This window comes from Notolabrus celidotus, chromosome 17 (genome assembly GCF_009762535.1).
Source record: "Notolabrus celidotus isolate fNotCel1 chromosome 17, fNotCel1.pri, whole genome shotgun sequence".
In the NCBI taxonomy this organism is placed as follows: domain Eukaryota; kingdom Metazoa; phylum Chordata; class Actinopteri; order Labriformes; family Labridae; genus Notolabrus; species Notolabrus celidotus.
The window spans coordinates 11,484,436-11,556,524 of NC_048288.1; the positions used below are offsets into that span (position 1 = coordinate 11,484,436).

Here is a 72,089-nt window from a genome sequence, read left to right on the forward strand (position 1 = left end):
GTCGAGTCAGATGGCTGTCTAACATGATTCTGGTTCTGCCTGTTTGTAAAAGCTTCTTGAGATAACGTTTCTTGAGATTTGGCGCTTTACAAATAAAGATTGATTGATTGATTGATTGATTTGAATCTATTTTGTTCTTTATAGGATGTAGGCAGTTGTAGGGAGTGGGTCATCATTTCTGAATACTTAAATATTCATTCATTTGTAAACAATAGTGGTACAACGGATCATCGTTGATCCGTGATCCGTACGGATGCCTCTCCACGGTTCGGCACGGACGTGGTCCGCAGATCGGTTGATGGAAAAAAAAAAGGTTGCGCGTCAACTCACTCGTCAAGCGCAGTGGTAGTCATGGCAAGTGAAGGAGCAGAGGAACATTATAACCCTCCTGCATCTTGGAAGTCACATGTATTGGAGCATTTTGGTTTCCCTGTGAAATACAGTGAATGCTGAATGTGCTTGAGCCACGTTATGAAATTCCGTCGCGCACCCACTAGACCAGAGGCCGTCAATACACGGCCCGCGGGCCGCATCCGGCCGCCTATTTGTGGCCCCCGAACTGTTATTCCTTCACTCTGTGTTTTGGTCGGGTCACCGCGTGTTTACCGGGATTTTTTTCTCCATGCCAACGATACGCAGACAGGCTGTTACTGGGTCACTTAGAGTCCAATGCTGCGAGTGCAATTTTTAACTTTCGCTTTCGTTTATGGAGCAGTTCGCATGTTGGCACTTTGCCAGCTGTAGGACCCTAGAATAAAACGGTGTGTTCACAGTTTGCTGCTCAAAGAAAAGTGGACGGTGAAAATCAGCAAATGAAAGAAGAATAGAGTGAAACTTTTGAAGTTCCTCTGCTCCTTCACTTGCCATGCCATGAAATGCAGTGAATGAGGCAGGACTGGGCCCACAGATAGGGTGCTTTGCACATGCAGTAAATTTTGAGTTGAATGTTGTTTTTATTTAATGGGCAAATAGTTTTACAAAATAAATAGAGGGACAAAGTTGTATTTGTCTTGTCTTTTCTTTTTTTTTTTTTGTTGATCCGAAAAATGATCCGATCCGTGACTTAAATCCGTGATACGATCCGAACCGTGAGTTTTTTGATCCGTTGCACCCCTAGTAAACAATCAAAGAGTTTATGCAAACAATATCTCATCTTAAAAATATAATTTTCCATTGTTTCTACCGGTCCCTGGTTGTACAGTACTCCTGCCAGACGTGGCTGTAGCGTGGCTGAAAGTTCTATGCCAACCACATTAATTTACAGAAGAAGAAGAATGCTAAGTGCGTTAAATTAGCAAAAGATGAAGGAAACATTTACGACAGTTGCGAGAAATACAGTTGATATGCTGTGAGATTCAGAGACAGAAAACTGCAGAGACTGAGCACGGCTTTGAGATGTTAACATACACCACATTGCTGCAGCAAAGACACAACAACATAGATGTCGAGACAGATGCTACCAGTAGTCGCTTCCAGCAGCAGCTCTTCCTGGTGCCCTTCAACACTACTGGCCCACAAACAGACAAACAGGATGGGTGTCCCATATCTATACTTGCAGCACACTAGGGCTGTCAACAAATATTCTAACTTTGAATATATAATCGAATATTAAAAAATACAAAAACAGAGATTCGATTGTGAAAATGAATATTCGACTGTGGAAAAAAAACACATCAGCTGCTGCTTTGTGAGTGGGCGCACTGCATGACGGGTCAGGGACAGGTCACAGGAGTCACACATGCACAGCGTGAAAGAGATGGCAGAGAGAAATCTTTCTGTCCCCGGATCCTCAGTGCGCTCTGAACGCGTCTTATCTCCGCTGGGAACATAGTGAATAAAAAGAGATCGGCACTGGCCTCTTCACATGTGGACTGTCTTGTGCTTTTGGCAAATAACCTGTCAGGCCTAAGACCCTACATTGACAGTGGACTAAAAGAGCCCAACAATCAGTGACACTGGGATAAAATGCAGTTTTTCCTCTTTTTTTTCATACTAGCGCCAAGAATGTAAGTGGACTACTTTTTCGTTTTTAACTTTAACTTCAATTAATGTTAAAAATATTTGCTTCAATCACTGAATGAAGCCTGCCTATATTAGGGACAAGAGTCGGGACCTTTAATTGCTTGCACAAGCCTTGCTCAGAACTCAGCGCGTTAAGCACAGATGGGAGGGGGGCGAGCGAGCGAGAGGTCTACGGTCTTAACAGTGTTACAGTATAGACCATTAGGTCATTTAATTGTTTTGTAATGTGTAGGTATGTTTTAGCCATGTTAAATCTAAAATAAAAATACCTATAGAAGTAGTTATCTCCTTGTATCAGTTTGTCCACCTGCTATTGACATAATGCGCAAATATAGATATTCGAATGGTTCGAAACTATGGGTTTATTTTAGAGCGAATATTCAAACGTCATTTTGGAGCAATTTTGACAGCCCTACAGCACACACAGTGCAGCATGGTGTGACCCTGGACTTCCACCAGATCCATGTATGGTCCGTCTCCAGTCCACTGCAGAACGGCTCTGTGCTCACTCATCTGTCAACACTCACCAGTTGCGTTTTCAGAATCTAGCTCAGAGCAGGACCGCCAGACACCTGAAGTCATGTGACCTAGGTTTTCCCATGGTAATTACTGCATTAATGAATATCCGACTCCTCTCCACATCAATATTGTCTTTATGGTCCTCTGAAAACCCCTGACCTGTAGACTCCAGGCCTGGCTCCGCTCATCATGACAGTTTGTTTTTGTAGTTAAGTGAAAAATGATCTGGTGATAACACAGAGTGTTTTCTTCTGAAAATAATGTTTTCTTTTGGTGTCTGACTTCCTGTCCTGCTCGATCTGCTCTGTTGAGATTGATGTGTCGTGCTCCAACATCTGGCAAAAATAGAAGTCTTGCGTATTTGATACGGATGACTCAGACCTGAAACAAACTTGATCAGAAGATAAGGACGCTACGAAACGTCTAGAAAGATCTTCAACATCATAACAGTGTCACTGAGCAGTTTTATAAGAATTGCACACACAATGGAACCACACTACGCCATACCAACACAAAAATACAAGACAGAAGTCACCATTCCAAGGCTATATGTAGAGTCAAAGAAAGCAGTTGTTGAGCCGTTAAAGTCAGCAGAGAGAGTGGCACTTACAAATAATGGTTGGACCTCCAGAGCATACTGTTCTTCACTGTTTTATTCAATGATTGTTTCTCAGCCTGCCCCAGATACTAATAATACAAAAAATCTAAGATTACTTTTATTGTGTTCCAGCTTTCCATCCTCTCTCTCTCTCTCTCTCTCTCTCTCTCTCTCTCTCTCTCTCTCTCTCTCTCTCTCTCTCTCTCTCTCTCTCTCTCTCTCTCTCTCTCTCTCTCTCTCTCTCTCTCTCTCTCTCTCTCTCTCTCTCTCTCTCTCTCTCTCTCTCTCTCTCTCTCTCTCTCTCTCTCTCTCTCTCTCTCTCTCTCTCTCTCTCTCTCTCTATGATTTGACCATGAGCCAGAGAAGCTTCAACAACAGACCTGTCCTATCTGCCAAGCTGTCACGTTTACACACACACACACACACACACACACACACACACACACACACACACACACACACACACACACACACACACACACACACACACACACACACACACACACACACACACACACACACACACACAAAATTGTGTATCGACCTTGGATATTTGTGTGTGCGTGTATTCAAGTCTGAACATGTGCATCTGCAGTACTCCAGCTATGTGGTGCGCAGTGACCACAAGCAGGTAGGATTTCATTGTTTCGTCTTAACTCACACATTGAGCACTTACCCTGGAAGGCATTCATGTATTCAAGCCTACAACAGCAAAGCACAGATTTCCATCTCTCCCAACAATAGAGCTGATTGTCCACAGAGGGAGAGACGGAGAGAGAATAAACACGACAGAGCGACTCGCCTGCATTCACTGAGTGATTTGGATTTGCTGGAGTGAAGATAATCAGCGTTCATTCCTCCAATCTCCTCCTGCACACAGAGAGTTAGAGGACGGGAAATTGGGAGGCAACAGGTAGACGCTCTAATTATTTGCCTCACAGTCAAAGACATTAACCATGGCTGAGAAAACAATGCAGCTCCACTATCAGAGCAAAATAGGAAGCAGTGATTTAGTCACACACTCATTTTGCAGTAACAGAAAGCCACGCTCATCGTCATGTCGCGCTGCTCGGCAACTTCACAGAACTGATTAGAGAGGAATGAGTCAGGAGCAAACAGAGACGACTGCAGCACTAATCATTACCTCTGCAGTTGATCTTTAAAGGCTTATTCAGTTTGCCAGCTGGAAAACTAACTTTTCTTTGTGCCGGTGTTCAGGAGAGTTTAGCATGAAAAAATGGATAACGTGTTTTCATGTTTACAATGGGATATTTGACCAGTGGTGGACACGTGTGACATCCTTCGACAATAACAGTTTAACTAAACCAATTCTACTTGGGTGTTTCTGATTTTAGTGTCTTTTCGCTTGTTGTTTTGATTAATAAAGCAGGAAAAGAACAGACAAAATTATTGAACAAAACTAAGTAATCGGGGCCATAGGAGGTGAAATGTTTGGCACTATTCCCTCAGAGAATTCTGGGTTTTAACCTGCCTTTATGGAATGTTATACACTATTGTCTACGTAAGGGATATGTATGTCTGTTGTATGATAGCAGGTGGTTATGGGAAATACAATCCTGACAGAGTGAGACAAGACCCAGACGCAAAGAGGAGAAAGCAGAAGCAAAATGTGCTTGAACTCCTCTGCAGATTGATTTGACATGACGTACGTGTCAATTCGTCTCTGGTGTTGCTCATTATAGTAGAAGTTAATAACCGTCGTCAAGGGGTTGTGACCAATCAGAATCAAGCAATTTACACAGTCGTAAGATCAGTAAGAAAGCAAGGCAACCTCCAGCCGTGAGAATTGAAGCAAATGCAGAAGTACAGTTTCTCCCGTGTCCACTTGAGGTTGGCTCTGGAAGTTCTGGAAACCACATACACACCAATTAAAAAAAGCCTATCTTTACAGCAGAAATAAACATGTTTACAGCCTGGTACAGAAAAAAGGGTAGTCTGAATAGCTAATTTGTGGATCGACACACACTGTATGGGGGTGAATTTTTTCATAATGCTGCATTTTGAAGATATTAAGATTACAAGCTTTCAACAATGAGAGTCAAAGCTGACTTGATTGACAGCCGGGAACACTGTAGCTGTTGGCGAGGAGGCTCAAAGCCCGCCTCTTTACGTCACACTAGCTCGACAGAAGTTAGGTTGCATTCAGCATTTCCAATAAGGCTCCCGCCGACGATTGGCTCCAAAACAGCGCTTCAGGAACAGATGGGTGACGTCACGGATACTATGTCAATTTTTTATACAGTCTAATGGGTAATATATATTACTATAGACACTTCAAGAGGACTCTCTAACCCCGCCCACTGTGAGAAGTGAAGCCAAAATAGCCCCTCACTGGGCGCAGACATACTGCGCTGGTGGAGCCAATACATGGGCAGAAGGGACCTGGCTAGTGCAGCCATGGGACTAACATTTCCCTCCTTCCTCTAAAAAATACACATTTACTTTTCAGCTAAATCAGCGAAGACCCCTCAGTGTGGTTCAGCCTACAACAGAGCTGACTGGTATGGTATTGTTTGAGACATTTTCTCTCACTGTTCCTGCTTTAGTCCACTAGTTTGGGAAAGAACCCTGTAGGACATCGCATTTGTCATGAGAGCTGTCAATCATGACATCACATCTCCTCTTTTTTTAACATAACTCAACTAAATAACTAGTAAAATCTTATGTCCTCTAAAAACTAAACACTTAAACACAAATCAGGATGACACAAACGTGTAGAAACTTTGACTTATTTTCCATTTGTTTTACTAGAGGAGGCGGGCTGTACGGACCAAGTGGCAACCTCCTGCTGAGAAAAATGAATCTAATTCCGTAGCTAATTTCTCTAACCCCACACACTGTCCTGGGCTCTCATTTTCTTTTAAAGTCAGTAGTTTAGAGGGCCCAAATGACTTGAATGATAGAGGGAAAAACCGTAGTTGTTAGCAAGGAGGCTAAAGGTCTGCCTCAACTCCACCTTTTTGTGTCTTGCTAGGTCAACCTAAAGTTAGCTTGAGTTAGCATTTCCAATAATCAGGAACAAATGGGTGACTAGGTCTATGTATTAAAACAGTCTATGTGTGGAACCTAAACTGCAGCCAGCCACCAGGGAGAGCACTAAAAGTTCTGGCTTCACTCGAGATAGCTGTTGTGCTGTCCATTATTTTATTTTTAAATACACAGTGAAAACATATTGTTGCCCCCTTCACCTTACCAGTCATATATATTATCTTTCTTCAAACATGAGTTACATGTACATAACACATTTATATGTCTATAAGTCAGTTCAGTATACTATATAGGCATGAATGACATGTCTAGTTTTAGAGTTTTACAGTCAAACTTTGAGACAAATTTAATCTCACCAAAAGTTTCAACTTTCCAAAACCATCAATATTAATACATATGCAGTTCAACTCTCCTACTTTCTCAGAATTCAAAATGTCATAGAGGCTGTAGGCAAACAAAATGAACCTCTCCCAAAAATTGAAACCCGACAAATCTGTATTCACTTCAGGAAATTACCCTTGAAATGAAATTGGCATGATCTTGCTCTGTGGTTGGTGAGTAGTTTGGTCCTTTTGGAAGCAAAAAATCTCAATCATTTGAACAATTCTGCTTTTAAATGTAACTCCAGTTCTCGTACGGACAAGTTCACAAGTTGAAGGATGTGCTAGGTTCTCTGTGTTAGCTGTTGTTTGCATGTAAACATAAAGTGGTTGCATCCATTGAGACCGGGCAAATTCAGTATTTAGACAACATCTGAAAAGCCTTTAGAAAATGTGCACAAGACACAAACAACACAAAGAAGTATTAAATACAGAAATCTTTTTGATAACATTTTTTTTCTCTCAGTTTTCCCAAAAAGTGTGCTTTGGTCTAACTTTTGCCTAATAAAATTCAGTCCAAACCATAAAGGTCAACCTAAGACTGGGGTCTTAAGGATTTTGGTCGTTACCGTACATGTGCACAAAAACTTTTTTTAGATCGAAGTGATGGAACAGTTTATTGTTTTTTTAATCCATTCAGTAGCTTCCCAAGTGTGAGAATAACAGGGAGAGAGAAGTTGCTTGATAATCTACACCGACCAGCAATAAAATTATGAACACCTGTCTGATATTGTTAAGGCTACCCTCCTCATGAGTCGGGGCCAAAACAGCCATTGCCTAACGAGACATGGACCCCACAAGACCTCTGAAGGACCAACTGAGATTTTAGCAGCAGATTCTTTAAGTGCTGGAAGTTATGAGGTGGGGTCTCCATGTATCAGACTTGGATGCTCAGTTACACTGAGATCTGGGGTCCAAACTTTAAACTCAACATGTTCCTTCTTCCATCCCTCCATGGTTGAGTTTGACGCCTATTGTAGGTGCTTTTAGTGGTGGATATTGGTCAGCACGGGCATTCTGATTGGTCAGCCCTATACACAACAAATTGTGATAGCTGCCATGACACTGTTGTCAGTTTACCAATGTCCATTCTTACCCTTGCCCATTTGTACTGCCACTATTAAGTGCCATTGTGAGGAGATAATCAATGCTATCCACTTAAACCTGTCAGTGCTCAAAATGCTATGGCTGATGGGCATTAAGTAATCAAGTCTATCCATCTTAATACGAGTTATTACGCAAAATGGTTAATGGTTTTAGTTATTTTTCTGTTGGAGCTCCACTACTTTAATCAATGATGACTCAAGCTGTTCACTGCTTCCCCTCCATTAGACTCTCCACTGATACACAAATGCAGCTTAGCTTTTAGTCACCAGTCCCTCAGGATAAAAAAAAGCATTACATTTTACCCAAAATGCTGTCTGGGCTGTCTAGATATAAGCATGTGTTCCAGTTCTGTCACACATGCATCATCATTGTCATGTCTAGCATTGTTTTACTCTTTAAAGAGGACATGAGACACTCTAAACTTTAAGGTATGTAGTCATTTCAGTTCAGAAGGAGTGAGTTTGTTGGAGTAAATGTGTTGAATCTCCAGTTTAAAGGGGATTAAGTCAAATATAGACAAAAGAGTGCCCAATATAGAGTCATTATAGGCCATTGACGTGATGCCCTCTAGGTCAAAAGTTGGATTTCATAATTTATGGGTAATGAAGTCCTTCAAACTTTCCAACCTGATCTGCTTTACTCCATCTTCAACAATTGAGCAAATAAGAAGCCGGGTTTAGCCTGTTTTCTTGGGTCTAAGAGGAGTGTCGAGAAGCCTTCCGGTAAGAGATTTAGTCCATCAGAATTATCACTGTGATCACATTCTGCCCACAGACATCCTTATTTTGTTGAGGTGTTTTGTGATAATGAAATGCCTGAAACCCTGGGCCTGTCTTCGTCTGCATTGAGCTCTGTATTTTCAGTAGACAGATCAGAATGTCAAAGCTATCGGTGTGTTTGCCGGAGAGACAGGCATTCAGGAGAATACTGCAGGAATGAAGATGTGTTAACTGGTGAATGACAACTCCAAAGAAAAAGGTGAAGGTAACCCTCACACTCGAAAAGTTATCACTGGTACCCATAATGCATCAGCACAAAAGGCTTTATATAAAAAGTACTGTTGGTGGCTAAGTATACACAGTGCATTTCATAACATTAAAAGGAAAAGTTGCCTTAAATGGAAACAGAAGAAGAAGTTGAACTTGGCCTCAACAGCTCTGCTGCATAACACTGGCTATCACCTGTCTTTATATTCAGTTGTATTGTTTTTATGCTAAATTAGCACCATGACTCAAGGACTGGCACCGGTAGGTTGGTGAATTGGCTCTGCCATATTTATTGAACGGACATCATTTTATGGTGACAATGCTTCAAATTTTACTAACCTACCCCTGAAACAGACAAAACAGAACTGTTGGTTAGAGCTATTAAGAAAACTGACGTCTCTACATGACGAAAAAGGGAAAGAAGACTCTTAGTAAGAGAGGGTGAACTTTTAATGCCTAAAACCACTGGCACAGGCAAGGTGTAAAATGAGAAACCATGAGAAATTCAAAGCAGGGTGACATTTTTTTAAATCATATTTTTATATCAAATTACTGATAACAATTACATTTCTCAGAAAAATAAGCATTTGCACAATAACAAGCATAAGAACTAGGTGTGTTCGACCTTTGTAGCATTTGTTAAAATGGTGGAGACGGACATTTTATGACCTAGGGGCTGAGTCCACTGGGAGCGCCCACAACCTCAATTTCAGAGCACTTCTCACCAGTGTTTACTGTTGCTAGGTTAGGAAAGTAGTCCAGCGGCACTTCTGCTCCCCTAAGTAGTAACCTTTGAGTCTGTTTTAAAATGATCTGTATGCATCATACTTGCATTCATTCATAAAGAAACTGTAAAGACTATTGATAGAAATCATGTCATGGTATTAGTATCTAGACAGAGAAATTGTACCTTGAAAAAGCAAGTATGTTCTCCTATGGAAGGACCTCCACCATTGTTGTTGACAAAGTTGATTTCAGAAGTCCGGCCCCTTCTTGATTCTGATTGGTCTGTGATCAAGAAGTGACATTGATGAGCACGATGGTGTTCAAAAATATTGAAGAGTCTTCAAATGAGAGTGTTGTGAGCAAAAATCAGCATATGCTGAGGGTGTTTTTGCGCTGAGGATGCTGAGCGCTGAATACAATGAATTATATTGGGTTTGAATAGAGAAATAGGAGCTCCCAGTGCAAAAAACAGCATTAGTGGACATGGCACCAACCTATACTACAGTCTGTCCCCAGCCAGTGCACTAAAAGGATTGCTTTGCTCTTTGCTTTGGATAACTGCCGATCTCTCCATGATTTTTTCTATGGTATTAACATGCATCCTGCAAGATCTGCTCAGACACAATTGGATTCTCCACATATCCAGTGACCACTTGGATAAGTCTACATGTAAAGAAAAATCACCATTATTTTCATTGCTAACATAAAAAAAGGCTCAAAGAGTTCAAAGGAAGAGAAAGAGGGGAGACAGCAAGACATATATAATGTCAAAGACGTTTTAACGCCACCCTACAACAGTGTGCCTCATCAGTGAAGTGTGTGAAATACACTTCAGACCTCAGGCAAGAATGACAGAAAAGTGGTCTGCGACCAGACCAGGCAGAACAGAACAGGCACACCTTTAATGTGGCCCAGGATGCATTCAAGTACACACAGTTGAGACAGACTGTGCCAAAATGAGTCCCAGATCACTCTTGAATGTTGCCTGAGTGATCATATCTTAATGCATCCTCAATGCATCATGGGTGATTAACACCTGTTCCTAAGGCTCTTCAGATGGGATCTGATCACTCCAAGCACATGTTGATGTTGTGTAACAGCCTGCTGTAGAAAGCAAGTGTGACATTGCGATAGCTGGGAGTCTCTGCGTTAACACCCACTGAGTGGCAGGAAGCTCTCACAACCTGGTTGGCAGCAGGTCGTGTCCAGAGTTTATGCTGAACCAGCCAGTTTTCTTCAGGTAGAATTAACACTTAAAATTCAGCAGACCATCAGAACTGATGAAGACACTAGATGATGTTTTTATACTTGCTCTTAATGAGGCACAGGCTTGTCAACACTTTAGAAGTATGAGTGGACTGGATCTTATCCTGTCTTGAAGTTTGGTCTTTGTTAATAATATAACATTCTGGCCTAGTCTGGTGTAAACTTGTTCTGTTTATGCCGCATCTTGAGATTACATTTGTTGTGATTTGGCGCTATATAGATAAAGATTGATTGATTGAAAGATTGACTTTCCTGCATCTTGTTGAACGAACCAACAGATAAACTAAGTGAACTTCTGTTGTAGCTTTATATTGCTAATCAGCAGCTTAACTTTAGCATACATATTAATTAGGGATGACCACAATTAATCGATTATCGATTAATTGATTGTTAAGAAATTACTCGAAACACACATTTTTATTATCAATTTTCCGTCACGTGGAACAAACATCATGTGGTCTCATATTACATTCAGCTATCAGGGAGGTGTTTTAAGTCTAAAGCATGTTTGGATGTGAATCAGCTGTTAAAGGTGTTGCGCACAGCGGTGACGCTCAGCTGGGGGCTGTGGCTGTGCGTCAGGTCTCCACGTGCGCTTTTTAAAAGAGGATCAATACAAAACTGCTGCCAACAACGACACAAACACAAAGGTTCATAACTATAAACAGGACATTTCCCTCCTTTGGATACGAAGGCAACAGACAGGTGAGAAATTCAGGTACACTATGTTTGCAGAGCAGCAACATCAGAGCCGTCTGAGCTTTTCTGCAGCTGGACTGATTATGACCCGGTTGCGCTCCCGGCTGACACCTGACTGAATACACATGATTATTTTTCTCAATAAGAACGAGGAGACAGAAAACTGGACACTGTGAGTCTGAAGTACTTTTCTGTTAGTATAATGAGCCTTCACTTTATAAGATTATGTCCGCGGAGAATATTTCTATGAGCCTGATCGTTGATATTCTGCGTGTCAAACATGTACCTGTATTCAATACAGTCAGTTAGATGCATTTTGTTGAAAATATAATTTAGGGGTAAAACAACATATTTGGCATTGTTTTTGATGTAAGAATGATAATGTTTTTATTATCAATTAATCGATAATTGATAGTTAACATTTCCAAAAATCAATCACGGAAAATACTTCAAATGTACATCCCTAATAAATATAAATACATCAGAGTGTTACTTTGAATCTTGGATGTCCCTGTTGCTTTAAGGAGGGAAGGTCCTCGTGTTGGTGGTGGGATTATTATTAATAGTACTATTAGAGATTCTATATTAGTCTTAAAAGAAATGGCAATTTCATCAGTGTTACTAAGCAGAGTTGGTGCTGTCCAATTAAATTCGTGTTACACTATTCATTGTTCTGCATTAATTAACCACCCATCAGACTCCACCCATCATCGTACGTATTTTTTATTTACTTGCACACGTGATAACATAGAGACCAGAGCAACAGGTAAAAGATGGACTGAGAATTTCTTCCCTAAATCCTCCCACCATGACGGGCTGAGGGGGTTTAGATCAGCCCTTCAGCCATAAGCATCAAGTTTGGGTCAAGTTTCTCACTCCAGGGTAAATTGTTGCTCTTTATTTAGGTTTAGTGGCGGAGCGAGATAAAAGAAGGGTTTAGAGCTTGGGAAAAGTGACCATTATCCAGTCCCATTTACTCCAGAGTTCAGGGCTCAACCACATTCATACCACCCAGCATCAGCCTCTCTCCATCTGCAGCCCAAACAAAGAAACGGCTGCAGTTCTTCATCAAAACGAGTGCGGATTCCATTTCCCTGAGGGAAAACAACACAATGAGGAGTCAGGAGGGTTAATGATACTTGTGAATAACTCTTCATGTAGGCCATTTGAGGTTGAGTTTTCAGAGAGAGGGAGTGAGGGAGAAAGAAACAGGGAGCGAGAGAGAGGAGTGCGCTTGGTGACAGTGATCCATTTTGGATATAATCAGGCACTGCTGCTTTAGCTATTAAAAACAAATTAAGCTAAGGCACAATTAGAGGGCATTGTCATGCAAATGCTATGAGATGTATTGTTCACTGTCGGAACACATGTTAAATCTAATTAAAGTGAACTCTAGGTTGTCTGCTCTGTTGTGTTCTTAGGAAGGAAGTACAGAACAGGGGATACATAACAATGATTCATGTTGGTTTGGACAAAGTAAACAATAGCCTCTTGTGCCTGTTGTTCTTTATACATTTGGTGAGTGTAATTAATTTATGCTGATGAGACAAATGATCATGGAAAACACTGATGATGTGGGTTAGAGTCCAAAGCCGGTTGTGTTTGTTTCCTTCTGAGGTGATAGATACACTGCTGCCAGGTATGGGTACTGGATAATGATGTCTCCAATTGACCTAAATGAAAGCCTCTGATTTGTGGTGAGTGGGTACAATCACTCAAGTACTGTTTTCTTGATGATTTTGTAATGTTTTTACTTTGTATTGCTTGTTTTGTTTTTCACTTTGACTCCTCGACATCATTGGAGAAAACATCATTTTTTCTGATCCTCTAAATTAATTTGACTCGACACTTTTCATATCAGGATTTAACAAAAACGACCAGGTACTAGGGGTGTAATAGTAGATGTATTCTAGGGATGCACCAAAATGAAAATTCTTGGCCGAAACCGAAAACTGAAAATGAGGAAACCAAGGCTGAAAACCAAAACAAATTAATAAATGCTTCATATTAATGCTTCAAAGAATAAATCAATTACAAAATTAACACACATAGACACACATACCCTACATACCTCTTTATGTATTTATTGATTGATTGATTCCTTCATTAATTAGTTCATTTGTTTTTTACTTTTTCATTTGTTTGTAATTCATTCATCATTTTCCTTTTTATATAGTTGATTTTAGGTAATGATATTTTGCGGCATTACAAAATGAAAAGAGATCACACGTGAAAATATGTTAACTTACTGTGACCCCCATGAAACAAGTCTGCAATGCAACACTATACTCGTGTCTGAGCCTGAGACCACAGAAAGATGAACTCAGGACTTTGTAGCTTCTTACTAAATCTGTATTATCTGACTTTCATTTCCTCTCCTCCTCCCCTGTTCATATAATTTACACATCTACAGGTACTTTATTTTCTGTCAAGTTATTGCAGCTGACAACATGCTGCTTCCTGTTACAGCCCTTTCAAAGTAAAGTGTTTTGGACTACATAACATATTCGGAAATGAAATGTTTATCTTCGAGGTAGCTTAACTATGTTTAGCGGTGGCAACGTTTTGGACTTTAGAAAACAGTGTTCACACACTTTGAAGCAGGTAGAACTGTAGCAACAGATGAAAATCCCTGCATCGCGAGCTGCAGCTGCTAAGTGGCTCCTCTCTGTGTCACAGAGGGTAACACGCTATGCTGCTATGTTTACCTGCCACTTCACTTCTATCACACACATAGATAGTCTAGTTAGCAGTGCGACATCACAACATTCTGTTTCGGCCGTGTTGTTTCGGTGATAAAAGTGTTTTTTCCGAAAAACGGAAATTCCCTTTCAGGCCGAAAAATTTCGGTGGCCGAATTTTTGGTGCATCCCTAATATATTCGTACCGAACCGCTTCGGTACGGCCCTTTCGTTTCGGTACAGATGCATACCCAAACAGTACAATGTAGTCCTAAAGGTAATGAAAATCTAAGGTCTCCACAATGACTGAAAACAGAACACACACAGCATGCGCAGCCCGTCAGGCACGGTGCTTGGAGGGGTTCCTCATGATTATATGTTTTAATCTGTATTTCTTTAATAATACTTTTAAAAATTATATTTCTCTTAAAATGGAAAAAGGAAAATAAAATAAATCTGAGCAGGCCTGCAAGCCTGTACTGTCAATTGAACTTAAGATGGTATGAAAAAGTTCTTTAAGTTCCTAATAAAGGAAAATACATTTTATTGTGTACCGAACTGAACCGAAATTTTTGTGTACCGTAACACCCCAACCAGGTATGTAACAAGTGCTCCCCATCACTGAGCTGTGTATTTTATACAAGGGATTGACTAGACAGCTAAAAAAATACCAGGTCTGATCTGGTAAAAATAGTTCAATGAATAATATTAGTTTATGGGCCCTGAGGGGAAGTACATTTTGAAAACTGTTCACAGCAATAGGATCGTGCTCTAGTTTTGTATTTTATATTTTTGTCAGGTTAATAACCTCCAAAAAACTCTTCAGAGGAGCTTTAACTTCATCTGTCTAGCTACCCTTAATTGTCTTTTGCATCATTATTCTATGGCAGCTCTGTATAACTGGATTAAAATGGATTACAGATGTGCATACTTTTAAGGCTCATGGTAAGTGCAAACACAAAGATTTGTCAAGAACACTCCACAATGTGCTATACACGATATGGGAACAGGTGAATTGAAACGTCTCCATCTGGATACTTCAGCAGAGAGGTGTGAAGAGTTTCATTTCTTACATCACATTTGAACATTATTTTGCAATGAAACTGGGTCAACCCTGGAGTCCATTGTTTGTTTAATGCACCTGGTCTTCTTTGAAGGAGCTTGGGAGTGCTTAAAAGGCCACTGAGAGTTTTGAGTACTTTAGGGTCCACTTATATCCACCCATAATGGACAAATTGTTGAAATTATGTAAAAACTGAGTGGTGTTGTTTTCCGTAAGGAGTTCAGATCAAACTCAGCTCAACTTCAAATGGAGTTTTAGCATCTTTTAGCTCATTGGTTTGTTTGTGGACCCTTGTATTTGGTTCAAATACAGTTTTCCTCTCCTAGCACTCAGGTTGTGTAAGTCTGCTGCAGGTTTAGCAGCTAAACACTCTCAAGGGTTCAACCTATGTAACCTAAACTGGGAAGGCTGGGGGTTGCATTGGCCACTAGTAGCATGGAGTGCAAATCCATCACAAACATATAATAGGAAAGCATGTTCAAGTGTGATTGGAAGTACACTGATGCAACCTTTTAAATTTACAAGAGAAGCAGCTCATTCCATTTGTATGCAGCTGAGTGTTTTAACCTACTTTTTCAAAGTTCAGAGGGAACAAGAGGTGCAGCTGGAGTCAAAGAAGCCTGTGACCTGACGACGTAGCGCTGTGTTTAAATGCAACCGTAGTGCAAAGTTAACAGGTCAGTTACGGCAGCAGAGCCTCATGAATATACAACGTACGATGCTGCTCCTTTCTGCCTGTTAAGGAGGGGCATCACACCTTTTAGTATGAGATGCAATTTGTAGATTGTATCACCAGTGAAGGAGTGATAAACAGAGTCAAGAGGCTTAGAGGGTGATGGAATAGTGTGCATATATTATATCTCCGTAGATGTATACAGCATTATATAGAGTTGAATGGTCTCTTTTTGTTTCCTGATAATTCATACCTCACAACTATTTGTATTTCAAATATTCAGTGAATGCACCTTTAACTGTGCCATTTGTGATAGTGGGGACTCCCACTGTGCTTCTAAAGGGCCCAAGTCAGAGACTCTCTTGGCACTGTGTTATGAAGCAAAATACATTTTAACCGATAACGGAGGAGCATGGAGACAACTTCTGCTGTGTATTTCAAACACGTTAAGAGTCCACCACAACAGTACTACAACTGAATACACTGCAAACCAAATTGCCCTCTGGGATTAATAAAGTTCTCTGAATCTGAATATCGTGAGGCTTTCACTGCATTGTGGGAAACAATATTACTCCCCGTAACCCTTAGTAATCTTGAAGGGGAAGAAGAAGAAGAAGAAAGGTACTTTATTGATCCCCAGGGGGGAAATTCAATTTTTTCACTCATGCTATTTTGGACATGCTACACATACAGTTTTTTTGGTATATACATACAAATGCACACAAATGCAGTGAACATGCTTAGGGAGAGATGTCAGAGTGAGGAGACTGCCGTCAACCAGCGCACCCCGAGCAGTTGGGGGTTTGGTGCCTTGCTCAAGGGCACCTCGGCAGTGCCCAGGCAGGTGAACCAGCACCTCTCCAGCCACCAGTCCACTTGCCAAGCTTCTTCCATGCTGGGACTCAAACCGGCGACCCTTCGGTTCCCAAGCCAAGTCCCTATGGACTGAGCTACTGCCGCCCCCCGGATTGAACTACTCAAAACAATACTCTATAAACTGATACACAGTAAACATATTGATTTATCTCTGTAGATTTTTATTTCTTTCAGATAATTTCCATAATTTGATTTTGGATTTTTCAGATTTTGATTTAACACAAACTAAAACTTCACAAAAATATCATTTTACACAAAAGACCTGCTTCCTGTTAATAATGAGGTATTCAAGAAGCTCATCGGAGTCCTAAGTCCCAAAATACAATCTAACAAACTGTCTGGTTTCATCAACTTTAAATTTAAATAAAATATTGATTTGATATATATTGTGATTATAATCAATATCAATTGATATGAAAAATCATATTGTGATAACATCATTTTCAATATCGCCCAGCTTTAACTGTTGACATGTACTTATCTTAAACTCAGGCATCAATCAGGGCAACACACAGTATGCCTTATATTAACACAGACAGACAGTATTAGAGACAGCAGGCACAGTAGATCTTATGCAACTTCTTCTTGTCCTTTATCACTATTCTTGGTATGTTTTTTATAATCCAGAACTTCACATTTCTTTAATCCAAAAATTGGTATTGTCGTAGTATTTTTTGAGAATATGTCTAACTGACTCTAAGGTAGTTGCTATGCTTGTCAGGCGCTGTAGGCATAGACAAAAATACATTGGTGGTAGGGGTGGTCAATATGACCAAAAATGTAGATCGCTTTTTTTTGTGCTTTTTGCGGTAAGTGTATTATATCGCAGTTTTACAAACTACAAAAGGAATCACGCATGTATATGTTCTTTCCCTATGTACCCCCTTCCCCTTAAACAGGCCTGCAATGCGATACTCAACTTAAAACTAGATTATTTACAAGCTGTTAGAGTTCAGTTTTGGGCAAGTTGTATCTGTGTGATCTGAATTTGTGTGTCTGTCATGCCTCCTTGTTTGTATTATCAGTCATCTACTGGTTTCAGTTACTGCTGAAAACACAATATCCTGGCATGGCTATTCCAGAATAATGGTATTTCAACAACATAAAAAGGAGACTTTTATTGTGAAGGATTTGTCAGAAATGAAATGTTTTTATGAAATTTAATCTTTAAACGTGACAGGAGTGACTGTATTGAAACCGGTACACTGCCCACCCCTACGTCACTTCTTGTGAAGTATTGCAAATTGATGCTGTCAGCTCTGAAAGGCACTGTGGCTTCTATAGGGTTAAGCAGTCTGGTAGGATGGCTTTTCATCATAAGGCACTTTTTGAATGAAGTCCTGCATTCTCCTTTGAATTAATTCAATATGATTCCTGTACCATGTAAGGGTACTAGTGCCATTGCAGCACCAATGGAATAGATCTTATGGCTTGTTGACGAGTACAGGTCATGATTTGAGTAGCTTAGAACTGTTACAATTGGAAATCCATGCTCTGCGCTGCATCCATGAAACCTTAATGGGAACCAAGCGTTCAAAAGAAAGAGCCTTCATTGTATTTGATGTGTTTACAAATCATCCAGGATTTCTTTGAGAGGGTGGCTAAGGCCTATGTGTCATGTGGCAAGTACATGCAGGGGAAATTGCCACTTGAGGGTAAGACCCTGCAAGCCTTGTCCTCTATCGATCCTGTTGTAAGGGGCTATTCGGATGCAGGGAATCAACTGAAGCATCTGGCTGGAATCATGAAACACCTGGTACCTCAGGAGAGCGACATCACGCTGGAAATCATAAGACTTAATGTTGACTCAACACTGTTCTTCCACCAAGAGGAAGAAAAGATGTTTACTTGATTGGATCATGTAATGAGCAACAGGAAATATGCAGCATTCAGTTTGATAATTAATGGAAGCTACATCTGGGACATCATTTACATTTAAAAGTCAAATATGAAAGTTTTTACTTTTCAGTTCGGAGAGAGAGGAATGCTGTGAGGTCCAGAGGCATGACTGCAATGACCATGTTCCAGAGAGACGAAGGAATTTTTTGACCAGCTGACATAAGACTGTCAGATGTCCGACATGAGATCTGCTGGGAAAAGTAATAACACTCAGAGAAGCTGTTGAAAGAAGCAGACATGTGGAGCTGTGAGAACTGTGCAAGTGCACAAGAGAGCAAGAGAAGTGCAAAGGGAAGGGAGGAAAAAAAACAAGGCTGAGCCATGCAGCCAAGCACAAAATGCTTCTGAATGTAAAGCTCAGGAAACCACCGAAATAAAGGAAGAGAAGAAGAGGTGTTGAATGCTGCATGAAGCAAAGGAAAGCTGCTAAGCACAAAGGGAAGAACTGCTGTTGAATTGACAACAAGCATCTTCACAAAGATGGGAAGGTGAATGACATCTTAACCAATGCAACTTCTTTAAAAGTAAACTTCTTTTGGAACTCTTTTCCTCTACATTCATCTGAAACTATGTTGACAGAAATGTAGTAGTTACTTTTCTCCATCTGAAAGGGAGAAAACTGAGGTATCATTGCTGCCTTCATCATGTGTTTATATGACACAAGTGTGTCTGAATTAACTTGACTCCCTTTTTATGTTTTTTACAGTCTGTAGTAGTGTGTCATCTGCTGATCTTAAACAGTTTGATTTAAGACCCCAACAGAACATTCAGTTGCTCTTCAACTTTGTTGTGAAGAAATGTAGATGGAAGCTACTGATTAGCTTTTTAATTAAGAGACCAGTGAGCTACCACTGAGCCACTGAGAAATATAGATGAACTACCAATGCCACTATCTGTTACTGCTTAACTGACACTCAATCATTATCATATCAATCCTCGCTGTAAACATGTCTTTTAACAAGTTGGTGTGTGTGTGCTGTAAGATGCAGTTCTTACAGTCTCTTAAAGGCAGCAGTGTAAGGGTTAACCCTCAGATCCACTCTGTTACAAGTAATTAAGAACCACTGGTAAGTCATTACAAGTAACATAGCATACCCCGAAGTAAATTGGCCAAAAAAGAAGATGGACATAAGAGTAAATTGAGCCTAGTCATGTATTTTAGTCTGATGACTTTATTAGACTTTTTCCAGTTTGTCCTCTTTGGTGTTCAGAGATGTCACCAGCAGATTATTGTGAGCGGGATGAAGAGGGCTGAGGAGTGTTTGATCACAGTTGCTCCCCTCCTGTGCAGATGGAAAGATTAATTTCCACATTAAAGATTAGCCTCGGTTTCCCCTCACTTTCTAAAAGGCCTTAATGACACTTGCTATGCTTTTGGAATATATTATCAAGGGGAAAGATTTGCCCTCCTCAAATATCGGATCTGTTCGTCCTGGAAAAAAACTTGCACGAGTGATTTAATGCACCAAATGTGTGAAGGGATACATTCTGAAGAGGCCTAGTTTGTTTCAGCAGTTTTTCGGCTTTAAAAGAGAAAATGTTCTCTAACAAAAGCCTTTATTTATTTTAGCATCAAAAGGTTGAGCTAGAGTACAGCGTTGAGTTGAACATGGTGTCAGTGTTTTAGCTTTAAAGGTCAGCCTGAAAAGCAGGCATGCAGCGACAGGCAGAGAATCACTGCTATTTCTAAAACAGTACATATATAGTAATAGTACTGTGGATTTTGAAGTCTGGTCTGTTATTTATTTTCTATTTATGCAAAATCCTTCTCTTTAAATTACATACTTCACTGTAATTGCTCTAAGACCACTTATAGTCAAGGTGCTGACCCTGAATGTGCATACAGTCAATAAAGAGGGTGCCATTCTGTCTTGCACAATAGGGCCCAGCTAGCATACAGGCGACTGCAAAGAGTAAGTGCAACTGTGATACAAGAAGGACACAAAATATCTGAAAAAAGGGAGCAGTCAGAATCTACTGCATGTCTTTTTTTCTCATCTCTGCTTTATAGAAGATAGGAGAGCTTTGTATGAGAGAGAGGGGATTGCACACCCGGGTTGGAGTTGAAAGAGCTGCCACAGTGAGGACTCAGCATGTGCACATGGGGCGTTCACTCATCCAGGTTAGCTTCTGGGGCTTCTCATATGATTGCCTGTCTATCATTTAACACAGGGCAGGTGTTCTCAGACACAGCAGGTTAATCAGAGCTGTTTCTGATAAAAAGTTCGACTTGCTTCAGTAACCAGTTGGATGAAAGCAGTGGAACTGAACCAGAGTAATAATGTTATCTGCAAAGCCAAGATGCAAGAGCCATGGTAATGCTGAGATGAGTCAGAGTCAGTCTGCCTGGGAGTTTACTTTGAGACAGATGTCTTTTAATTCATAAGTGAACATTTGACAGTATAAAAGTATACACGATCAGCTGTGACATTGTGACTACCTGCCTGATAGTGTTTGGAACCCCTCATCAGGTCAGGGCCAAAAAAGCATTGAGCTGATGAGACATTGACTCATCTAGACCTTTGACACGAGACTTCCACCAGATCCGTGTCCAGTCCGTCTCCGATCCGCTGTGGTCTGGCTCCGTGCTCTGTCATCCGTCAACACCCACCAGTTGCGTTTTCGGAACACAACGTGGAGCAGGACCTCAGAGGTTTTCCCTCGGCAATCACTGTATCAAGGATTATCCTGCTCCTCTCCTCATCCATTTTGTCTTTGTACTTTTTGTTGTCGTAGTTAAGTTAAAAGATCGGAGACAGACCGGACACAGATCTGATGGAATTTGGCCGTGAAGGTGCACCGTGGTATCTGGCAACAAGACATTGGCAGCAGATCCCCAAAGTCCTGTAGGTTGTGCCTCCATTGATTGGACTTGGTTGTCCAGCAAATCTCACGGATGTTCGATGTGATTGAGATCTGGGACAATTTGAAGCCAAGTCAACGCTGTTGTGTTCCTCTAAGCAATCTTCTTCCATTGCTCTGTGGTCCAGTTCTGATAGTCTAGTGCCCATTGTAGGCACTTGTGGTGTTGAACAGGGGTTAGCATGGGCACCGTGACCTGTCTGTTGCAATGCAACCTTATACCTAACAAACTGCTTAAGTAGCTCTTCATTGGATCACATGGGCCAGCCTCTGCTCCACATGAGAATCAATGAGCCTTAGCCACTCATTACCTTGTAAAATGGGTTCGACAATTTTCCTTCCTTGGAGCACTTTTGGAAGTCACTGACCGCTGCAGATCCGGAACACATAACAAGGGCTACAGTCTTGGAGATGCTCTGACCCAATCATCCGGTCAAAGAAAATCCCATTCTTGTGCTTGCCCATTTTTCCTGCTTCTAACACATCAACTTTGAGCTCCAAATATTCATATGCTGCCTGACACATTCCCCCAACTTACAGGTGCCATTGTGACGATATCATTGATGCTGTTCACTTCATGATAACTTCATGGCCGATCGGTGTATGTCCTGGAACTTTACCAAGACTCAAGCCTGGTTTATACTTTTGCGTCAACTCTATGCAAAGTATATGCCGTGGATCCGCATTGCCCTGTGCCTATACAGAAGCCTACGCACATTCCTTGACATGCACCTTCTCAAAACAGCTGAGCCAAACTGAATCACATTTAATTGTAATAAATCAAATCACATCAAAACCTTTTTTCTTGAAGTGAACTGACCTTTGGATCAGATCGTACTGTTAGGCGACTTACACCCCTATTGACACTGAGCAAGAGCAGTGTGTGAGTTGTTCTCTTTCAAAGGATACAGTTGTACATTTTATTTACTTGCTTCATGAGATTATTTTCCTTTGTCTAATACTTATCATGGTTGCTTAATAACTGTACAACTAACACATTTCTGATCAGCTTCAGCTGTACTTGGTGATTAGTGCTAATTGGCAAATGGCAGCATGCTAACACACTGAAAATTACCACATGCACATGGTAAACATTAGGATATTGGAAGAAACAAAGCAAACTAATAACATCAATTAATCTATATGCCTGCTGTGTCGGAGTACAGCTGCACAAAGCTGCTATTAATGCTGTTTAATCTTCTTTTTATTATAATACATGAGCGAGCAAAGCTTAAAGGTGCATTTTTGCCACCCAGAGTGAGACATCTTAATATATTGACATTGCCTGTATATCCTTTTTAGTAAGCTAATGGATATTGGAGTGAAATCAAGCTACTTAATTGTTTTTTGTTTTTTTTAAAGTACTGTATTAATTAATTTTTGTTTGTTTGGTGTTATACACGAGCGACTGTCCTTGCCCTCTCTTGATTGTCATTTTGAAGTGAGGTTGTATGTTATGATTACTCTGTAATCACGCTTGCAAGGAATTCATTAGGGACTCTCGAGTAAACAATGGTTACTTCAGAATCCAATTAACTACAGCAAACATAATGCATCAGTTACCAAGACCATGCCGTCTGAGTCCACACTGTACCAAAGAGTATCTCATCCACATGGAGTCTGACAGTCTGCATGCTCCAGAACCAATCACATGGGCTGATTTCACTTTGATGTTCATGCTGCTCGTATGCAAAGCCTTCACGCAGGCAGAAGGAGAGAGTCAGGGATGAGTTTATTTGGCAATTATTCCGTTTACTCATAAACAGAAATCCGTCTGAAGTGACTCTCACGTGGCTTTCCCGGAGTTCATTCGAAATGCGATTTGCTTTTCGAATTCGCCGTGCAGTCAGAAGCATTCGCAAAGGTCACGCTAATGTACTGCTTCCTGGTATCACTCTTCTGCTTGACAGTATGCAAGGTTGTTGGATTCTTTATCTGTGAGAGATACAGAGCACTGGCTATTAATGTTCACTTAAGAGGCAACTCTCGGGGGACAGAGGTGACGCGTTTCCCTAATTTGCTCTAATTAGCTTTAATCAATGCCTCTCACAGCCATTTTCATTGCCTAATAGATGCTTTTATAACTGTATAACTCAGTCAACATTGATTTATTGAAATGCATTTGCTGTTTTTAGACTCATCTCCACAACAGCACAAGTAACAAACTGATTTGGCATTGATTCGGCCAAGTGTCAATGCATCCAAACTTAATCTACAACCTTCAGCCTTGATCAAAAGTGAAAGGATGTTTATCTCATTTATTCAAAGCTGTTGAAGTGGTTTTAGACGGTAGACCTGTCAGTTTAAAGCAAAGGATGTCCAGCCAAGTCTCTGCAGTTGTGGAAACCCAGTTAAGGGTTTGTTACAGTAACAGAAATCTGACATGTTTTAAAATCTTGCTGCAGCTTCTACGTCAGGTGAAACTACGGTAAAAAGAAGGGGAGTAAGATAACCGATAAGCCTTTTTCCTTTTTCTCATTGAATGATTTTTAGTACACCAAATGTTCTGACCTCTTAACACATATTTAACTAGTATCAGACTAAAATAAGCTATTCTGAACAAAAAATCTAGACTGAGATGTAAGGCTAGGCATACACTGTACGATCATATAAATGCTGTGCTGCAAAGGGAACTCATGCTGTACCAGTACAAGCTAAATCAGGACAGAGCTTTGACAGTTGTCAATTTCTTTGAAAGGTCCATCACACATAAAGCTGATGTAAGAAAAGATCATGAGAACAAAGAACAATCATCAACTTACTGACATGACAACAAAAGCTGAAGATGTAGAATGTGCGTAAAAGTAGAATTTGTGGGAGAGCTGTTGTATTGGATATCATTGGGTAGGACTGGCAGATAATTCAATAACAATAATTATCATGATATATTTTTTTTCTCCATATAAATAACAAATGTTCGATAAAAAAAGTATATAACCTGCAATTACACCCCCTCAAACACTGGAAAGGGAGGGGGCCTTAAAAACTAGTTGCCACCCAACATTAGACAGAAGAAGAAGACGGCATTGAGCAGCCAATCATGTCGCAGGGTGAGAAGTAGGCGGGGCTTAAAGACGTTAGGAGCGGAATGTAAACACATGAAACGAGCGACAGCAACACGGTTAACTATTAACTTTATACACTTAGTTAAATAAACTTTCAGGATGTGGGTAAAGGTAGAGCACAGAGACAACTTCTGCTGTGCATAGTACAACTGAACACTTAATAACTGTGATGCATTCACTGCACCGTGGAAAACATCATCACTCTACCAGTAACCCTCAGTAACCTTAAAGGGGAGTGCACTACTCAAAACAATACTCTATAAACTGACACACCGTACACAATTTAATATATCATTGTTATACATTTAAATAAAATTATGCAAATAACCTCAACCTGAGAAAAATAATCTACAAACTAAATCTTCTCATCTTACATTAAAGACCTGCTTCCTGTTAGCACCATAAGAAATGATGGATTCAAGAAGCTTATCAGAAAACTAAATCCAGATACAAACTAACAAACTGTCTTGATATTTATGGTGATAATTATCGATATTAAGTGATATGAAATATTTTATCTTGATAATTAATGATAGACTGATATTAAATATCGTATCGTGATAAAATATTTTTCTATATCGCCCAGCTCTATCATTAGGTTGTACAAGAGGTCATAATATAACAGCAAATTAGTGTGAATCTGTGTATTTCAGGTGTATACATCATGTTTTTATTTTTTTTTATTTTGCACAGGCAGAATCAGGAAAAAAGGTCCTGAAGGTGGCGAATTGTCTCGTGGCTCTGCGTTCACCGTGCAATGGAATGCAGATGGACAAAGTTTCTGACATGCCAGAAATGCATCTGACAAGTAGGGAGCTTCAAGGCTAGGCTGTGACCGGCCCTCGTGGCCCACTGTAGACTGCACAGCAAACAACGAAATCCGTCCTAAAACTCCAAAACTCAGGTCAGAATCAGGCTCAATTCGCACAGTGCCTGGCCTTGAAGGGACACCAGGGACTGCTTGAACACTGACTTTAAGGATCAAGGCTCGAAAAAAGGGGGAACACAAGTTTTATCCTCCAGGAGAGACAATTAGATATTAGTGAAACATTACAACAGGTCAGGTAATCACACTGTTAGAGAAACACAGGAGGGCAGGAAGGGGAGAATCTTAAAAGAGAAACAAGATAAGAAAAAGTAAAACAGGAAACCATACATGAGACAAAAGGGAAACAAAAGGGGACATGAGCCGGGAGACACGAGTATGATGTTCCCTCAAAATGGCTAGGGGATGAGGGAAATAACAATACAAGTAAAATCCAGGGTAAAGAAGGTGTCAAAGTATAAGCAAGGGTAAAGAGTTTTTTCAGTCACTACAGAAAAGTACAACTCAAAATCAAAATAGAGGCCAATCCATCTCTCAGATACAAACACTATAAACTGATAAACAACAACAAAAATAAAAATCTAAAGTACTACCTCTTCTCACCTCCTTTTATCTCTCTCTGCCCTTTGTAAAGCAGTTGTTGCAGCAGCTGCTTCAGCTCACCTGTGTCCAACAACTTTCCTCCCTCATCAGCTCTCCATCATGGATTTAAAAAAACAGTGGTCGACTGTTTCGTAACTAAATCTCACCTCACACTGACAAACGCTACCTCTACTGGGCTCAACTAGCGTTCTGGTAGTTACCACTGTTTCCCCTACCATTATATTGGAAGTTCAGTCAATTTTCTTTCCTATATAGCGCCAGATCACAGCAGGAGTAATTCAAGGTTACCGCTCTCATAGATCAGGTCTATACCTTGTTCTTTTATTAAACAGACTAAATATCCTTATGTTATTTATCTTATTTACATGACGGGATGTCATTTCTGTCTCTACATGGTCGTGCGTCTACAATGCTCGTCTGCTCGTCTGCTCTCTGTATCACTCATGGCAGAGCTCCGCCCCCGATGCGCACATACACAAACATCTCTGCCTTTTTAAAGTGCTCTCAAGGCCATTTCTGTGAGGGTGGCAAAACTCGCTCTACTGCGAGTAGTAGCCGGAGTAGATCTCCTGCTCCGGGTCCAAGTACAGAAAAGAGTCCGAGTGCTCCACCCTTTGCCCCTGACCAGCAGCAAAAGTCCAGCCACCATCGTATTTTAGGTTTTGACCTAGGTTTGCTGTCAGAGAGGAAATACTCCCCCTGGCTGTACAAGACTGATCTTGGTAAGTAAGTAAGTAAGTACATTTTAAAGCCCTTTAAAAGGGCTGGGGGTTTACAGTCCCCCAAGGCTGTAAACCTAGGGGAAACACTGGTTACATAGCAAAAGAAGAAGAAAACAATAACAGTCGCAGCCATTTTCTCCGTTTCTGAATCTCACATTACTACACACGTATTTCCAGAGACTAAGCATTGATGTAAAATGTAAACATAGAAACACCGACATAAAAATCCAGACAGATGCTTTAAGTGCTCCCTGCTAGCAGCATCTCATCCTGCTGCTAGTTAACTTGACTGCCACACAAACGGGCCGTTAACGGGACAGGTTTGTATGTGTGTGTGTGTGTGTGTGTGTGTGTGTGTGTGTGTGTGTGTGTGTGTGTGTGTGTGTGTGTGTGTGTGTGTGTGTGTGTGTGTGCGCGCAGAACAGAGGAAATTGGATGCTGAACTGGATCTTTATTGTGTCTTCAAGTTGAAGCTCAACATGGTGCAAACAATACTGTGGTTTTAATGACCACAGACAGTTCCATCGTTTCTCTCTCAAAATGAGTCAACAAAAACATCCTCTTTTCATCATCTCCCTACGGTTGTACGGGATCAAAATATCTGCCTCCTAGCAGAAGTCTTGACATGTCACGCAGAGAAAGCACAGGTGTAACTAACCGCATTAATGTGGCTGCGTTCCATATGCATCTGCTTCTTTCAGGGCTGCGCTACAGGGCACACTGACTCACAGGAAGGGAACACAGAGGCACCTAAATGGAACAGGCATTGTAAATGGTATTTGTTACACCTGCCATCATAAGTTTGAATGTCTAATGTCAGAGAAGTTATGAGAATTATAGTAAGAGCAGATGAGGAGTTGCGTTTATATCAAATTAAAGAAGCTTACAGTGATGCTCAGCTTCTCAGCCAGACATTACAACACACTACACACATTAAAACCTCAACCTGCTGCTCATCTACATCCTGAAACAACGACTCTGACAGATGTAAATCACTCAGAGATCTGCAGGGCACATACAGGACTTTTAACGTACTATGCCAAAGGTCAACCATGATGCTGAAATGAAACATTTTGAAAGTGAGAAAAAAAAAAAAAATCTACGAAACCACAGAGTCGCAAAAATAAAAAAACAACAATAATTTGTGTTGTTGACAGCTGGAAAAAAAAGTGGGAGAGAGGACTGACTGTGAAAACAAAAGTGATAACACAGAGCTGATTCTGTTGGACAGCGCAGCCACTAGACTGGACCTGCAGAAGCTGAGAGGGGCTAAGAATAGCCGTAAGAATGGAGGAGAGAGGAGGATGGAGAATGGTTGTGGATGAGTGCATCATGTTTTGTACATTTTTCCTTTCCTAAAAGCTTTTTGAAAGTATTTGCAGACCATCTCTGATAGACCTTTTATGTCATTTATTTTGAAAGGGTAGACGATCTTTCTTTTCCCTGCTCTTTTTCTATCACTGAACATGTATCATGTTGGGACTGATAGCAGGTTTTACTTTCTATAGTTTAACTGTTGAAATGTTATACTAATCTGAATAAACAAAGATTTATTAAGGGGGAAGGAATGACTAGACAAACCCTCTTACCCCCAATATATATACAGGATGCACTGCATCGTCTTATGGCTGCACCGCGCAGCCAATACATTCCCATTCTAGTCAATGTTCATGTTCGCACAGGGAGCGCCGCTCTGAGTCTACTGTCGACGGAGCTCGCTCCCAGCAAGCTTCAAGCTGAACTGAGAAGCTCGACCTGGACAGGAAGTTGAGGATCGCATGCAACATCCGCTCATTTTCAAAATAAAACACCATATACAGGCTCCTGACTGTTTAAAAGATCATATAGATCAGTAATACTCATTGATTATGGATGTAATTGTTGACAGCTGCAAAACAGCCACATATCTGTGAACCATGTCAACCACAATGGACTTTAAGATGATAACTGTGTCAGAAGGTAACAGGACAACAAATTAGAGCAGAATTATTCATATTAAACTCATCAAACCCTGCAAAAACAAAACTTTATAGTTTTGAAGCATACTCAGCAACAATAAAAGCATAAAAGTAACGGGATCATTTCCAAATGAGCAGAAATTCAACCACAGAAAGGCTCTGTAACATGTTGTTAGTATGTTGTTCTCTCTATACTGGACCAAGCAGATCTTGGCTGCTCTGAGCAGCCGCTACACTTCAAACACACGTCCTGTGTAACAGGGCGCGCTGTCGGACAGAGAAAACCCGTCCCACGGCGCACACACTCCCTGTATAAATTGGGGGTTACAGACAATGTACGGGTTTCAAAGGAGCACGTTTTCGCCCCTTTATATTAGTAGAAACTATTGTCAATTAGCTGTTACAAAGTAAAAAACAGTGCTCGCAAAGTTTGTGCATTAAATTAATGATATTCATTTCCGTACACCACCTGTGAAGATTAGCTGTACCAGGAGCTGCACTGTGCGCTCCCTACTGATGGAGCTCAACTCATATGATGATGATGATGATGATGATGATGGGGGGAAGATACTGTACTTCTGACCAGTGTATTATGAGATCAATTCATGACAGATGGATACAAACTTCACAGTTTATCATTATCATAGCGCAAGCTTGCAAGAGCAGCTCATTTAAATAAAAAATAAAAAAGATCTCATGAGGAAGGGATTCACGCATATGTGCTAAGGTTGAGTCTCACCACTCGTCCATTTTAACCCCTGGGTAATTTTAATTAAACGATACATCGTACAGATACATTATTTTTAGGTCATACAGAAGTGAAACTGCTGTTCTGATCACTGGAAAGTGTAATAATATCACTTACAAATATACTGCATCACTACATTTTTTTACCCTTATTTATTTAAAGAGAGTAACTTAAATTAATCCAATAATAATATTATTCTTGAGGTTTGAAAGATATCTAGTGCTTCCTTAATATAAAAAAATGATTAATTGTACTGGTCCTTTAAACCCCAGAAATAATCACATACAGAAACTAGCTTAAAGTAAAATAAGCTATTCACTTTCTTAAATTTGTGTTGTCAAAATGCTTCTCCGTAGCTCACAAGGTGACACATTTGAAACAAAAACACTTATTTAATTCAATTTCAGTTTAAAATTAAAATAAACATTTTAGGTTTTTGGGAAATATTAAAGCTGGATTTGAAAAAAAGAAGTACTTTGCCATGATCAATATGCTTCACTGAGTTGGGAAAATAGAATAAGCTTATTCAAAATTGAAAAACTGTTGCTGGCTACTTTAAACTTCACTTAAATTGAGTTATGAAAAATGAAAACATCATGACTGTACCTTTTTCATGTCTCAGAGGATGAAGGGTGAGATGTGTGGTCCATTCACAGGTGAAGGTAACCTGTAGGCCTCTTCAATGAGCAACATGGCAGCTTGCAAGCAGTCATCAAGTCAAGTGGTCATCACACATTCTTTGATGAACTCTAAGCATCCAGCTTAGAGCGCTATATCCTTTGAAGTTTCTTGTTCCCAGGTTGAAAGAAGTCCAAACAAACAACTGGGTCCAGCTGGTTAAGCTAGCAGCAGCTCACAGTCCGTCCACAACTCAGAGGCGACAGGGCTCAAAACTTCGTGTAAAAGTTCCAAAACACGTCCTTCAGTAGAGTATTTTGCTGGTAATCCAAAGAAACAAGTTAATACACAACTTCCGTGCGCAATTTTGTAAAATCCACTGGACAGCACACCTGCGTTACCTCTAGTTTCCCTCCTGTCCCTCTCTCAGCGATGATGTCACCGCATGCGCCTCACGTGAGCTAATTAGCACCAATTGAACTGCGTCAGTGACCAGGTGCACCTTTGCAGAGAGTTTTCAAGGATTTCAAAATAAATGAAATGATACATGCATGCATTTTTAAACATTCTTATCAAATTAACATGAACTTTACGTTTTACTGCACACATTTTTATAACAAATTTAAAAAATAGTATTACACTTTTTTAGAATTAATTCTTAACTTATATATTAAATATTATTTTTCTCACTGGGCCACATATATTAGTGCTGGCGTTTCTAAGGGTTTATTATTATTGTTTTTTTGCAGTAAGGATAATTTGAATAAAAATAATTCAATATGCCCCAAATAAATGCAAAATGTCTCATTTGAATGTGTGCGATCTATTTAACCCTTTGCAGCACCCTTTTTTCTCTAATGCATGGGTCTAGTGCAGGGGATCTCAAAAATGTTTGGCTTGTGTACCCCTTTCAAAAACAATTTTAGCCAAGTACCCCCTTGTATGGCCGAGAAAAATTTTCAGGAAATAATATGGGAAAATAACATGAATAAATGTATGCATGTGGTTTTACAGTATCATAATAACATTGAAATGAAAGATGACACAAATTCTATGCTTTTGTAGTGCAAATTTTTCAGAAATAATTAAAGATTGAGGCAGCTAGAACTTTTGTTGGTCCAAGGAGCACGATTTATTTCTGTCAAACAAGAAGCATTTCAACCACCTGTCCATTGTTATACTCCTGACTGCGCTTTTATTAGCAAGCAAATGTACGTGATTGCTTGCTGAACAATTGACGTCAGATGGAGGCCGTCTGGTCCAAGCGGTTTTGCAAATAATATATTTCATGAATGAAAATGCTCAATTTGGAAATAGTGCCCTATTGATGTTGCATTGAAATACAAATGAAATGCTGTTGATAAAGTTGTTTTAAATCAGATTTGCTTTTAAATTTGTTGTGATGCAACTTTTTTTTCTTTTTTTACATTTGCCATGTAGCCCTTGCAGTACTCCCACATACCCCTAGGGATTTGAGAATCACTGATCTAGTGGACACAAACACCGGCCTCTGCTTGTGATTTTTGAAGGGGACAGTGATTTTATAATGTTAAGTATTATTGCATTATAAACAAAGATGATTCTACAAACAACGGCATACTTGGACCACTTTTCACCTAGGAACTGGCAGGAAAAAGTCCACTCAAAGTTGGGGTGAACTATGAGCTTGCTTTCTCTGGAGAATGTGCTCTTTTTAAAATATATTTCAAAAATCCTTTTGTGCACAGCCTGGCCTGCAAAAACAGATATCTTGGTTGAATGAGAACAATGGGTCAGGAAATATGACATCCAGATCACCCTTTCCTCTATTCTCTTTCCTGCTGTAGCTGCTTGCACACGCACAAATGCACACCATTTACTGTATATATAAAAATGTATCATTCAGTCTTTGAGGAGAATGCATAGGTGCTCAGTCAGTGTGATGATGAGTTACCCTGCGGCAGAGGCAGACATCAGGTATGTGGAGAAAGTACTGCTTTTTATTTTCATTTCATATTGATGGACTTATGAAAATACTTCAGAGTATTTGGCAGTACAAGTTTCTCTTTGTTCTTACTTTACCATTTTAAATGTGGCTATCTGCATTGATACATTTTGCTAGTAATGTAAAGTTAATAGTCAGTTAAACTCATTGGATGGTGGAGCTACTGTGTCCCATCCCACGAGTTTAAAAGGACAGTTTCAAAGCATTATAGCAGCTCAAATGTCTCAATAGGTGATTAGCTGATGTCTTGGTAACTTAGTATGTCTTAGAAACCTTGAGCAGAACCAGACTCATGTTAGACAGCCATCTGCCTCGACTGAGTTGGAGTTGGAAAGAGGGATAGAGGAGATGAAAAGAGAGAGAGAGATGATAGTGGTGAGACAAATCGTAGAGGTTGTAGCTGCAAGCAGCTGGAGTCTGTAAAATTCACAGCAGCAGGCCGTCTACGGCAGCGACTCAGAGGAACCTATGAGACTAGGCAGCTCAGGGACTCCAGTAAAGTCTATGGTTAGTAACTTTGATGGGACAGGGAGAGTTAAAGTAAGTAATGGGGGCGGGGGTTCCCCCGGCAGTCTAAGCCTGTAGCAGCATAACCAATCGCAGGTCCAAGCCTGAGCCAGCTCTAACTGTAAGCTTTATCAAATGGAATGTTTTAATCCTACTCTTAAAAGTCGAGAGGGCGTCTGCCTCCTGGGCCCTGACTGATAGATGATTCCATAGGAGTGGTGCCTGATAACTGAAGGCTCGACTTCCCATACTAATTTTAGAGACTGTAGGTACGACGAGCAGGCCTGCATGTTGGGAGTGTTCTAGAGGGGTAATAGGGCACTATGAGTGCTTTAAGATACAAAGGTGCCTGACCATTAAGAGCTTTGTAGGTCAGAAGCAGGATTTTACGTTATATAAATAAGGTCACAAAAAGTAGTCATTCCATTCGTATGTCGATGTATTTCCTTTTGTGAATATTGGCCCCTGCCCCGCTGAAATCCTCTGCACGTCCCTGCCACCCTAGGTTCTGGGAATGTTCAGGAGTGTAGTGCATGTGTGACATGGGCTTAAGTCAGACAGGACAATTGAGAGGTTATCTAAAAGATGGCCATTAGGTATGTAATATAAAGGGAATTGCTCACATTATGAAAGTATAAGAAAAAGATAAAGACGACCTGGTGCCCTACAGGGAGTTTCTCATAAATGTCTCTATCATGACTCTATTTAGATATACCTTTAAATGAAGAGAGAGAAAAAGTCATTTGCTCATTCCCATAATTTTCAAAGATAACACTTTATCAGGAAGCGTTCCAATTGGCTTGGAATTGTCATATTTTCCACCACAGACGTATGAATATGAGTGAATGTAAACTCGTCTGCTGCATATTCATCACTCTCTGAGAACCGTCCCAGACTGCTGCCTTGCATTGTGGGACAAAAAATTCCATTTGATTCTACAGAAGTAGCACTTTTTTTTTCCCTCTTGAAAACACTGAAGCAAGAAAATTTGGGCAACATCAGACTGCATCATGTTTATAGATGTGTCTTTTAGTGGCACGCAACACGCATATTGAAGTCCTATTTCCTCTTCTGCTGCAAACTTGTGGCTCACCAGAGAGCCAAGTGCCGCCTTGGAAACAGTTCAATTTTTAACAGGCTAGAAAGGCCTAAACCCAGCAGACTAAACCCAGGGAGAGAGAGCAAGAAAGAGAGAGGAAGAGGGAGATTAAAAAAGAGAGAGATAAAGTCATTGGAGAGCACAAATGAATGAAGTAAAAGCAAACTTCAAAATCATACTGCCGTTTTAAATCTGCAAGTTATATAAATCTAAAAATAGACAAAACTGCAAACCATGCAGCGAAAGTATATTCAGTGGCATATAAACCACTCTATAATAACTCCAGTCAAAATGTTTGCAACTCAACAAGCACAGTGCTGAATCTAAAATCAATACAGCTCTGCTTAAATCATCCAAATCTGCATCACAGGTGCAGCACCTACATGCTTCTCCTCCTCTTGCTCCTCCTTGCATCCTTGTAACCTTTTCAAAGCTGACAGTCAGGCTGGAATATTAAGTCCATGGGGGTCCATGGATTCAAGAAGATTCGCCCTCTGGGACAGTAATATGCAGCGTGTGTATGGAAGGGTTATTAAAGATCAAAGTGTCTTGCTGTTCTGATCTTATAGACTTATCCTGACTATGCTTACCCTGACCCACTTATATACAAGGCTAACATTAAGTCACATTAAGAACGGTAAACATATGAGGTACTGTGGCAGCTATTTCGATGGAAGATAGCAGTTGCTGTGCCTGAATGATTCTTCTCCAAACTGTAGAGCACTCGCAGATATTGACCACATTAAGAAAAGTACAATAAATTGTGAAATGTATCTGGTACATTGAGGCAAATTGATTCAGGTGTCTTTAGTTAAATAGTCTCAGGCCTTATTTACACAAACAGCCCTTTTAAAAATGGATAAGTCCTAGAATAATCTGTATCTACATGACAACGCAACCTTAACCCTATTGATGACATCAATCCATAGTTACCCAATGTAACTGAGCCATTTACTTGCGGCCCGCACCCTTTTGGGGGATAGCTGTAAATAGAAAATCGAGGGGCTTTTAGCCTAAAATGAGAAAACCGCATTGCTTGAAAGTTATTGAAAGCCCAAATATTATGGCCAGTCATACAAACATATACATTATGACTTCTCTGATCAGCAATTGGCAACGTACCATTTTAAAAATGAATTACAGTGTGTTTCCATCAGACTGGACAAATGACCCCATCTTGTGTCTGAAGGTGTCATATACCAACATCACATAACTTGTATATCTAAACTGTATTACCTGAGTTATGCCATCACTTTTGAATTGTATTTATGTGTTATAATTTATAGTAATACACAAGATTATAAATAAGTGTTTAATATAACTAAAGAGGAAAAAAACATTGACAATACTAATGAAGATCGTCTGACAGAAGCTCAGGTAACCAGTTATTTTAGATAACCATAAAACAAAACATAACCTGGATGCTATCAGTATAGAATTTATTCATACATGACAAGAACTTATTGAACATGAGAGCTCTGGTGTGAAGATTAGAAGCAGTTATGTTAATCTAGCTCCACACCAGCTAGCAAAGAATTTTTATTTTCATCTTATTTTTTGGTGTAGTGCTCACATATAGTAATTTATTACCCTGATCTTCCGGCTTTGTAAGATGCTTGATTCTGATCAAAACGCAATCCAATGGCTGATGCAGTTTCACACGTGAACAACAGACTGTTGGTACTCAATGATACTGAAGTTAACCACATTTATGCTCTCTGCTTTCATCCCAAAGTCACAGGACTTTTCTTTTACCATCCTTTGTTCTTTGAGGAAGAATATAATATTGTCATTGTTTTATTGTTTGAGGTAAAAAAAACAAATGTGCTGGTGGCAGTTTAAAATGTTTGAAATGAAAGCTTGTAACTTGGCATGTGAAGTTTGATACCTCGACCCTTCAATGTTTCTGAATAAAGAGATAAGACTTTCTGAAGCTGTCAGGTGGACCAAACTCAAAGGAGTTCTTCCCGGCATTGTATTCTAATGGCCCGAAAACATCTGTTGAAGATACGAAAAATGATAACTCAATAAAAAATGAATAAAAGCACAAAGTTCTTAACACCAGATGCAAATACTCTCACACTGATTCAAATCCTCAGTAATAAAAGGTCCTCACAGCATTAAAGCAAGCTAAACGTTCAGCATGACACATCTTTGTTCTAATACAGAAATAAATATATATATTAAAATGTCCTTTAATTGGCTGGGTAGTGAAGAAGACCCTGCAACTGTGTCATTCATGTATGCGTCCCTATTAGTGCCTCATGTTTTCACACAGCTGATAAAACAATCTGACATAAGCCTGATCAAAGGATAGCATGCATCAACCATGAAGGTCATTATGTGATGCTGAAATGAAAGATAATACCTGTAAACGTGTTAGATCACCTGTGTTAGATCTTCTTTTGCAAAAAAAACCTGAAGGTTATGGCATACAAGGAAAAAAATGAAAAAAAGGCAAACTGATTATGAGTTATATAAAACGAGAAACAGTCTCATTATCTCTCCCTTGTTCTTTGATGCGTTCACAGGGGAGCTTATTAGTCTCATCACATGCGTCAATTACAAATGCAACCCCCCCTACATCTCACCGAAGGGGGACTATTTGATTATTTTTTACCATATCTCGCCATCAGGTGAAGCATGCTGACTTGTATTTATATCATGAAAAACCTTCTGATTATACCGTGTCAACATTCCTGGAGGTGTGTGCGTTTTGGAAGGCCACCCACAGACATGTCTGTAAGTAGGAGTTCTGGCAGGAAGAAGCAGGCTAATTGACTGTCACTGAAGTATGTAACAGAGCTCACAGCCTGCTCAACAGACAGCTCCCTATCTATTAGAGAGGTTACATGGTACAGTGGTTGGACTTGTCTTTTGAAAAAGACGCCATGGAGAAGTCTCCTGCGAACATGAAGTTAACTATGACATGTCAGGAGGACAGTTACTGATATACTTTAGAGTATAAAGTCCTGTAGTCTAGCCTTTTCTCTGCTCTTCATGTGCCAGCCCGGTTGGCTTGCTTCATCAGCTGTATGTTTTTGAAACTGCATATGGGGTTCATTTGAGGCAGAAAAGTTGTGATGATTGACAGGGGCCCGATTTAGTATTTTCCATAGGGCCCCAAACCCTCGGCAGTGCCCCGAACTTGCCCCAAATGCAATATTCTTTTGTCTGTGTTGTCATTGTGATCCCATTTTAACAAAAGAAGGTGAGTCGCTTGTGGTCGAGGTTTGATGTTAATGACAGTGTGTCAAAACAATCAGAGCCAGCTTTGTACCAGAGGACATAGACACCAAGAGATGCACTCAAATCTTTTAAAGAGGGTTGACATCAAACAAACAAGATGCAAGATTTCAATCAATACATTGACAAGAGGGGCGTGCCAGCATACGCCCTTTTCTCCTGGTATTTGTGTGTGTGTCTCTGGGTAGAATTAGGACAAGTAAGTGATAGGAAGTGTGTTGGATTGTCCGTTTTATCTTCAGCTGATGGGATCTTTATGTAGAAATTGGATGGTAAATAAATCTGGCTGATCCGACCAGGTCTGGTGTGCGTGAGACATTGATTAAGTTTCGTCTCATAATCAGAAATCCTTCCATCCAACTGTTACCTTTACCGCTTAGCCCTTTCAGGGTCACAGGTTCGCTGAAGCCAATCCCAGCTGTCACTGGGTGAGAGTCAGGGTGAACCCTGAACAGGTCGCCAGACTATCACAGAGCTGACATAGGCAGATAACAAGACCCGCTCACACCTACTGACAGGTTAGACACCAGCATGTCTTTGGACTGTGGGAGGATACCGGAGGAAACATGCAAACTCACGACAGAAAGGCCCCAGCTGGGATTTGATCTGGGAACCTTCTCGATATGAGGCAACAGCACTTACCACTGTACCACCATTCAGAACATAATCATACATAATCAAAACGTCATGTAGGGAAAGCAGTGCAACTAGAAAAATACATCTGTGCAGCATAAAAAATACAGAGTTAGGGGCACATTTCATTGCAACAGTCCACAAGACTTGTGCAGGACTGATTGCCAACATTGTTCAGCTAATTGCTTGTTTTGAAATATTGAAATACTACTCATTGTTTGTATTGTTTGTGTGCAATCGTATGCAGGTGGACTTCACTTTAAAAAATGCTATTACCTTTATAAAAACATTAACATAATTTACTTTTTGACCCCAGTAAAGTTAAATACATTTTGTGTATGTACTGGCCTAAGCTTTTATAGTGTAGGTGTAATATCATACTTAGTTTGTTTTCGCGTGTTCCTACCTAGTATTCTGGTATGTCTCATATTACTTCCTCTGTTATTCTGATTTCCCGCCTTTTTCCATATACAACTGTTTTACGTGTGTTTGCTTGCCCATTTTCTAACCTTTGTTTGGAACTTTGAGCACTTGGTGTCCTGGACTTTTCTCTGCACCTAAGTCCCAGTTCTGTCCTAAATTGTCACAGTAGGACACAGACACTTGAGTTATAATAGCTCAAAATAAGTTGGGAATACTTGATAAAATATGTTATATTTAGGCTGCACCTGTTGTCAATACAAACCCAATGCAGTTCAACATGATCAGGACTTGTCGTTTTGAGTAAAAAAAAAAATGCTCTTGGCATCAGCTGTTTTAGAGCACTTCTGCTCTACTTTTCTCTTACTGACCAATCACAAGCAATAAGGGGCAGTGTATGCAATATTAACCTTGGCAGCAACAATGGCGAAGGGGAAACTAATCCTAGATTTTTTCAAGGGTAAAATTTACAGGTGTGCTGCTGCTGAATATAGAACACCATGTCTTTAACTTTTTTTTGTATTTTCCATGTAAAATTTCCTTGAATTAAAAAGAGAATATCAAGCATCCAGATCGTTTTCAAACAAACCAGACAGTCAATACCAAGGGAGTGAAAGTGCCTTGTTAGAACCTTTGTAATGAGAAACGCTGTGGCATTTAGGTCTTAGGTGCTGCGGGTGCAGATAAACGCTTCTCGTGGACACAGGCCCTTACTTATGACTTAGTACAAACTTCTAAAAATGACTAATCCGAGTAACTAACTAATTTACTACAACCTGTATAGATCATCTCCTGAGGTCAAATGGTGGCACACATATTGGTTGTAAAAAGTTTTTGCTCAGAAAACCTCTACAGTAATTTTTTTCTGTATTAACAGTCTTCATATCATTTGCTACGCGAAAGAGAAAACTTTGACTCGTCTATTTTAGAACTGACCCACTTCCCAATCTATGTTATTTTCCTACTGTTTATCTTCAGTTGTGAGGCATTGTTATTTTAAAGCTGGCTCCTGCACTAAACTACAAAACACTAAATAATGCATGGAAGCTTATTAAAATAAATGGATAGATACAGAAATAGCATATACTACACCAGAGAGATACAGAGGAGTTGAGAGAGAGTGATGAACAAAAGCCCTGCCTGTGTGTGCTCAGCTAACAAGCGTTCAGAAGATGTCACACATGATCCCATGAGCAGGCTGGAGCACCTAAATAAAACAACACAACAGGTGTCCTAGGTAACACCACTTGATCTTATTTTAACTCCACAAGCTTTAGCCTTTGACTTTTTGTAAAACCAATGCTTTGAAGCTGTGGAGGTTTGCCAAGTATTGTTTCTATAAATGCCAACAAGTCTTTTCCTTCTGGATTCTAGCCCAAAAACACTACCTTCCACTTTGCAACTCAGTAGCTGCAGCCTGCAGGAGAGTGTTACTGATCTACCGGTTACCCTATGAATACACCAGAGGCCTCCTTCAGGGTAAAAATGCTATAAGTTATAACTCCATAACTCAGTTTCAGTCATATCTCCAACAGTTTAAATTTCACAAGCCACATTGTTAAGATTAAAATTCCAATCAAGCAACTATCTGAGCTGGCAGTAATGTGGTCATGTCTCAATTTAACTGAAGTGCACAGGTCATCTGCTCTTTTAATTTCCAACAAATCTTCGCTCTAATGGTGACACTTAATGCAAGGCACTAAAAAAGAGGAGGTTGTATAATTGTAAGATAGATGAGATGAAGATGACGGGTGCAGCTGAACATTTTTTATCCTATAAATCACAGAAGAAGAAGACGTAGAAGGGAAATGCAGTGAGTGCTGTAGCTGTATAAGTGTTTGCATTAGGTTTGCACACTTCTCTGCATTAAGTAGATACTAAACTGTTTGTAATACTCGCCATTCTGTGATTAAATACGCTGAATATGTTTAAGCTTTTAAAATATTGAATTACCGACATGAATTTGTCGTCATTTCAGAACATGAATAAATTTAGGTCCCACCTTATGAGAGAAACTACAAGCAAATCAGATTTCAGCCACACAGATTAAAGTTATAACATTACCACTGTTTAAGAATACAGTATATTTTATTTTGTGCACCTATGAATGATATGTGCCCGTGATTAGTCGTAACATGATCGTTTGTAATAATCATTTCCAGACAAAAAAACAATACCTCTTGTTGAATAATGCATCGCACAGCCTCACTTTAAATAAGATTACCATGTGCTGCTGCTTTGATTTATACCATGCATAAGAAAAACAGATTAAAAAGCAAGGCTGTGTTTACAGTATATTTACACTAAGGACATAGCAGGCACCCACCCTCTCTGCTTCGACAAGTGTTAAAGGGACCAGTGCACTTTAGACATGGCTATTACAGCTCTGAAAAGTGCTTTACAACAGTTTGATGGATGGATGACCGAAAGCTGTTGTGCTGCTGTGGTGGTAAAAGCTTAAAACCATCACAACAAATGTGTCCACTCAGATTGTAGTTTAGTTATAGCAGAACTGAAAGAGTTGCTGGTATTTCCAATGGGATAGTTAGAAAAAGGAACTCTGTTATTTAATTTACTGATAAGAATGGATTTTCTAGCGAGGTCACGTTTAAACTTTCCTTGAATTGGCCACAAAACTGGAAATTTGACAAGGAACACAATCATAAGTTATGGTTGGAGGATAGTTGTAGTGAATGAAATATTCTCCAATTTGGGGTCTTTTATTCTGAAACTTTTCAAACCCCATACATAATGATTTCAGGCAATCTGACAACATATTTCTTATCCTAACCTACTTCAAATTTCTCTACATTTTTTTTTAAAGCTAGATTTCATTAAATAATGATTATACAAATCTTCCGCCCTTTCCATTTTGGCTAACGTTGTAGCTCCATTAATGAACTTACCGTGTGTTTGCTGTACAATTAAAAAATTAAATATATATAACTTATTGAGTTTGTGTGTATATTCTGGCACCCTCTATGGCAGAACCATAGACTTTTATATCTATGCTCATTTTTTTCTGTACGAGGGCTGTCATGATATCAGATTGTCACATCACAGGTACTGTTTTAAATGTACCTCATGTGTCCCTAACAAGTGCAGGACAGAAAGCTTTCTGTTTCAATGCCCCTGAACTGTGGAACTCTGCCTCTGGACATTACAACGGTGAGCTCTCTGAGAGTTTTTGAAAGTAAACTTGAAACTTACCTTTTTAATCTGGCTTTTAACTTGGAGTAATTTATTTTTTGCCTGAACTGCATTACTACTATTATTACCATTATTACCATTGTTTTAGCTCCTTTTTTTTCTGTCATGTTTTATGTTTTTTGTTTTTCTTGTATCTATCTGATTTTATTTTATTGCTTTTACTGTGATTTATGTATTGTATTTGTATTTTTAAATATTTTAAATTACTTTCCCTTATCTTGTTTTAGCCTTGTATCATTCTACCTATTGCTGTTATTTTCTGTCTCTGTTTTTTTTTGTGAAGCACTTTAGACTGAATGCTTAAATGTATGAAAGGTGCTGTATAAATACAAATGAGTTGAGTTATAGATGTAGCAGGCGTTTTAGGTGAGCTGCTGGTTGCCCCAATATTTTGAACTTTTCATAAACCAGCACTAGCATGCATGGCATTACAATGCGATGCTAACTGAAATTAAAAAAATAGATACATGCAGATAACTGTAATATTCAAAGCTCCAGAACGTACAAACAAATCACCTCTGGACATACTTTTAACCTAATTTGTGCTAAGCTATTTCAAGCATAATTCCCTGCTGTCATGATGACCAGTTGTTGATGACAGGGGGTCAGAGTTGGCATTGTAATATGTTCCATGTAAGGCTTCCTTGTTACTCTGAACATACAGTCATGTGTGCAGTAATATTCAGTAATTAGGCATCACTAGTGTCAAATTGCAAAGTGTGTAAATATGCTGGAGATGATATGTTCCCATCAGTAGAGACTTTATTAGCTATTGTGTCTCTATTCAGCCTTTGTCATTGTAACTCAAGCAAGCTGACAATTTACTCTCTATTTGCTGTCATGTTACATTTTTGTCTTCATCTATTGTGGGGTCCTTGTACAGCTGAACACAATTGGTGTCATTGCACTGGTGCACAAAGGGCTCAATGGGAGACATGCTGCGGTGATTTGTCTTGTGTGTCAGATTCTGAAGATGGCTTTTAATTTGCAGAGAAAAGCAGGAAGTTGGAACATCATTGGGAGTGCTTTGAGTGGAGACAGCAGCTTTGTGCTAGTGACAGAAACAAGTCAAGTCTAAAAGCTGGCTGATTTGGTACTATATGACAGATTTGATTCATAACTAACACTTAGACCAATGACATAATTCATTGCAGCTACAAAAAGAAGAAAAAAAGCACCCTGAAGTTTTTAACTGAGCTAGATTAAAAGGTATCGTGCTGCCATTTAATTAGCCCATGGTTTTCAACTAAAACAATAATGAAGTTGTTTCTATCAAAAAGCTAACACGCTTATGGAGAAGTATAATATGGTAGAGCTTGCTGACTCAGAACATTTTTCACATTTTTTCAAAAGTTTCATGCACATGAAAGAGACTAAAAAGCTCCAGAGATTAAACCACATGGGCCTAAAGCTGAAGTAGATGCTACAGCAAGATTCAAAACACCACATAGTACAATAAAGTATTGTGAAATGAAAGCACAAGAGGTCACGACACCATGGCTTAAGCTGCTGTAGGAGTTTTTTTTCCCTTTAAATATTTTCTTTTTACATACTACTTTGTACCCATGGCTGATACCAGAGTAGGGTCCGCAAAAAGACAGATGTTTCCATTTGAAGTACTGTTTAAGACGGAGAAACTCTACAACCAGGGCTTTGCTAGCTAAATGAGCCAAATGGCTATGGACAGGATTTAATATTAATGTTGGTGTGTGAATGCTTCACTATTCTTTAAAGCCCCTGTGAGGAGTTTGTGGCTGGTTGTGAAACAGACTAATATCAATATGGATGTATCTTCATGCTCCAAAAAAAGCAAACAACACCATCAACATGAAGATTGACTATCTCCATTTAGTTGTTTTTTAATGTCTGAGACCTCCAGCAGGGGGGTAGGTGTCACTAACAGTACACATTTAACTATTAAAATAGAGCAAGGATGAGGTTTGTGTATATCAAAAAACCCAAATTACACATTTATAGATCAAAATGCAAAATACCACTTTGTCCACAGGGGGCGCCAAAATTAACTCAAACCAAAAGTTCCCCACAGGAGCTTTAAGGACATAAGGGTTCAACTGTGTGCATAGTTGTGTTATTAGGACATTTATTGGGACACATCATGACTGGTAACATTTGACTGGTATGTTTGGTCAACCATTTAAAAGCTAACTAATAGTAATACATCCAAATTTACAAAGATTTGTGGTTTTTACATTACAGGTCATAATTTCATGTTGCTACAAATCATTACAGTACATCACCACTCTGCCAGAGGTGGGTACAGTTAATGAAAGATTTAACCGTTAATCCATTAAAGAAGACGTTAAGTTTGAAATTAATTAATGCATTCAAATCCAATAAAGGTTAATTGCCCCTGCACCTTGCTACAACGGAAAGGGTCCCAACCATCCAAATCCAATAAAAATATTTATCCAAATACATGATATCAATAAAGATCACGACAATGGGTAAATAGGGCTCATAGGAAATGCAGTCTTTGTCCAGGAAAAGCACTACGAATTTTATCCAAAGGGAAAACCAGAGTCAACACAAGGCTATGATTGTTCATGGCATGCAATGGTTAAACCACTGACTCAGGTCGTCAACACCTCCTTAAAATCTAGTTCAAATCTGTAAGCCTGCGTAGTCTAGTCTGCTTCCATGCCAGCCTCAGGACAAGATTAAATATAAATATGCAGCATCAGGAAGATACCAGTGACTACAGTATCTTTTGTGTTATTTATCCTCCTTTCTAAGCTCAGATACAGTATGCTACATTTAACATATTTATCACTGAGGCTTTAGTACTGTTTTTTTTTTAATTACATTTTATGACCTTATTATACAAAATCTTGCTCCAGGCTGCATACCCATGTTTTTCCATCTGTTTGTAACGCCATTTGAAAACTCGTAGCACCCCATGCTATTTTAGTGTCTTATTCCCACACTGCCTCCAACCTTCAGTATAAATTGCCTTATCTTTAACCTCGGGGCTGCTATCTTGTACTGTCTCGCTTTGTGGCAGGGTTGGGTCAAGCTGCAGACCTCTGCTGTTGGCCTCCATCTTTCCTCTTGCCAATTTCTAACAAAGCGGTCGAAGAGCACAGCGTGATAGCATTGCTGACAACGGCAGAGTCAGCAGCTACACCACAGGATGTTGTCATTTGGAATGGTGACACTGACCTGGTTTGATAGATGGATGCAATTATTACCAACACTCTCCCACAAGCACCAAGTCACCAAAGTGAGACTTGCTGTATAGGTCAGCATTGGAGGTTGTCCATGAGTACTGTGAGAAGCAAAAGCCATCATGCTTATGGGATAACGTGGTAGTTTCAGTGGTTTCGTGTAAAAGCTTGATCAATACTAATGGAATAATCCATCCAATCAAACCAATCCATTTGCATCTTGCCCAACCTTGCAATTTTGGCCAATCACTGTGACTCTACATCAACTCTGACCTGTAACCCTAATTACCCAGAACTCATTGTTGTGTACATCACCAAACTTACTTCTTTTGTCTTCAAAATATTCATTTCCATATGTTGGTGGTGTCATATAAACATCTGAGGGTGAGGTTTATTAGGCTATGATGGCTTTGACACCCTGCATGCTTGTGGCTTACCTTTTTGTGCCTTGAGGCAGACAGCTGTGCCATTTTCGTGAGGCTCCTATGTGATGGTTTCTCATTCATGAGATATCTAATCCAGCCTCAAGTCAAAGTGTCTTAATGGGGACTCTGTACAGTGAATCTGTCATAATAAATCCAATACTCAATGTCTTATATTATTTTGAAATGACTTAACTAGACCACAATTGAAATGACTTAAATTACCACAAGGATTATTTATGTAAGCTTCTGAGTAGAAAACTGTTAGCCTCACATTAAGCTACTTACTGATGTCTAGTGTTGACCAATCAGAGGGCGTGTTCCCAAAATCCCACCAGTCAGAGGCTCTGTTACAAATGTGAATCAGTGCTTATCACAAGGAGTGTTTGGAAGTGTGAAAGAAATCCAACTGTGCCCTGATCTATGTTTTTATACCAGAACAGCACTTTAAATAACATCTAGGACTGTATACCATGTAAGAGATAATGTATGTTTAGCAGGTAGTTATTGGAAATAGAATCCAGACAAGGTGAGAAAGGACCCTGACGTGAAGCGAAAGTTGCACTCACCGACTCTGCTACCATTGCTAATATTTCTGGACAGGATCCAATATGTAAATATCTGTGTTGTTCAGTTTACCAATTTATCAGAATATTATTAGAACTACAAAAATAATAACATGGTAACAGAATTCCATGCATTTAGTTAACCAACCTCCTCAAAAACTTGATAACTACAACTCTGTTCTTGACCTAGAGCGCTAGAAATCACATTACCTTACAGAACCTGACCAAGAGACTGCACACATTTAACCCCTGCTGTCCTGCATTGACATTTGAGAGTTAATATACCAGCCAAAGCGAACATTGCTGACCTTTGCCCTCCAAACAGAGCTGTTCCTAGCTTGAGGTCTGAAGACCTGTTGTTCCTACAGACTCCAGGGTCATGCTGAAGCCAAAGGCTGGTTGCTCTGTCAGGGCTACAAAGCAAACACCCGTTTTTAGATGGAAATAAGACAAACAACCACAGAGTCCTGTTTTGATCTCTCATCATGCAATGCATGTACAAGGATGGTCCCACCTCTGTTGAAGACTCCTGTTAAAGCTGGAGCAGGACACGTTATTTTGATACATTTTTATCAATCACTAGCAAAAAGCAATGTATACATTGATAGGGAGTAATACACAAAGTGATCCAACACTGAGATGAGAAATCTCAGTAGTCTGTGTCAGCAGCTAGGCTGCAATAAGTTCGTCCAATCAGCCATTCGCCATGAGGGCAATCATTGGCTGACCTGCCGGATGACCTGTGACCTGCCGAAAGACACACCTACTGTTTACCGGAGTGTGCGTGACCTGACTGAGATCGTCACCTAGCAGGCTGCTAACTAACGCAGAACACCTGATATACATGTCAGAGAGAGAGATCCAACGTTTTTAGCCCAACTTCTGCCCTTAAGTTCTGCTGCTACACAGAGCAAGAAGAGGAAGACTGTGATGGAAAAGGCGACGACTTAAAAACGCTGGATGAAGATACAAACACGAGTCAATATTCGGGCTGCATTTCCACGACAGCTGAAGGATTAGAAGGGTCTCTAAAGCGAGGCCATGGTTGCTGATTTTCTACTGGACAGGTAATCATGTCATTTCATTTGTCTTTGTGTTCATGGTTTAGTTCATCTATGAGACAGCTAGCGATAACTTCGGCTAACGGCTTGTAGCTATGTTTATAGAGACCTGTATACAGTCTGTTAGCAGGTAGCTCTTTATCAGACCTATATACAGTCTGTTAGCTGGTAGCTCTTTATCAGCATGAACGGGGTGTTGTACAAAGTCTACATGCTGTATTTTCTGTGTTTTCATAGCTACGAGAAGGAAACATCGACGTCCACACCATTAGAACACGGGATGCAGAGGCTTTCACAACTCTTTGATATTGCAATTATTTGTTTATAATGTTGTATGTCACTTGATATGGATTTAATTATTTTGCAATTTGAAGAGAGAAGTGTACATTTAGTGTACATTTAAAGATTTATTTAACAAATGTATACACAGCACACTCAAGTATTTTTTTACATGAAGATAAATATAAAATATATACAAAGGAACTAAAGGGTCACTATAATAGTATTGTATGTAATCATGTCATAGTTTCATTAACTCCCAACTGAAACCTTTATACTGTCCATGTGGATCTGGGTAAGGGTCATGTATTTTCCAGATACAGCGACAAGGTATTACTACTCCACTACCTGCACCAAGTGCTCCATGCTACCACAAACTGTCTGTGCAGCATGGCGGAACTTTCTGTTGCTGTCCCCAGGATCTGGAGCTCGTCCCCGGTCGTTGCTCTCCCTCTTGCTCGTCTGGCTCTGTCTTGCACTCAACCCCGGCATTGTCCTCTCCGACCTGAGGTGCTTGGCTCAGGATCGTAATCAGCAGTCATCATGAGAGCTCTAACAAGCACAAAAAACAGTCAATATGTTGTTCCAACACGAAAATGAAGACTGTCAACAATGGTGAACGCTAATAAATTTATAGGCACTGTAGCCGTCTAGTAACTAAACATCATGAAATGCGATGCTAAATCAAAATAGACATGACAAGCCAGGAGTTATTAGCCCGGCAGCAACAACTTACTCCAGCTGTATTCAGATGATAAAAACAAACACAAGTAAAGCTAACATGCAGGCTATGCTGTGCATTCTGACTAATACCATCATTTTTTAATGTGGTAATATAAGTGGTTTACTTACATGGGAGATAGACGTGTTTTTCCTTCGATGAAAATAAGAAAGTCAATCGCTCGCCTCTCCATAGCTAGCTATCGTGACGTCATCCTCCAGCTGTAGTCTGCCACAGTGCGTTCATGTGTTTGGAGGTTTGGAGGCATGTCCCTCCCCTCTCCCTACAGGCTGCCCTGAAGACAGAGGGAGGGCTCTTTTCGTCTGTGTGCTTTCAAAATCAAGCTAACTGCTGCGGCTTTCTCAGGATGTCCTACTCCAGCTTTAATGGTAATTTTAATATTGAAGTGGGTTAACTTTGAACCAGTGCTGAATTACAACAGCAACATCGACCAATTTCAATATCTACATCTACTATGTTAGCATCCGAAACAGCAGTTTCTTTTTGTGCCATTTCAATCAGATTGTTGCTAAATATTGTTATGTTGTTGAGTCAAATTTGGTGATTTCATTAGATTCATTCAAAGGCGTAAGTGGGGAAGACATAATTAACTAAATGAGAAGTTGGTAGAAAATAAACACATTGATGACAGCCCTTTCTAGTGTGAAATTAAAACAAAAGGAAACAAAAACAGTCTTATAATAAAAATCAATTTCTAGTGTTCATTTTTCGGATTTGCATATAATAATTGATAAAATATTTTGACTGAAAAAACAAAGTACGCTTCTTTAACTATCCTCAAGACACCTTTGGAGCCTCTTTATAGCCTCAGAGGCATACTCCAGGGGTTAAAAAAAATACATGTTTGTGTAATGAACCTCATTGATTAGCACAGTCTATGGGACTGAACAGTAAACACACAATGTTAAAACTATTAAAGAATGGAGAGCAAAATGGCAAATGTATTTACAAAATTGCTTTTTGTAAGTAAAAGTATGATTTAAATCAGTCTTTCAAGCAACAGCCATGGGTTACTTGACCAATATTTGAGACTAAAGAATCAATTGTTTCTGAGCCTGTATAGTAGGAAAGTCTTGATTGAAAACTAGACGATACAAAAGTAAAGTCAGTCCAACTTGACTGTCCACTAAACTACAATTAAAAGCACTGACCTTTCTGCTATCATATAAATAAATCCCTCACTAGTTATCCCTCTGTAACATAAAATATTAATTTAAAGGTGTAATGTGGGGCCAATTTACTTCCACACATCCCCCACACTTTAATGAACAAAGTTCCAAACTTGGAGAATGCAGCGCAAATTAAATTATTCCATCTGTGACTACTTAATATGGCAGGGAGCTTCAGAAAGTTAGGTACTCTTGCCAGTAGGTTTGGCCAGTGATTAAGCTGCCTCACATGGTATCTATCTACTTCCTATAATAATCCTTTGACATTCTACAGATTGCCGTACAAGCTCAAATCTGAAAATATCAGCGCAGCGGGATGTGCTGGGATGACTCCCGCCGCCCACACTCCACTGACTGAAATAGTAAGAAGGTAGAAAAACAGAGCTAATCACTGAGATTTTAAGAACAGCTTAATGCATTGGTTCATCAATTTTTGACTTCAATCAGAGCAGATGGGGCCCACCGGAACAAAAATGTTGTGTTGAAAACTGTTACAGCTTTTTGATTGTGGTTGGCTGCTGCTGTGGATAATGATCAAATCTTTTTTTTTACAACTATGAAAATAGCTAAATTGTGATAAAAATATTTTATTACTTTACCATGTTTATTACTGCATCATTTAGTTTGGGCTTTTTTCTTTTTCTTGACAGCATTTGCAGTTTATACCACTTTATTTAAAACTGAAGTTCCACTATTTCCAAATAAATAATACGTTATTTCTTCCATGTAAGAAGATAAAAATTGATACGCTTTTTTGGCAACACTTGAATTTAAAACAATGCACCAAGACAACACCACAGTTTTGTTGTAATTGGTTGCACCAAGGGCACCTGTATTTGCAGGAAAATGCATCCGCAAGGGTATTTACCAATCAAGAAAGTTGGCATTGATTTCAATGGTCATAACGGTGGCTGTGCTGGGTTTGGGCATCAGGAGGGAGCTTGGAGAAGAGCTGCTGCTCCTTCGAATCCAAAGGAGTCAGCTGAGGTGGTTTGGGCTTTAGATAAGGATGCCTCCAGGACGCCTCCCTTTGCAGGCACTCCTGGCGTGATTGCCTGGACCGAGGCCTCAGGGCAGACCAAGAACTTGGTTGCGGGACTACACATCCCATCTGGCCTGGGAATGCCTCTGGATTCCACTGGATGAGTTGAAAAACATTGCTGAGGAAAGGGATGTCTGGGTCGATTTGCTTAGACTGCTACCCCTGCAACCCGATTTTGGATAAGCAGATGAAAATGGATAGATAGATTGATGTTTTAGCAGGTCAATTTTAGCATTCAATATATTTACTGGGAATAGACAATTCCATGTGTTTTCAAAGTGTGTCATTAAGATTTTTCCATAGTGTGTGTCTTGTCAGTTTAGTATCAAGGTTTTTAGTTGTATCAACAGGGTTTACATTTTCCCGCCATTGCTGAGGTGGAAAACAGTGTGTAGCTAAGTGAACTACTGTGCAAAAAATAAAAATAAAGACAATAATCCATATGTGAACACATGGTAAAGCCTTGTATTCCACCCACCACACTCCCACAATTAAGCATAACAATTCAATGCAAGACCCTTATGAATATTTACACATATTGTTCAATTTGGATGACAGCAGTGGGGTTCCAAACAAAAGACCAAAGGCTGATAGCTGTTGAGACTGTTAATGCACTCAAACTAGGATGTTTTCAGAAATTAAAGAAACTAGGCAGACTCAGAAGTGGATGCAGAGGAGTGTATAACTGTTGGCCATGTTAAGTATAAACCGTGTGTGCACAATACCCTAGAGCTCACGACTTATTATATACTGTATAAAGCCTCTTTCAATATGCATATGTCGTATAACTGTAACATTTGGCAACAATTAAATTCTGCATTTAAATCAAGACGCATCATTCAAGGGTTTCTCTCATTGTCTTTTTGTTATAATGATTTTATGAGTGTAAAACGTGGGAGTAGGTGGATGGTGAAGGCATATACTGTGGTACACCAACCAAAACATAAGCGCAGAGAATTCAGTGTTTTTTGAAACAATTTGATTCACAAATTTGAAACCATTCAAATCACTCATCATACAATAATCACACATTTTTCAGTTTTTCTGATGCACTGTTCTTAAATGTGTGAAGTTATCTGATACACCCTCAGATTTTGATAAGCCTTATTCATGAATAAAGTTGAGCGATATGTGTTTTTATCTGTTGATTTCTGCTTCTGCTGACTCAGGACAAAGAAAGCTTCATTATAAATTGTGAAAATTGTACCAAATCCACTATGAATATACTTCAAAGTACACTGGTAGAACATGTCCCCTCTCCATTCAGTGAATCAAGTACTTGTTGACAAGTACATGAAGATAAAAGCGCACTGCAGCTACTTCAGTTACAGCTCATCTCCACAATCAGATGCAAAACAAGAGCAAACTGCACAGTGCTGCAAAACTCTATTGGCTTGCATGCTTGAATATCATTAACACAGTATGCTTTTCAAACTGGACCTTAAGATAGAGCAGATAGCAGGGTAAATGATGCACAATTCCTGGTGCTATGAGTGACCGCAATCTGTAATGAATTCACCAATCAGCATTAACATTGCTGAAAAGTGAGCCAGCCCTCCTCAAAACTGGCATTACTGTTAGATTTTACAATGTAGTAGCAACAACGGCAACAAAGACATAAAAAAAAATTGATTTGACGGATGAAGACAAAAAGACAAGCTGATCTAAAGCTCTCAATATTGAATTACTTAAGTGGACTTATAGATCCCATTATGTAGTACACTTTTTAATGGCAACACAACCACACACTAATCCACATTTCAAACCAAAAATAAAACCACATAAGTGCTTATAAATGTTTCTTCTTGTATTCCTATTCTGAACCTTATCCCTGTTTTGCTGCTGCAATGATCCAATTTCCCCACAGGGATCAATAAAGTTTCATTTCACTTATTGAGGTATTAAGACATTTCTGTCATCTTAGCAGCTCTCATGGTGAAGGACACAGGTTTTGAAAAAGGAACTGCAATATCTGTTGGATCGCATCAGGTGGGAAGGACAAATGAGATGCACCTCTGTCCATACACTAGTCCATCACAACGATATGTGAAGATCCATTATCCCCCTCTCTCAGGAGATTAGTGCAGCAGTCTCGATGAATTAGTGCACCTTTCACTTCTTTTCATCGACACAGTTTTTTATTGAGGACAAGATGTACTGAATTTCCATCCTGTACTAGGCTTATAGCCATCAGAACATGACAATGGTGCTTCTTGCTCCTCCTTCATGTGATGTAACAATGTGTTGTCACTTATAACTCACCCCATGCTTCTTCATCAGACTCAGACTGTTTCACCTCTTGCCAAAACAATCCAAGGTGAGAGGATGAGAGAAAAGTTCTGCTGCTCTTTCTTTCAACTTTCTTGTCTTGTGTGTAATTCAAAGATTAGACTGATTAGGTGATCAGATTAGGTGATCACAGAGCCATACATTTTCATCTCTATTTAATACATCAATAAATAAAATCACTGAGAGACAAAGGCAAGAATGGCCCATTTTTTAATTATCAGACACCGAATGTGGTCATGTGACCGTGTCAAACAATGACAGGCAGGGGCACTTCCCTGGAAAGGGGTCCACCATACAGGCACTCTCGCTGGGCAGACCTCAGCAGCATGTTAGCCTCTCTGCTCTGGAGGTCTGCATCAATACATTACCCGAGACCCCTGTCGATTCCAGTTGATGCATATCAAAGAGATGACAAACTGCTTCCTCTTCCGCAAGCGGGGACGTCAATGTCCAACATTATGACCTGCCTTAACCAATTCCCATTCCTCATGAGTCATGCATCAAACTAACCCCCTAAGTCAAACCCAATAAGAAGCATGCTATGACTTTGTAGCTTTCCTTTGTGCTTCCAACGTAAAAGCCATGTAATGCTTTATACATTGATTGGTACCATTTTTTGATGCCTTGTTTTGAAAAATCATGGCGCTAACCTAATAACTGGTTTAGGCCATGATTTTGTTTTTTTTATGTATTATTGGAAACCATCCAAGAGGATCAGGTCTTACAACTTTGGAAAGAACGCTAATCAGAGCAGTTGGTCTTTAATTGATAGATATTCTTGTGTTTGTCTATGCTGTAGAAAGAATTTCCCCAAGGGGACAATAAAGTCTAAAGTCTAAATATTCAACCTTTTTATCCTTGACTACTGGAACTAATAACACACAGCACAAAGTCAGGTAGCACCCCATGCATTAACAATGGAAGAACACAAATCAAGCAATACTGCAGTTCTATGGCTAGCATCCTTCAGATATGCTGCTGTTATCTGGTCGAGGCCACATGATTTGTTCGCTGCCAGTTTCCCAATGGCACAGCACACTTCTACTGGTCTAATAACCACACCATCAAAATTTTCCTTCACAGTATGGCAAAATTATTAGACCCAGTTGTTCCATCAATGCTTTATGGTTTGGCCATGGAGTTAGCTTCATTCAGCCTTTTTTCGATGAAGCACGTAAAATAGCCTTTGAGTTTAACATGTGTCATAAAAATCAGGCTGCCTTGTCTCCACTTGCCTAACCACTACTAAGAAACCTTATCTATTAAAACTGCATGTGCAGCTGCATTCAAATGTTTATATACCACACCTATTTTTCATTCCACCTCAGCAACGCTGTTAATCAAAGTCTGTTTATGTGTCACGTGCACCTTGTTGACCCTAAGCCAGAGAGTCTTCATCTTTCTACACTAAACCATTCTCCTGCCACAACAGATCCTACTTGATCATAGCTGGATAATCATCTCCAAAAGTGACACTGCAATTGTTGCAAGCTGGAATCATGGCTTTTCTACAAGGTGCTCTAGTCCCGTCTTGTTAGAAGAAACACAATGGGTGTTAGCGAGTTAGTCAAGCATCAATTATCCGTGTTGACATTTGCAGATTTGCGCAAATATCAGAGGGGACTTTTGGGGGTTATTTTCAGTTGTGGAGGTAACATGTATTTTCACCCTGCAGGCAGGGATGCAGAAATAGAGCGTAGATGAATAGACGAGAGTGGACAACCAGGGGGGAACAGTGATAAATGAGCTGACAAATGTTGTTTGTGTAAGATCATGATAGCCATGAGAGAGCTATAATCCACACCGGCGAGCTGAGCCAGAGGGCCGCATGCACTGGGAAGAAGGCAAGCAGGAGACAGAGGTGTGTGTGTGTGTTTGTGTGTATATATATGTGTGTGTGTGTGTGTGTGTGTGTGTGTGTGTGTGTGTGTGTGTGTGTGTGTGTGTGTGTGTGAGCAAGAAAGATGGAAAGAGAGAAAGAACGCTGGGCACGGAGAGAGGGACATCTAATCCATATCATCAGCAGTTTGGCCAAAAGACAACAGGCATTCAGGGTGCCATGTTGAAACAGGCTTCATCACACACACGTCCAAACAAAGCCTTTTTGAAGAAAAGTGTTTATTGTGCATCATCAGTGGACCTCAACGCATTTTGTAAAGATATCCTAGAGGGAGCTAAGATGATTTCTTCCAGGTGTTACTTTCAGGTCTTACTGTTGTGTCTATTTATTTGAAGGATCTCCATTACATTTTTCATGGCTAACTTCAGCTGGGGAGCGGGAGGAAGGAGTGGATATTCTAACATTGCTAGGATCATAAGGCTATCAGGAGGCTGGAGCTGAGGAAGCCGGAAGGCTTTAGCAAAGCCCACCAACTCTGCTCTGATTGTGGAAACACATTTGTCCTTCCTCACCTGACCATTTGTCTAACAGCTACATTTGGACATTTGATACTAATATTAACATGGGCAGCAAGCTCATTCATCAACCTCAATCAATTATTATAATTATTGTTAAACCTCTGCTAAAATGGTTGACACCGGTGGGCAAGAATCAGAGATTTTGTAATTGTGGATACTCCGGCCGCATTTAAATCTGACGTATGGAAGAAATTTGGTTTTCTTTTGGTAAAAACTGAAAAAGTAGAAAGGAGAAAAGGTGAAAGACAAACAAAAAACAATATGCGGACAGTATGATAGACTGTGTTGGTCCAAATGTTGGGAAACATGAGAAATATGAGGAGGCAAAATAATCTTCCCGAAGATCCAAGCTGGAGAAAATCCAAAAGGATGACCAATAAAGAACACTGGTAGCAAGTAAACACCAAGTACATGTGATGACGTAATGACACAACAATATAAGGGAGGAAACACAGAGACTAAATACCAAGCGGCAACCTCCGGTCTCAAACTATGAAGCCCATGCGGAAGTGTTATAAACTGCAATTCATCAAGAATCCGCTTGAGGCTGGCTACAGAAACACCGGTAACCACGTAGACACCAATTCAAAAAGGACAATCTTTGCAGCATTAATAAACATGTTTACAGCCTGGTTAAAAAAACGGCTTGGCCCTACGTAGCTAATCTCTCTATCGGCACACACTGAACAGTGGGTGAATTTTTTTCTAACGTGATGGTTCATAAGATATTAAGATTACAAGTTTTTGCCCAAATAAGGACTTGACTGACTTGACTCCCGGTCAGGAACACATAGCTGTTGGCTAGGAGGCTCAAACCCCGCCCCTTTACGTCACACTCTGCCTGGTTTAGTTCTGCATTTCTAATATGGCTGCCGCCGTCGATTGGCTTCAAACAGGGCTCAGGAAAAAATGGGTGAAATCAAGGATACTATGTCCATATTTTATACAGTCTATGCTAAATACACACTAGGTAACCAGCAACAGGTGTGGCCACAGGACGCAGGTGAAACTCATCAAGGTAATCAAAGTGGAGGGAAAACACACAAGGGCAGGAAGTCAAACTAACCGAAACACACAGGGATCAAAAACTACAAAATAAAACAGGAAACAACAGACTGGACAAAGGAACACCAGAAAATACAAACAAGACATGGATCACTTATAAACAACACAAGGAAGACATTGTCTGAAACAGGACATGAAGATGAGCTGCTTTAGGCTAAATAAGCCTTAAGCTAGGTTCACACTTGCACAAAACATCGTAAACTTACCGGGGTGAGCTGCATGCATGAATGTGAACAGCCAAAACCTGCAGGCCCTCAAGTAAGATGTCTATGTGAAGTTGAGGATGTGAGAACACAGCAGGAATTACTCCAACCTAGAAGAGCAACATGTAACCAGATTACTGCAGGATGAAGACAGAGGTTCATTTTCAAGAAGAGAACAACACAGACATCTGCACAAACGTCCATTAACAAGTTCCATTGATACGAATGCAAAATATGTCATCCTGAGACTCATGCAGCATTTAAATCTGGCTATGACCCCCTTCATCAGGCACGGATGACGTCACGCAGCATAGGACATGAGTTAACAAGCAACTCCGGAAAACATCAGGGGCAGAGCTACTGAAAATTTCAGGTGAGCTTGTGAATGAGGCTTATGTGACGGTTTAGTTTCTCCCTTTTTCTGTTACATCCCCCTCACCTCTTTTTTCATCTTTTTCTCCCTCTGTTAATTGCTGTGATGGACAAGCAGCCACCCCACTGAACATCTCAAACGTACTACATCACAGTGACTCAAGCTCTACGCCATTAATTTGCATTTCATCCCAGTCTGAGCAATTTAACACAATCGATGAATTAGAGCACTGATCCATCATGCTTCTATCCCCTCCTGTGAGGGGATGTAGAGATGTACTCTACCACTCCGCCTTAAAAAGACATGGTGCATACCCGCGGTCCTAAATGTCACGTTTTGAGCTCCTATAACTTTGATCTCTGTGGATATTTATGAGCCCAGCAAGAGGTTGTGTTTGAGCATTAACTGAAAAAGAAAGACTCATCATCTCGATCTTAATAAGGTTTCCTAGTAATTATAGTATGGGTAAATCTTCATTGCAATTACTAAATTTGTCTGTTTGCTGGAAGACAAAAGGAGAGAAAGTCTGCCTTATTGCAGAAATGGCTTAAGGCATCCACACTAACACACACACTCACACACATAAACACTGTGGCATTTGTATTGTGCGTTTCTTCCCAGCACTCCTCTTGAGCCTTATCTACTTTGTCAGCTGAAACGGTTTTCGCAGTTCAACCTATCAGCTGCCTCTTTTTAACTCTAAATTGCAAGTTCTTGATAATCCCAAATCCTTTGATCAAAGGTTCGGTTTTATAATTCTGATAGATACTCCGCTTTTCTGGACAGGCTAAGTGGTAGCTGTGGGCTTTACAGGAGGAATATCAGACTCATAGCACAGAGCACAGAGAGATGCTCAGCAGTGAATGCACGCTGGTTTGACAAGATGCTTATTTTATGAAAGCCATGGGTGCAGTTACTGCCACCATTGTATCAGCCCTGAAATAACAAAAAACACATGTCGGCTTTACAGCAAGAAAGCTTTAAACATACCATTTCTGGAACTAGAATGTCATTTCTCTCAGAGCTTATGTTTTAAGGTTATTTAGGGGCTAAATATATAATTTGGAGGATTTGGAGGGAGATTTAAAAAAATAAGCAAGGAAATGGCCGAGATATGTCATCTCCTCATCTCACAGTGGGCTGAACTCAAAAAACACTAGATTATATTTTTATATATAAGAATAAATAAAACAGATGCCCTGACTTAAGGCCTCCAAATGACACCACTTAAATTGCCAAGCATAGCAGTTCAAATAAAGGATGGTGTTCTGCAAAAAGAGTGTCTCCTAGTGGAATACGGCCTCTGTTTGTTTGATTGTTCTTTGGAATTGCACAACTCTGGTTTACCTTTTGTCAGAGTAATATTAGCTTTTTAGGTTTTAAGCTAAATATATTCAATTTTTATTGAAGGACTTGATTCAGAAATATCCCAGGTAAACCCTTTCAACTATTATGTAAATTAACTTCAATTTAGACACGTTTTGTGAAAACATCCTTTGTTTGGATAAATGTCCGTGTGGTGCCCAAAAGAGGCAGAAAGCATCTGCTTAAATAGAATAATGGATGTCATCAGCAATTACCTGATGATTTGTTAACAAAAATGCAAAAGCAGAAGGTCAACAATAAAAACTTACTCTAAATGTCCAAGAAAAATAAAATCCAAAGTGTCCAAATGAAAACCAAAGGGAACCACGGGGAGCAAGAGGAGGTAAACAATGAAGAATACTGGAAGCTAGTAAACAAAGGGAACATGAGATGAAGTAATGATCTAACAACACAAAGGGGGGAAACAACAGGGGCTAAATACACTAAAGTTAACGAGCAACAGGTGTGGACAAAGCTGAAACAAAATAGGGTAATCAAAGTGGAGGGAAAACACACACGGACAGGATGTAAAACTAAACCAGATACACAGGCAGCAAGAACTACAAAATAAAACAGGAAATACAACAGACTTAACTGAAACACAAGAGAAAGCAACACAAGACATGGATCACTAATAAACAACACAAGGAAGACATAAGGATAACTCGTTACTAATACAGAATACAGACAGGGAGGAAACAGGACATGAAACACAGGGTCAATCCACTACATAAAACAGGAAATCAAAGACAAATTACAACATAGGCTAAAGAAAATGGACAACTTAATGAAAGGAACACATGACGGATCTGAATGCAAGTGGGGCTCACAAATATCTCGTAGACATTCTCAACTCCCCCTCCATTCTTGGTTTGCAAGTATTTAGTCCGTCTATAAACCATGACCAGTAAATAGAGAAGGAAGTAGTGTACTTATCATACCTCTGTTATATCGGTATGACAGATGAGACGCTTATCTGAATGCCTGCCGGGGGAACTGGCGCACTGACACACTGGGATCCTAGCTCACCCCCTTCCCCCCAACCCCTTCATCACTTACTGTACCTCTGCCTGTCCTATTAAAATTACTAACCATAGACCTCTCTGGAGTCCCTGAGCTCCATTGTCTCGTAGGTTCCTCTGACCTGCCTTAGACGTCCTCCTGCTACGGACGTTCTGGACTCCAGCTGAAACAGACGTGCTGGACTTCAGCGGCAACAGCTTCTACTACTCATCTCATCACTATCACCTCTCTCTCTTACTCCCCTCTATCTGTCTTTCTAGACCCAACTCAGTCGAGGCATCATGGCTGTCTAACATGAGTCTGGTTCTGCCTGTTATAAGGAAGTTTTTTTCCTTGCCACTGTGACTAGCTAAATACTGCAATGTGCAATGCTCATGATGGATTAAGGTGGGGTCAGACTGAGTCTTACCCTGTCTTGAAGTTGGGTCTCTGTTCATAATTTGACATAGAGTGGTCTAGACCTCCTATGTTTGTAAAAGCGTCTTGAGATAACATTTGTTGTGATTTGGCGCTATACAAATAAAGATTGATTGATTGATTGATTAATACTTTGTTTTGGTGAGGGGTGTATTTGATTGAATTGAATTGGCTTCAAAGGTGCATATATTGTCATTAACTGCTGGAAACCTGCCCGCAAGCTACTGATAACTCTCGAGTGACTTGAAGGAAATCCAGGGCCATCCGAGATTGGTACAGAAAACAGAAGATCTCACTTGGACGGGCCAAAGTGCACCAAAAAGTCTCAGTTTCTTGTCTTCGGGGAGCAAGTAGCAATTTTTTTTGGGACAAATTGCTGCTTCAAAGACATTGATCAAATCTATTGTGATAACCTTGAGGCCCTCTTGCTAACAATGTAATTAGGTGTTTTTTTAATCTAATTGTGTGTTTGTTGATTTATTATTCAGTATAACGTAAAACAATTTCCTCCTTTCTTAATCTGACAGAGACTCCTTCCAGTCCTTTGTCTTCAGCCATTGCAGCTTTTGTTCTATCATAATAGCTTTATTTTTGACAGGATGCAAAATGACTCTGTCCCCGGGGTGATCCACGTGGCAACATAATGAGCTGCTGAAGAGTTTAGAGGCAGCGACCGAGCATAAGCAGGTAGAAATTAATTCATCAGCTGACAGGAAGGAGCAGAGTACAATTAGTTTTATTTGTGGATCTTACCTCTGAGGGCTGCATGCTGAGGGTTGAGAGCAAAGTCCAAACAGTTCATGTGCAATTTATACCCCGATGGCGACTCCTATCAGCACTGTGACACAAACCTACCTCCTGGAAACTAACACAAGCCAATTTAAACAGAAATACTGCATATGACCTACCTGCAAATTAATTATTAAAGGTATTTAGAAAAACAAATGCAATAGTTAGGGATAAGTTATTTGATTGGTTCTGAGAACAGAGCAGTGATATGGTCATGTTAGTTGCCATTGTTGGTAAAACAACATGCTGACAGCTGTGCTAATATGCTGTCCATTGTTACCAGTTATGTTACATTATGTATAATGAAAGCCATAAATAAAAAACATACATCTTCAATGGTTTTATTTTGAAATTCCAAATCAGATATAGCTCGATTGGCAGAAACACATTTTGAGGTGTTCTCTTAACAGTATGAATCTAAATATTGTAGTGGAATTAAGGATCTACTGTCAAAAATATATTTACTCCTTAGCTGTTGCACAATTTTCATATTACAGATGTCTTTTATTTTGAAAATCTACATTCGATTGTCTTGATGTCGAGTAAGTCACAATCTAGTGTGGTAACCTTTCTGTGTGATTTTACACTTGTGTTTTGATTCAGGCTGTTTGGTTTTAATATCAGCTTCAATTGACTTGCAAGCATTACATTTTCCTACTCTTTCCAATTGGTTTCATTTTAAATATGTTCTATCTGTTGTTATGCGCTTTTACAGTAATGCCTATTGTACACGTGCACCGCTGAATGTTGTGGAGGCTCGCTTGACTATCATTTGAGAAGTGGAGGGGGGCTTGACCACAGTCTGTTTCTCTTAAAAGTGTTTAGCTAATGTAATTTTGTTTTATAAAATGCTACAAACTTTTTCCAAAATGTAAATATGTCTCTAATTTTTTATAAAAGTATTTCATTATTTTTAAATGTGCGCTTCCCAACCTATGTACTCATCTCATATTAATACAACAATATATTAACAGTGTTGTAGTTGTTACCAAACCGTATTTTGCTATATGATATATTTTTGTATCAGCTATATAAAAACGATAATAAAATCTCTCAAAAACTGGAAAAAATATTTTCACTCGTAGCCTGCCATTGTTCTTTGCGTCGCAATGATGTTTGGGTAGTGACGTCATTTGGTTGCAACAGTCTGTTTTCTTCATGCGTGTCAGTTGAAGCATGTGATTCCTGGGTGCTCCGTGAAGTTATACTTCGGATCAGACTGTCTGTACAGTGGCTGACTGCCCTCACTGAAAAAGTCATCATCTGAGAGGAAAAGATCCAGAGACTGACTGTCATCCTGAAACTGTTTTTTCAGCTAATTTTCACAATTAGCAGCAGAAACGTGGTCTTGAGTAATAAGTTGGTGCGCATCAGCTGGCCACTGTACCGCTGCATCAGATGTGTGTTTTTCCGTCTGAGTTGCGACATCACTCTTATTTGGACAACACTGTACACTTACGGACTGCTGTGTTGACTGATCGGGGGACTCATCGTCAGCTTCCTCCGTGGTCGTGGTCGTGATCGTGATCGTGCCCCATGGTTCGCCATCAGAGGCTACATCTGCAGGTGCGGGATGTTGACATCCCCGCAGGAGCACATCCAGCGTCTCCTGCCTATGGCGTTTCCTCGAGCGGACTTCCCTCTTTTCCCGAGGGCGTTTTGTCTGTTTATGAACGAAAACTGACGGCACAGCATTTGGCTTCAGTCTCCGTTTATAACTAGCAGCACCTGTGAGCTCTTTCACCAGCGTGGGTCGGCTAAATGCATCAAATGCATCTGGAGTTAAGTGGCGAGAACATAGCCGCGGGTCCTTCGGAAGTTGTGTACGTCCACAAGCAATTTCCTACTCCTTTCTTCTCTTTTTGTCTCTTGGAAAGCTGTGTAGACTTACACCAGTCCCCTTGTTTCCATTGGACTGGAAATTACACCCAAACGCAGCACAGTGTGGCATTATTATGGTTTTCGTGATCCTGAAAGCCAGCGAGTAAACACAGCGAAAACCAGAGGCTCGGCAAGACGAAACCATTACACGTCATCAACCCAGCATGCATTGCACTAGTAAAACAATGGCTGCGCCCGTAGGTTAGAATATGTGTTACAAATTTTGCTCTTTAAAGAAATAACAATTCTTCATGTCTATTTAACAAAGCATTCTAGTATGAGACAAACATTAAAGCAGATTTATGCCTATTAGTCCCCACAGTCGGGGTTCCTTTTAAGTCCAAGTCTGAGTCTTGGGTCTCCAGAGTTTAAATTTGAGTCCAAGTTGAGTTACCTTTACTAGAGACAGTGTTGGGTCCTCATTATCTGAGGATATACGTGAATGGCTGCTATCTCAATTCAAAATTTTCACTGAACCTCGACTGACTGTGTGGGCCCTTTTCATTTAATGTGTTAACGTTAGATTTTGAGGGATCCTGTCGTCATGTTTGGAAATGAAATTTAGCAAAGAAGTTACAGCGCTGTGTTACCGGAGCTGTTAATCACAACATTTACTAACCAAACATCTCGACAATTGCGATTAGCGAGTAGCTTGATAACAGTGACAGTCCAAGTAACTTATCTTATACAGTAATTTTTCTGGGAGCATCCTGGATAGATGTCTAAGTTTGAGGCTTTATCTTCTTGATAGTTCTTCTGCATACTGTATCAAACATGTTGCACTGCTCTTGCTAGAATTTGCAGTAAAACTTTTGCAAGTAAAACTCCTGATTCATGCTGCCTCTTGTAGCATCCTGGCAGGAGCTGTTGTTGAACAAGACAACATGTGAAGGTGAACACACCTGCCAGCCTTTCCTTGAAACTGAATCAATTACTCAGGGACCCAGGCCTCATACAAAGAATGAAAGAAAAGACACACAGAAAAAAACATTCTTTACTCATGAATAAGTTCAAGTTGCGAATCCAGAAAATCAGGACTCCAGTCAGACTCGATGAATAACTGGGACACAGGTGCAGAGAAAAGTCCAGGACACCAAATGCAGTTCAGAAGGCATGTTTCTTTAATTAATAGTCCAGGGGTCATACACAGCAAGTCGGTCAGCAAAGGCATACAAACCCAGCAAGGGCAAATCCAAAAAATTAAAATCCAAACATCCAAACCAAGATCAGGAAAAGGGCATGGGCAGGGAATACAAGGCTGGCATGAACAAACTATGGTGACAAGTAACACTAGACATAATAGCAGAACACCAGGGTAACAAAATAAAACAGGAAGTGAACTTAACACACATTAAAACAAACTAATCAAATTATTACAAAGCTACTATTGAGGACAGTGCGATTTAATCAAGGCTGAGTGGACATCTGGCATAATCTTAATTACATTTAAATTTATTTTATTCTATCTTATTTTATTATATATTTGCACTGTTTACGTATTTTAGTATTGTATTTTAGTATTGTATTTTAGTATTGTATTTTAGTATTGTATTTTGGTATTGTATTGTATGCTATGTTTGTCATTTGTGCTGTTTTTGATCTGTATAGCACTTTGATCAACCCCGGTTGTTTTAAACGTGCTCTATAAATAAAGTTTTAGTTGAGTTGAGTTGTAGCTTTAAGAGCACTTTGGTGATCAAGTTTTAAAGATTGTTTTTTTTTTTTATAGATTCATTCAGATTTTAAATGACTTAAAAATGAATTACGTCAATTCTGTCAAACACTTTTGGGAGAAATTTGTTTATTTCATTTTTGTTGCACATGCCGTGGACTCTTTTAATTAAATGGTGTCATCATGTCCCTACATGTATCAGAGATGGAGAATAATTATTATTTATTTAACTTTGAAACAAAACATTTAATTTAGAAGCCAATTAATTGAATTTGGCGATCCGTGTATGTTTCCAAAAATCACTTTATCCTTAGTAGAAAGACAAGAAACAACCAAAGGACACTAGTACCCCTGACACATCATGTTTCACAGTGCCTCCAGACATCTTTTGACTGAGCCTTTTCTATTGCTTTCTGCAATTTCCACCAGTTATCACAATGCTATAGCTCAGGATGCTGATATTGAAGTAACTTTGCTGAATGTCCGAGGACAACTTGAAAAACAACAACTCAGCTTGTTGCTATGGTGACAGAGAGGGGGTGTCATGCAAAACGACCCCCCTCTCTGTCTGGATTCCATCTGATACTTTGAAGGCCATTGAGTAGAGTCATGTTTAAAGACGCAGACGCAGGTAAATGAATCTGTCTGAAAAAGATGCCTCCTTCATCCTCACTGAATCACAAACTTTAAAGTGTGTACAGTTGTTAATTTCTGTCAGGGAATATACAGGTTTCATATAAGAACATGGAAAAGCCTACTAGATCCTGCATTAACAAATCAGATACAAATATAAAATAAAACTTTTTCTATGAAGAGGATAAATCTTTGCTTCTTAAACCTCAGTGCAGGACAAAGGCTTTGTCCACCCTTCTTAGTGGGCTTTTATGTAACCGCTTTGCTCTTGTTTTAATAGCTTCCTTGTCACGTTAAAAATCCAGAGGGATTTGGATGCCTTTGTCTGGTTTCGTCGCTCATGTGACCCCTGAATCCAATCCGTCCCCAGGGTGTCTACACGGCACACAAGCCGGTACCCGCAATTCTCTGTTCACATTTCACTCTGTTGACAAAAAGGTTCAGAGCCCTTCAGGGTCTTGACCGGATCTGTGAAAACATCAATGCCATGAAAGAGGACATTTCAGAAACAGAGGACAATGATCTACACAACACTGATCACAATGATGAGGAAATCCCTGCAGAGACTCGGCTGAACATTGCAGGGGGAACATATTACAGTGCAACATGATGAATTCTGCTGTGAAAAACCAGCATTACAGTGTGATCCCTCATTGTGATCAGAATGAGAACGGAGTTTATAAACCAGCAGTGACCTCTATCTAACTGTTGGTTCACACTGTTGCCTGAGGTAAAATCTAGGGATCAAGAGGCTGATTCATATGTACCGGGAGCCTTACACAGATCTCAGCCAAAATACACTTTGAAAGGATATGTAGAGAGCTATTATGACGTCCCATCAACAATAGCGATGTCTGTTTCTGTAGAATATGTAATTTGTTGTTGTTCATACACAATGCTTTTATTCTGATACATTTCCAGGGCGGTTGTTTGGTTCTTCAAGGCACTTGCAGGGTCCCTCATTGGAGTCCCTGCTAAGCTTTCTGTGAAACATAAAATACAACCAAATAAAAAAAAAATCTCACAAAGGCTTTACCTTTAAAAGAAAATGACATCAGGTGGGGAAACTATGGAGCCCTTAAGGTGACATGGACAGAAAAAACAAAAAGATAGGTTTCTTGTGCGCACAATAAAGTTTCCTGTGCGCATGAGATCCATGCAATCTGTCTTAGGTGCCGTTCTGAGACAATAAAGCAGTGACGATGTGCAAGCAAAGCCATAATATTCTTATAATGAAGCCCAAGGTTGAAATAAAGCTCAACTAACTCCCATACCATCATTTTTAGATGAAACAGGAAAGACAGTGATGCACTGGTTGATCTCTAGTGCACACCTGGTAACTTGTGCGCCATGGAAACTTTCTCATGAGCATGCGCTAGTATCTCGTGATCACAATAAATTTCTTGTGAGAGGGGTTACTAATTATTATGTATCTCTACCAATGTCACTTTAGGGGCATCATAGGAAACATTTCCTCTGGTATTTAAAAATGTATCTTGGGGCGTTGTTGGCCTAGCGGTCTAAGCACACGCCCCATATACAGAGGCTATAGCCCTTGTTGTAGAGGTCGAAGGTTTGATTCTGGCCTCAAGCATTTATTGCATGTCCTCCCCCACTCTCTACTCCCTTCATTTCCTGTCTCTCTTCTGCTGTCCTAGTCATTATAGGCAAAATGTCCAAAAATATCATATAAAATAACAACAAGTATCTTTTCAGTCTGGTTGTTTTTTAGGGTTTCATTATTTAATTACTTTCATGTTTTATTTTGATTTTAATATTGTATTGTTATTTAATTTATTTTTAACTATTTATTTTTTTTAGTTTGTTACTAGTTTGTTTATCCTTACCCTTTTGTATGTATTTACTTTAACTATTTATATTCTTATTATTATTTTGATGCTTTAACATTTAATTTCACATGTTTTATTGTTATTGGTGTGCATTAGTCTATTCTTCAAAGTCCATGTATATTTTAATACATAGCATGTTTTGACATTATTTTATTTCAGCTTTTTTCTTGTTTTCAATCACTGTAAAGCACTTTGAATTGCATTTGACTTGTATGAAAGGTGCTGTGTAAATAAATCTTGATTGATTGATTGATTGATTGATTGATTGATTGATTGATTGATTGATTGATTGATTGTATGATCTCTCTGTGTCTTTCCCTCTGCATATACACTTGTTTTGCTCTTGTCTGTAAATTAAGGATCCCTACTTAAGATGATAAAGATATGTTATCAATAACATAGCAGAGGCGCTTCTTGGGATTTTTGACCCAGTAAAAAATACCAAGTCATGCCTCCGTAGAATCCTCATAACGTACCTTCTCCAGTATGGCACCCTTGCTAATGAACCCCACCCTAAAACCTTTATAACAGACTTGCAAAACAACCAAGGTGTAGTGACTGATCCAGATATTTGTATTTAATGTTTAGTTCTTATTCTTATGTACAGCTGAACACATGCAGCAGGAAGACTGTTTCATACTCACATTCATGTGCTCCTAAGTCTTCACTGATTCACATCAGTCCCTCTCCCTCTCTCTGTCCCTCTTTGTCTCCTCCTGCTCTGGTGATCAGCTAATTATGGGCCTTAACTCTTTCAATTACTAAACTAACCAGATTTCTCCTCTACCTCTAACGACCAATCATCCTGCCACAAATATAAATCTGTTCTCCCCTGAGCCGCCTTCAGACGTCCTTTCAGTTTGGCTGTTGCAACCCTCCGCCACCACAGTCACCTCCAATCCATTTCCTCATTGCTAAGCTTGAGCCATTATAAAGCTCATGCATCCACCACCACCACCACCAGTGTCTATTCCCATAGGGGTTCTGTCCTATCCTGCTCTCAGCCTCACTACCCCTTCGATTACATGAAAACGACATGATGGAGTCTAATCGCAGAAGACTTTGCACAATTTTCATTTTTTCCAAACTAGTAAACCATTCACTCATACTGAAGTTTCTCCTGATTGAAATTACTTTAACAGGGGCAGGAAATGAGTCTTCCATCTTCATGCCTTTAAACTGGCGCAATCAGAGGAATCACACCAGGTGGTAACATCCCTTTCTGTTTGTGCCATATGTTTGCAACTGGAGGCTGCTCTTCGTGTAAGCTATATTCTAAAACTACAACTACCTGATTCACAAAGGTATTTGGCACCTGTAACACCCAGCTGGCCTAACATATCTTGTGCTTTTTATGCCATAAAGGCTCTTAGAAAAGAAAAAAAGGGGACTCAGATGTAGGCAAGCTGTGGAATGGAACAGGTTTGGAAATAAGACCTTTAATGCAGGTGAAAGCTGGTGACCTAGAAAGGCAAATTGTCAGGTAAAGGGCAGAGGGAAAGATGATCCTGGCTTCAGGGGGAAAGACAATTCAGAGTGGTGGCTGGATGATGGCTGGCTGTGTGGGACACCAGAGAGAGTAAAGTTGAAGGCCAATGAAGGAGGAAGGATGAAGAGGTTTACATCAAGAAGCAAGTACAGGATTATTAATTTAAAATTACTGGTGTGACTTTTGCCCATTTGCCATTATCTTCTTGGATGTTAGTTCAATATTTTGAAATATTCTGTTCAATAACCATAAAGACTTGTCAGGGGATCAATTATTTAAAAAAGTATTTCATTGGAACCATTCATATTTATATTACATTTTGTAGTTATCCATCAAAATGACAGATTATAGGTTTCCTTTCTCAGTGTCAGACAAGTGTACAATAGATGTGTGTAAATATCAGGTGTGATTCAAGCCTTTTGGACCAAGTGAACTAAGTCACGGTCACATCTCAAATCTGAAGTGGAAAGTTTAAGAAATGGCTCCGGCACTTCTGTACTGCAAGTCAAAACACTGGTCTAAAAATGTTGTAATATCAACATAAAATTAACAAAGGCCTTCTTAAAAAAAAATGTACCCAGCATTCATAACAACCTGCTGGGCAAAAAGCTGCATGATAGTTATTTGGAACATTGTGGTGATTTAGTATTACCTTGTCTTAATCCATCATGAGCAGAGCACTTCACAGCATTTAGCAAGTTACAGCAGCAAGGGAAAACTTCCTTTAACAGGCAGAACCAGACTCAGCCATCTGCCTCGACCGAGTTAGGGTTGGAAAGAGGGATAGAGGGAGATCAAGAGAGAGAAGGAGATGATGGTGGTGAGACGGATGGTAGTAGTTGTCGCAACTGGAGTCTGTAATGTCCACAGCAGCAGGCCATTTACGGTAGCGACTGGTGTCTCTAATGAAAGTATTTACGATAGTTTAGCACTGCCCAAAAAGGCCAAACACGCAATAATTTACTGGTTATATTGATAAGTCACCATTTTAAGTCTCCTCCTTTTTTGCCTTCAAGTCCTCAGCAGTCTTAGACAACAAGTTCCATTTATTTTGAGACTCTTGAAAAAAAACCTACACAACCAGGACCAAATTAAACAGTCTCTATAATAATCTATTCACCTTTTAAGAATATAAACCAATACATTGTGACGGCAGTAGCTCAGTCCACAGGGACTTGGCTTGGGAACTGGAGGGTCACCAGTTCAAGCCCTAGTATGGACGAAGTTTGGCAAGTGCCGAGGTGCCGTTTAGCAAGACACCTAACCCCCAACTACTCGGGTGACGCTGGTTGATGGCAGTCTCCTTACTCTGACATCTCTCCCTTAGTGCATGATTGTATGTATATATCAAAACGATGTGTGTGTAGCATGCACACACAAAAAAGCACAAGTGTAAAACTGAATTTCCCCCATGAGGATTAATAAAGTATGTTAACCTTACAGGTTGCTGTTTAAAATCATTTAATTGAAAAAACACTCCACTCATTCTACAAACTTGATATTTCATAGCAGTTTTCTACAGTAGATTAGGAAACAGGCATGTGATCATGAATTTTACTGAAGTAAACACAACACATGGCTTAACTGGCTACAAAACAAAATGTTCCCTGACTTGTTTCAGTGTTGTTCGAAAGCACTGGCTGCATAATGTTTGCCACTTCCACAAACAAAACTGGCAGCATATTAGAGATATTCATCAAGTGCAGCTACTTCATTTTTGTGCATTTCATATCTTACTATTTATCCTGGCAAGATGCTTTAAAAAAAACAACCTGTGTTTGTACTTTGGGTTACTAAAAGTGAGTGAAACATTACGTTTCTAAAGCAGAATTCATGGCCACAGAATAAAACACAAAATGTGTTCAGTAAAAAAAAAATTATTTCTTAAATAGCATCAAGAAATTTGACCTTTAAATTTTTGAAAAACTTTTGCAAACATTCAAGGATTTTCTTTGTCAAAAAAAAAAATCATGTTTTCTGTTATAATTGTAATGAAATATTTAGGTGGTTTCCCCAATAATTGATTGCAGCCACAAATAGGAGCAATACCTGTGTATCATCTGCTCTGTCTCAATGTCCATTTCACAAAGCCTTTTGCACTAAAGATATTAAAGCACAGGAACACTCAAAAAGTTACGCAGCTCTGAGCTGTTTGCTCTTGTTTTGCGTTAGAATGTGGGGGATAAGCTGTCAGCATCTCCACATTCAGCTGCACGGAGCTGAGCTGTCCGCTCTCATCATTTTGTCCACATTCAGTTTATCAGCTGAATGAAGAAGGGACATTTCTTACTGGTTAAGAGTGGAGTTGACCCTCCTAGTCTTATTTTACTGTTGATTATTAAAATAATAATAATATAAAAAAATTATATTAAAATATATGCTTTTTTTTCGAGTCATCTAGAGAAGGAATTGTTATTAAGGCTAATTGGAAGTTTGAGTGTGACATCACTTAAAAATATCTCCAGCAGCAGAAGACAGCAAAAATATAATACTACTACTGATGTTAGCGTCAGGGTTTCTAAATAAGCTGTTTTTTTGCAATTAGGCTCATTTGCATATAAAGGCTTGCATTTTGCCCCAAATGAGTGCATGATGGCTTATTTACATGTATGCTAACAGCAGCAGGGCACAGAGATGCTTATGTTTTGCAGCATTTGTGGTGCATTCAAACCTTCGTACATGTTTTGTATTTGGGTGATGTTTTTTCAGGCTGATTCACACAGGACTCATGAGTACAAAAGCCAAATCCTTTTATGCATCAGGCCCTTAGAATTTGATTATTCTGACAAGACTGCCAACCTAAATAAAAACACGTAGGAGCGTGTAGTGCAATCGTTTTGCAGTTTTTAAAATCATCTATTGATACTGGCTGACATTTCATACAGTTCCTCATATTTATTTTAGCATGCTTGTTCAACTCTTGAGCCACGGGCTATCTAATACAGCCAATATGATCAACGATGAAACACACCACAGAGAGGAAAATAAAGGGTTGTGGCCTGAACAAGATCTCTAGATATTCCATGGTATCAGTATCGAGTGTAGTGGATCTTGAGTGGTAATAGTAATGTGGTTCAATCTAATGCATACTATAAAATATGATTTTGGGTGAGCAAGACAGGATTTATAATGTTTTTCCATTATAGTCCAAAATTGCAGCTAACACAACTGCAGTCCTGTCTGACATTGACAAACAAAGAATCCCATTGTCATTTTGTGTGCATCTGTGGAAATGCTAACTTACTCTGTTATAATTCCACGCTTGTAGAACTGCATAAATTGCAAAGAAGGAAGGATTAATTTTTGCTTTGTTCACACAGAGATTTGCTCTGCCCTCAGATGCAAACATTGCAACGATTAAATTGGAATTAACTGTTTTTGCTGAAAACTTCTGCTTCTCCATTGTTGTGACAAAGCCTCACTTTCTTGCAGTGCAAACAATGGTTTACACCACAGCCATAAAACTGAAGGCTATCATCTTCCTTTGATCAATTGAAGAAATACTCTGTCAAATATATAACAACATGGGAGCACAATAGAAGGAATGTCTCACTCTGAGAAGAAAATAGTTTTGTTTACAAGCAGAAGGAGTGTACGGCTTGATACAGCTGATAACTGTGGCAGGAGTCTACAGATCTAAGGAAAGATCCACTGGTAGTTTATAGAACACAGAAAGCGACATTGATTTTTTTGCTGCGACAATGTCACAGGAAGCATTCCATTTTTGTCTCCAGGCTAAATCGCTCTGACAACCATGATATGAGATAAAAAAAACAGGACAAGAGGAAGACAAACTGGCTGATGGTGCACTTGCTATGACTGTACTAGAACTGGACTAAAAATGACTGAATGAATATGTTGTTCTGACATGCAGAGAGGGCTGTGTGTGTGCTTCGAGCCAGGAAACATTGAAATATGGAACACTGTGTGATGTAACATCCATTGATGCCTGGAAAAGAAATCCAGTCTTTGCATGCGGGTGGGACTTTGTTTTCAGGTAATGCTCCAGAAAATGGGATTAATTCTTCACTCGGGACTAAGTGGCCTAAAAAAAAGAAGAGGCTTTCCCCTCTTGTGTGCAAAAGTGACATCATCAGTCTAATGTTATAGTGTTCAAAAAATAATAAGAGTTCTCTGAATACATTTTCACAAGTATGATAGGAGGGATATGAAAAGGTTTGGTGGTTGCACCTTTATACCTATATCCCTCACAAATTGCAGTAGAAAAAAAGCTGACGAAGCTAAACTACATACAAATACTGATGCTTTGTTTGGTTAGGGCCTTGGAAATAACAACTTTAAGGTCCTAGACCAAGAAAATATCCCCAATATAACAACTGTGACATTTTACATTTTAACAGAGACTTCATTATGACTGGATTATTCTGTATTTTACTAGTTCATGTAAATGATAACCTCTTAATCACAGCATGATGACATGTTTTCAAAAGGGGTACTGAGGCTAAAGAAAGGAGAAAATACATCAGGAGAACTCAATCTGGACACTGGTGAGATGACTTGCAGGTAACTGTGTGGAGGAAAGCCACAATAATCAACGCTTAAATAAACAGAAAAGAGAAAGGAGAACAGATTTAAAGTTTGACCACAGCAAGGTGATTGGTTGATGAAGGTTGTGGCACAAACTGATCAATTAGTAGTTAGGAAGAGTGAATTCCATCGATCAGCTGATCGGAAATCAGGTAGAGTTAGAGAGGGAGGAAGATTAACAGTCTCTCCACTAGAACATTCAAGATTTGAACACTATAAAGACATTTTTTGGTGCTTTATTTTGCAGTCAGAAAGCCCAACTCATTTTGCACTAATTATGGACACAACACATTAACGTAGTATCATGCCTGCAGTGCACTGGTTAGCTGTTAGAGTCTGCAGGTCTGGTAGAGTTGACTAGGCCTGCAGCGGTTGTTAGCCTAGTTTCTGTTCAGGCTCTCTGGCTGGCTTCTCAACATAGGGGCTGAGCTGATCAGAATTCCAGTTGGCAATACGATAACTATTGACAAATACCTCACTTCCAAAAAAAAAAAAAAAAGAGAAAAAGAAAGGAAGGAATGAAGAAACCATCCACTTAAGATTGGGGGTGCTACAATGTTGAGATTTGGTCTGTCTGATATCAAAAACACTTCTTCATTCACT

The 72,089-nt window shown here is 39.6% G+C and overlaps 2 long non-coding RNA genes across 2 annotated transcripts; both read right to left on the bottom strand.

The window, feature by feature from the left end:
* Positions 1-12,019: 12,019 nt before the first annotated feature.
* Positions 12,020-30,391, bottom strand: LOC117828810. The gene is made up of 2 exons (XR_004634498.1): positions 29,895-30,391; positions 12,020-12,406 (listed from the first exon to the last, which is right to left on the bottom strand). It is a non-coding gene; the product is annotated as an uncharacterized LOC117828810 (long non-coding RNA).
* An 18,791-nt stretch (positions 30,392-49,182) lies between these two features.
* LOC117828811 lies at positions 49,183-57,594 on the bottom strand. Its single transcript, XR_004634499.1, has 3 exons — positions 57,454-57,594; positions 55,450-55,556; positions 49,183-49,633 (listed from the first exon to the last, which is right to left on the bottom strand). It is a non-coding gene; the product is annotated as an uncharacterized LOC117828811 (long non-coding RNA).
* Positions 57,595-72,089: the final 14,495 nt, after the last annotated feature.